This window comes from Geotrypetes seraphini, chromosome 2 (genome assembly GCF_902459505.1).
Source record: "Geotrypetes seraphini chromosome 2, aGeoSer1.1, whole genome shotgun sequence".
In the NCBI taxonomy this organism is placed as follows: Eukaryota; Metazoa; Chordata; class Amphibia; order Gymnophiona; family Dermophiidae; genus Geotrypetes; species Geotrypetes seraphini.
Window position 1 is genome coordinate 42024953 of NC_047085.1, and position 71812 is coordinate 42096764.

At 47.3% G+C, this 71812-nt stretch overlaps 1 protein-coding gene across 2 annotated transcripts; it reads left to right on the forward strand.

The window, feature by feature from the left end:
- Positions 1–10049: 10049 nt before the first annotated feature.
- On the forward strand, positions 10050–55859 carry KLHL38 (kelch like family member 38). Of its 2 annotated transcripts, XM_033929772.1 has the most exons (4): positions 10050–10164; positions 18410–19893; positions 34257–34362; positions 54805–55094. In XM_033929772.1, the coding sequence occupies exons 2-4, from the start codon at positions 18544–18546 to the stop codon at positions 55092–55094; spliced, it is 1746 nt and encodes a 581-aa protein (XP_033785663.1). In that variant the 5' UTR covers positions 10050–10164; positions 18410–18543. The 2 variants fall into 2 exon arrangements, with proteins under 2 accessions (XP_033785663.1, XP_033785664.1); XM_033929773.1 differs by lacking the exon at positions 10050–10164 and having other exon boundaries at positions 18544–19893; positions 54805–55859.
- The last annotated feature ends 15953 nt before the right edge of the window (positions 55860–71812 follow it).

Below are 71812 nucleotides of genomic sequence, written 5' to 3' on the forward strand. Positions count from 1 at the left end.
AGCTTTTTTTTTTATGCCACTCAACAAAACCTCCTTGGTAATGGTGGAACACGGTGGTAATGGTGGAACACGGTCTGTGTTTTGATTGACAAATCTTCCTCAGGGGTCCGAGAGAATTCACAAAGGTCCACAATGACGGGCAAGGAAACCAAGCCGCTTATAGCAGTGTTTCTCAACTTCTTCAAGCCAAGTACCCCCTAAGCCTAACAAATACCAACCGAGTACCCTTGCCCAAGCTCTGCCCCAGACCCGCCCAAGCTCCGTCCCTGACTCCACCTCCATAATAATAGTACTAATTGTAATGCAATTTCTTCTTCCATCCATTTTTTATATATACATAATATAATCTTATTAATGCATAATAGTAACCACAAAATTTAAAAAAAACAAACCACAAAGCATACTGTATGCAAAGAAAATGTTAATCATCATTATTTATATTCGGGGGGGGGGGTGTTTCAAAGAGGTCAAGGCAGATGACTTTAAAATATTGTCACAGGCACCCCAAGGTGAAGGCTGCCTCGAAGGTGCAATTGGTAGTTTTCCCAGTAGCCGCTAGGGGTGGATATCAGGACACCGAGCTTACTCCGAGGCAAAAACACCAACGTGACAAGAGTTCATCAAGTGAAACCAAAAATCAAGTTTATTGTGTGGCAAATAAATTCCAGAAAACTATGGGGGGTTTCCCAATAGCCCTCAAACAATGCAAAAAGAATAGCAAAGAAAAGACAATTCAGAAAGGCAAAATTCAAAAACATAGGGTTTCTTCCCAAGACAAAGTAGGACAAAATGGCTTCATACAGCTGCTCAAGATGGTGATAAACCCTTGTATTAGATTACCAAACACAAGTGTGGAAGGATCATATAATACACAAACTACCCCCTTCTACTAAAAAAAAAAACACACTCCAAAGAAAACAGAGAATAAAGTGGAAGCAAATAATCAACTTTCTGTCAATGCAAAGGCTTTACAGACATCTAAGCCAACCAATGTGAGAGGTTACAAAGGAAAAAGCCTCAGAGCCCCTCCCACAAACACCATAATGAGTGAAACATAAGTGGAAAAATATTTCAGGGGTAAAACTCATCATAGGCATAAAACCTTATACATTGGGAGATGTTATAAGCCTTAGGCAATGCAGGAAGAACGAGAGAAAATTACTTCAAGCGCTTTCAGCTGCTAATTACTCAATTTCAAATAATCATGAAGAGAAAAAAAATGAACTGGTACTTATCCCACATGTAGGTAGGTATGTAGAGCAAGTATCACATCGGAAACGGCTGCTTCAGGATGTGCTGGCTCTCAACCACTTGTAACTCCTCTGCTTCTGAGTGGCCCCCCACTTCTTGTCCCGCGAATACTGGTGGAAGCCAATCAGAAAGCAGCTCAGTCCTGTGGGGTGCGACGTGAGATTGGAGGCAGCAGCTCGGCACGGGGCAGGAATGTGGAAAGATCGCTCCTGCCCCATACACCGCTGGACCACTAGGGGTTAAAACCTGCAAAAAAGGTACATGCAGGTGGGCAGGCAGGGGGGTGGGCGGGGGGGGAGGCTAAAAAAAAATTGTTAGGTGGCCGGGACTGGAGACGAGAGGGATATCTCCTGTCCCGGCCTACCAGAAGCCTGCATGAAATCCGGGAGGGGGTCAGGTGATGACCCAAATTTGGGCCCAAAAATCTAGTCCTATATTCAAGTATATACAGTAAGTCTCAATCCCTTTCCCCTAAAATCAAATTAAAGCATGCCTGCTGAATTAAGTGCTGCTTGTTCAGCATAGGTGGGACTCATTCAGGATGCATCTTCAGCTGGTGGGGCTTGACATCCCCACCAGCAAAGGTTATATTCTATCGTAGCGGCGGACGCAGCAGGGAGGAGAGAGGGAAGAGGGAGCCCCGCCAGTCATGAAAGCACAGGGGGCCCAAGCTCCCCCCTCCCACCATGGCTACACCATGGATTCAAACCCATCTCAAATTGCAGAAAGCTTGAGTTTCAGAATACAACTCCAAAACTGGTTCCCCATAGAGGTACAGCTTTACAAAATCTACTATTTATCAAGTGACCCAATTAACACTTACCGGTATAAGTATCAAAATATGGGGTCCTTTTACTAAGATGCGCCAGCCGTGATAAACGCTAACACGTCCATTATATCCTATGGACACATTAGAGTTTAGCACACGCTAATATTTAGTGCGTGCTAAAGCGGCCAGCGCGCCTTAGTAAAAGGACCCCTAAATTCTTTCAAGTATGCATGTGCAAGCCCCTTAGTGCAGTGGACTTCAATGCAAGGCTCCAGGGTCATATGCGGGCCCCTCCCCTCCAAAGTCCTCCATTGCAGCCTTCAAACAGCTGACTGAAATTTTCTTCATATCCTGTAAATGCATTAATTTCAATCTTGTCCACTTGATATAGTAACTGTAGACAATTTCTTTAGTGTTTTACTCAAGTGTCTCATTTATGGAATTTGCAACTGTTGACAATGGAAGATAAAGAGAGTTTTTCAAATACAGTCAAACCTCGGTTTACGAGTACCGCGGTTTGCGAGTGTTTTGCAAGACGAGCAAAACATTTTCTCAAATCGTGACTCACAAACCAGCATCGTCCTCCGCGAACCAGCATGCCCCCCCCAGCGAACACTCCCCCCCTCATGAACCGGCATCCCCCACCCGCCCAAATTGAAGGCTTACCCCCAATGTGGCACCGGCACGCAGCACCAACCACAGGAGGTGCCGGTGCCCGAAGATTCTGTCTCTTCCCGGACTGGGCCATGAGCATCTGCACATGCTCAAGGCCTTCTGGCTCCTGCCTGTCTCCAAGATTCTCAGAAAAAATGAGAGCCAGAAGACCTTGAGCATGCATATATGTTCAAGGCCCAGTCCGGAAAGAGGTACAATCTTCGGGCACTGGCACCGGCACCTCCAGTGGGTTGGTGCTGTGTGCCAGTGCCACATTGGGGGTAAGCCTTCAGTTTGGGTGGGCGGGGGATGCCAGTTTGCACGAGGGGAGGGGGCGAGCGTTCGCAAGCGGGGGCGATGCCAGTTTGCAGGCGTGGGGCGATGCCGGTTCACGGGGGGAATGTGGAAGCGCACCAGTGGCCTCGGGGGTAGGGAGGTCTTTTGGGGATGTGGTGGGGTGGAGCAGCGCCGGTAGCCAGGAGGAGGGGAGGTGGAACCAATCAAGCGAGTTTCCCTTATTTCCTATGGGGAAACTCGCTTTGATATACGAGTAATTTGGTTTAAGAGCATGCTTCTGGAACAAATTATATTCTTAAACCAAGGTTCCACTGTATATCCTTGAAGTGTTATAGAATACCATACCATACGAGCCAAACCATATAGTTTCTTGCAATTTTCTACAAGGAATCTGTAGCTTGCAATAAGTTGTGATCAGCTGCTACAATTGCAAGCAGATTCTAGACAGGGGATTGAGTAGAGATCAGTCATTATAAGGAGAAGAGGTAAGTCTTTCACGATCTTCTGAAGCTGTAATTGGAGGAGAATCAATATTAGAATTCATTTTTAATGTTTAATAGCCAGTCTGTACTAGCAGGTCAAGGCAATTTACAAACTTGTGAAATCTTTCGGTGGCCATCAGAGCTTTTTGCAGCCCTTTACATGAAAAAGGTTAGAGGCCACTTTCTTAGCGAATTTGCTCTTTTTCTGAACATGCTGTTGTATAAAATGGCTTTGAAGCAAAAGCCCCCAAAGCCTCGCTGACAACAGTAACCAACAAAATCCAAAGTTGTGAGAGAATGATGTCAATAATTCATCCATGAATCAACCAGGATACACTTTATTGAGAGAAGCAATAGTAGACTACTGTTGCTTCTGTCAATTGTACCCTGATTGATCCATGGCTGAATTATTGACATAATTTCCTCATGATTTTGGATTTTGTTGTTTATAAAATGGCTTCTCATGTTCTCTCTAACCCCAGATATACCGTATTTGCCGGTGATAAGACGCACCCCCTTTTTTTATACACATTTTTAAGACAAAAAAAAAAATTTTCTACATTTTTTCATGAATTTCTATAATGATTTACTGTACAAATTTTATAGCTATTTATGTCTACAAACTAGGGAACATTGTAGTTAGGTACCTTTTAATCTTCATCCTCAAAACCCAGAAAATCATCTCCAGAGTGTACTTGTGAGACCTCGAGGTGTCCGAGAGAGAGCAGAAACAACGTGACGGTATATTAATATAAACCAGAAGTTTTAGACTGACTGAAATTTATTTGTGTTTTATTTACTTTAATTTTATTATTTTTATTTCTTTTATCTTTTTTCTCTCTTTTTATTATTTGAATTGCACCTTTCCCTCACCATTCTTGAAATTTTATTATATCATTACTTTTTTAATTGTTTACTCACTACTATTACAGAACTCCCCCGAAATTCACAGGGGTTCCGTTCCAGGAACCCCCACGAATTTTGAAAAACCGCGAATACAGTTTTTTGCCTTTCAAAAGGCAGGAGAGGGCAGCTGGAGCACCGGCAGGTGAAGAAAATCACTCGCGGTCTGCTCCGACCGCCTCTTCCTGTAGTAAAGTCAGGCTACACCAATCAGGAGCTGCTTTGATATGCAGCTACTGATTGGTGTAGCCCAACTTTACTACAGGAAGAGGCGGTCGGAGCAAACCGCGAATGAGTGAGTCCGCATTTGTGAACTGTGAGTTCGCGGGGGAACACTGTACTACTATTTATTATTTCTATTTCGCTGAAAGGCCTACGTAGTGCTATACATTTTAACACACAATAGACAGTTCCTTCTCAGAAGAGCTTACAATCTAATTTAGACAGGACATTTCAGGGTTGGGGGAGATAATGGTAGAGGTACTTTAGCTAGATTGTGAGCCTTCGGGACAGATAGGGAAGTTCTAAGTACCTAATTTTGTTTTATTGTAAACCGCTTAGATCTATAATATGCTTAAGTGGGATATCAAAAGCTAATAAAGCATAAACATTATTGGGGAAAAGAGCTGATATAAAGATACTGTGGGTGTATATTTGACCCAAGCTTCCTGGGAATTCCCTGTATTCTTCAATACTTTTTCTTTCCAAGGCAAAGGAAGGATCTGTGTAAGGATGAGTTGCTTTTCATAAGTTGAATAATGGAGAACGAATAGGTTATGACAACCTGGGATATCCCCATTCCAGCCTAGAAAGAACTGGATACAAGCAAACCAGGCATAATGGTAAAAGAGGAAAACAGTAAAATGGCATTGATCCATGGAGGTGTCAGTCTCAAGTGATTGTTCTGTGAATAACCCAGACAAGTAATGATCTCTATCAAATGTCAGCAGCAGGTTGTGGGGTTTTTTTTTTTTAAATGAGAGAGGAAAACGATCTCAGCAGCCCTGCAGACAATCCAACAGGATAATGAAGTCTGTGTTTAACAGGGTTCCATTGTCTTTCATCAATCCTGTGAATCACATGAAGAAAGAGAAGATCCTTGGGTACCCACTTCAGCAGTTAGAACCCAGGACAATACCAGGTGGAACGTTAGTCTATGCCCAGAAATATCACAAAAGAAACAAGTTAATTTAATCATGTATTTTTAATTAGAATAACTAATAAGAACTGGGTCAGACCAGTGGTCCATCATGCCCAGCAGCTCTACCAGCGCACGTTCTTGTTCAGCAGGAACTTGTCTAACTTTGCCTTGAATCCCTGGAGGGTGTTTTCCCCTATAACAGCCTCCGGAAGAGCGTTCCAGCTTTCTACCACTCTCTGGATGAAGAAGAACATTCTTACGTTTGTACGGAATCTATCCCCTTTCAACTTTAGAGAGTGCCCTCTCGTTCTCCCTACCTTGGAGAGGGTGAACAGCCTGTCCTTATCTACTAAGTCTATTCGCTTCAGTACCTTGAATGTTTCAATCATGTCCCCTCTCAAACTCCTCTGTTCGAGGGAGAAGAGGCCCAGTTTCTCTAATCTTTCGCAGTACGGCAGCTCTTCCAACCCCTTAACCATCTTAGTCACTCTTCTCTGGACCCTTTCATGTAGTACCGTGTCCTTCTTCATGTGCGGCAACCAGTGCTGGACGCAGTACTCCAGGTGAGGGCGCACCATGGCACGGTACAGCGGCATGATAATCTTCTCCGATCTGTTCGTGATCCCGTTCTTTATCATTCCTAGCATTCTGTTTGCCCTTTTTACTGCCACCGCACATTGCATGGACGGCTTCATCGACTTGTCGATCAGAACTCCCAAGTCCCTTTCCTGGGAGGTCTCTCCAAATACCGCCCCGGACATCCTGTATTCGTGCATGAGATTTTTGTTACCGACATGCATCACTTTACACTTATCCACGTTGAACCTCATCTGCCATGTTGATGCCCATTCCTCAAGCCTGATTATGTCCCTAGTACCTGGCCAAAACCCAAGGAGTAGCAACATTCCATTCAGAATCCTAAAGAATAGAAAGATTCTGGAATCCCAAAGAGTAAACAAAGATTCCGGAACCCCAGAGTAGCAACATTCCATGCTACCGATCCAGGGCAAGCAGAGGCTTCCCCATGTCTTTCTTAATAATAGACTATGGACTTTTCATCAAGGAAATTGTCCAAACCTTTCTTAAAACCAGCTACTCTATCTGCTCTTACCACAACCTATTCTGAGTGAAAAAATATTTCCTTCTATTGGTTTTAAAAGTATTTCCCTGTAACGTCATCGAGTGTCCCCTAGTCTTTGTCATTTTTGATGGAGTGAAAAATCAATCCAGTTGTACCCGTTCTACTCCACTCAGGATTTTGCAGACTTTAATCATATCTCCCCTTAGCCGTCTTTTTTCCAAGCTGAAGAGCCCTAACTTTTTTAGTCTTTCCTCATACGAGAGGAGTTCCATCCCCTTTATCATCTTGCTCACTCTTCTTTTCTAGTGCTGCTATATCCTCGGAGTCACAAGGAGCATGTTGTTGATGCCATGAGCAACAACTTCAATTAGAGGTACAGTACTGGGGAAGGGAAGGGGGGGCGCACACAGCAGGCAGGAGCGGGGAAGGAGCGGGGGGCAGAAACAAGGGCAGCACCATCCCAGGCGCCTCCACCCTAGGCATCTCTACCCTCACTACGCAGCACTGGTAATGCTTCAGTATTGTGTCTTCAATTGCTTGAGACAGGCAGGTTCCCTGAAGTCCTGCACAACTTGCTTTTCACTATTGAAAATATGTTAGTGAAATAGTATCCCCCACTGGGAAAACTGTAGGTGGAGGACTCCCACTCAAAGGGAACAGCGGTAGCCAGTGATTCTATACAAATCATCTCAGAAGTCAATATTGACTGACCCAACATAGCTGTGTTTCAGTATTTGCCTGCCTCAGAGGTCCTGAAACAAATAAGGAAACATACATGCAATTATGAAATTACATAAACAATGCATATGAATAATATCACAAAACTGAAAAGTTAATGTCAGGAAATTATATGATTTCTTATTTAGATAGAACTCCAATGGGTTTCCAGTTCAGTTTTTGTGCCTTCAAATCTCTATTAGTGATCTGTTGTGGTCTCTTGTTTCATATTTGCTCAGAGTCTGTCAATGTTTTTTGCACATGTATTTAAGGTGCAGTATTTGGCCAGTATGTAGGGTAGTTTCATTGTAGTGCATGTGGTGACTGGCGATTGCTGCGGGGAGATCGCTGCTGGAGACGGGACCAGTGGAGGCATGGTTGATCGCTGCTGGTTGTTGCCTAGGATGGGGCGGCATCTGCTCTCTCATTGGGGAGAGGCTGGTGGTATCTCCAAATCCGTGGAGTGGGGCCATGCTGTGAACTCCTCCTCCCGGTTGTCCGCTGATGGAAGCTGTATTCTTCGGGAGCTTCCCATGAGTATCTGCCGCCCACCGAAAGCAGTGCGGCCCGGCGCTGGATTGTTCTATCTCTGTGCATCTTCTGCCTGGAAGCGATGAGTCGGGGCTGCAGCAGCTGGAAAGCCCGAGCTGATATCTGTCCTGTCTGGACTTTTGCCGTTGAGATTATTTAAAATATGCTGAGCCAACAGAGCTGCTTCAGGAAATTGGACTTCTGTCAGACTTGTTTGATTTTTTTTTCCCAGTTTATGAATTCTTTTTTTTTTTTTTTTTTAATAAATCTATATTGATTTTTAAACTTTGACAGTGCAATACAATTACTTGAACATCTGAATTCTTTAAAATTTTATTCCATTGTTTTTACCCCTATTGTTTTTATTTTACTAATTGAATTTCCCTGAATTCTATCGTTCTACGGTTCTTCCCTTCTATTCCTTTCTACCTATTACTTTAATTCATTTCGATATCATTTATATAGATGGTGCTCCTATCTGTAAAGTTAGGAATTTCTATGAAATATTCGACATGCTTCTCTCCTCTCCACTCCTTCTTGCCCTCCACAGTCCTCCCTACCCTCTTCTAACCCCTTCCTCTGTAATAATAATAATTTTATTCTTGTATACCGCCATACCCGTAAAGTTCTAGGCGGTTTACATCCATTAATTAAGGTCCGTGATAACACACGGATTTACAAAATTTTGACAAAGATACAGGCAATGAAGTGGGGGGGGGGGGAACTCTTTGAAGAGATTAGGTCGAGGTAACGGTAATACAGGAGGACGGGTTGAAGATATGATATAGCGAGAGGGAGAGAGGGACAGCCGAAGGGGCGGGGTAGAGAGGGAAAGGGGAGAAAATAGGGGGCAAGGGGGATTAAAAGGCCTGTTCACGGAAAAGGTGCGTTTTGAGAAGTTTTCTGAAGCTAAGGTAAGAGGGGGCCTCGAGTATCATTTGGGCAAGCCAGGGGTTCAGCTTGGCTGCCTGGTAAGCAAAGGTTTTGTCGAGAAATCTTTTGAAATGACATAATTTTAGGGATGGGAAGACAAACAGCTGTATTCTGCGGGATTTCTTGTTGGTGTGGTTCAGAGTGAAATGGTGATTGAGGTATCTAGGTAATGTCGCCTAGAGCTTGTATGACGCACAAATGGAAGAAATAAAAATAAATAAAAATGTTGCAGACCTGCAGTATTTGTTCCATGTTCTAATTAGGGGATATATTGCTGTTTTAGAGCCCAGTGTAAGATTTACTGTACTACCTTTTTATGCGTAAGATTGTTGCTTTTTGAGACCTGGGAGTTAGTACTCAGTGGCATAATAAGGGGATGCGGTCCGCCCTGGGTGTGGTCTTCCTAAGGATGCAGCAGCCCTCCTCCTCTCCGCACCCCCTGGTCCTCTCCTTGCCGCGCGCACGCGCTCCTTGCCTTCCCCTTTTTAACAGCCCCGGCGTAAGGTTGCTGCCCGCGTCGGCATGGGCGCTCGCTCTGATGCCACTTCCGAGACCCTTGCCTAGGAAGTGATGTCAAAGGCTGGACGGGCATGGGCATGCTCACGCCGGAGAAGTTAAAAAGGTACGGGGAAAGGGAAGGGGGCTTACGCGGCAGGGGGATGGGGAGAGGCACCACCGCCACTCACCTGGGGCGTTGCTGTCACAGTATGATAAGGTTCTGAGTGTGTTTTTTGCACAAATTTGTGCATGTTTTTCCAGTGTGCTGGCCTTACTGAGGTGACATCAAAACTTTAATGTTAGTTTGTCATAGCTTTGGGCAGAGTTTCCTTTTAGCAGACTTGTGTCTGATGACGTTTAAATTCTGAGGCGCTGCCTGTGGATACAAACTTCAGCCACAAATTATAACGATCTGAACATTTTTTGGGGATTTTACTAAATTGGGAGATTTCTCAACACAAGAGCACCAGTCTCCTGAGGCAGTTGACGTTGGACGACACCCCCCCCCCCATCATCAGCACCAATAAATTAAAGCACATGTCCAGAACTGTCATGCAACATTAAATGTTTCACCCTATTGACAGACTTCTCAGGTTGCGAAGTATTTTAGGACAGGAGGCCCCGTTTTCAAAAGAACAACCAGGTCTTTCCTGAACACTGACCGTGGAAAACATCATTAAAGACATGCTCAGCAATGCACGGCCGCCTCTCACTTTAGGGCTAAGTCTGGTCACATGTCATAACGCTGAAAAGCCCATATGCCACTATAATTAGCTCAGGAATGTGTTCTGTGAATTTGGTGCCCCGTGGTCGCTGTGCACAGCTCGAGAGAGTGGTGCAAGTGCTTTCCGGATAAACAAAGGCAGGAGTCAGCCTCTGTGAATCTCTCCAAGCAGCAGGCTCTTTGGTAAGTTTACAATATTTATGCATGGGCTCTGGAAAACTTCTGCAAAAGGATAAATATCAGTGAGTGAGCCAGAGCTGGAGACCACATACGAGGGGGTGCTGAAAAGTTCTCAGCCCAAGCAAACCAACTTCCTAGATTCTGAGCATTATTTTGCCACCGTAGCTGCAGAGAGTGTTATCTTATTTCGTTAGGTATCAAAATTTGCAGAAACGAAATTCTAAGGGCTCCTTTTACTAAGATGCGTCAGGGCCTTAAGGCGCGGAATAGCACAAGCTAAATTGCCGTGTGCGCTGGACCTTAACGCCAGCATTATTCTAGAAGCGTACCGCGCGGTGTAGTGCATGGTAATTTTGTGTGTGCGCTAAAAACGCTGGTGCGCCTTAGTAAAAAGAGCCCTAAGTTTTGGCATCATTTCAGATCGTTGATTTGAACCATATCCGTGGTCAGTCTCGTCTTGGTTGGGCTGGGAACTTTTCAGCACCCCCTTCTATTGCATGCTAATTACCTGCTCTCCCGCTTTATTTCATGCTGCAGTGTTATACCATCAAGCTGCCAATCAGTTGTCCAGAAAAAAATCTTTTTCATTTGCTTTTTGTTTTCTTTAATTATTGCTCCCAATGCATTATTTTGAATCAAAACAAGCTTTTGAGTCCTGTAAAAAAATATATATATTAACCTAATGACTTTTCAAAATCTCCTTCTGTATTTCAAGGGTACTTTAAGAAACACGGAACCCTTTGAAAGATTTTTCTGATTGGTTGAAATTGGGAAAGGGCCCTGTAGATATATTTTGGATATCTGAAAAGATTAAAAGAGTATTATCATGCTTGTTTTGGCAAATATATTGCAACTGATTTTACTGTGACTTTTGGTTATTTGATAGTAGCATTACTCATAGGCAGCGGAACGCTTTTTTGTTTGGGGGTCCCCCAAAAGCTCCCACCCCCACCCCAATAATAGTACTAATTATAATACCATTTTCCCATTCATACAAACAATATAATCTTATTAACAATACATAATGGTTAATGCTGTTTTTTTCTTCTTCACTTTCTGCCATAAATCTGTCTTCTTCTTTTTTTTTTTTTTTTTTTAGAACAAACAGGGAGCTAGGATTTAATACTGGAAGTCTGAAAATTGTGTAGAATGCGTATGTGAGATTGACCTCAATAAATTAAGTGACCACAATGAGTGATCAACAAGATTTTGGTCCGCTCAGAGACATGAAACTCCGAGAGAGAAGGGAAACCCGTACTCCCAAAATGGGTTTACCGTCCAGTCATTGTGAACTTCTAAATGTTAGATCACTCTCTGAGACTTATACGCATAAATCTGTCTTTAGCATTAACTTTTAACATTCAACTTTCTTTCATTTTTCTGCTTTCTTCTCAAAATCTACTTTTTCATGCCTTCCCTTCCCATCTATCCATGTCTACCATCTCCTCCATCTTTCTTCTCCCCTATTCCCATCTATTCATAAGGAGCATTTCTTCTTATCTCTTCCCTGTCGCACCCATTGCTGTGCACTATCTCCTCTCTCTGTCTCCCCTTCCCCTCTATCCCTATGCACCATCTCATCCCTCTCCCATGGTAATACATCTGTCTTGCCCCTTACCCCTCATATGGTCTGGCATCATTCTCCTCTCCTTCCCATAGCCTGGAATCTCTCTCCTCTCCCATGGTCAGGCATCTCTCTCTCCTTTCCTCCCTCTTCTCGAGGTCAAACATCTCTTTCCTCTCCTTTCTGTGGTCTGGCATCTCTCTTTCTCCTTTTCATTCCAGTGGTCTGACATCTCTCCCTTCTTTGAGTCATCTCTCCTCCCTCCCAGTGTAACATTTCTCCCTCCCTCTGCTCCACCACTATCATGTCCAACAGTTCTTCCTCTTTCTTACTTTCCCCATATACATCATCTCTCTTTCCCTCTCACACCACACACCTATGCCAAACAATTCTCAGTTCTTTTTCCCTCCATCAGCAGCATTTCTTTCTCTCCCTTTCCACTATTCCACCTGTGCAGCATCTCTCTTTTCCTCATTTCCTCCCCCCCACCTGTGAATTTGTCCTTCCCAACCCTCTCCCAGTACGTGCAGTATCTGTCTTTCCCAAACCCCTGAACATCTGTTCTCCCTGCCTTTCCATCTCCTTACCCCCTGCGCCCAGCCTCTCCCTGCCAGTCTCTGCACACAACCACTCCCCCCCCTATCAGACTCTGCACCCAGCCCCCTTCCTTCCCCTCCCTGTCAGACTCTGCACACTCCCTCCCTCTCTCTGCACCCTGCCCTGCCCTCCTACCTCCTCTGGCCTGGTAGTCCAGAGGTGCAGCGGGCAGCAGCAAGGTTTCCTTCTCCTGTCCCGCTACTAACCAGCCGGTTGCAGCTGGTTTCTTCTGCCGCTGAGCGGCAATGAGCAAGAGTGCGCTTTGACGTTCTTGCTCAGCGTTCAGCGGCTTCTTTGACTGCCTCCTGCAAATTCTCCCATTTCGCCATGTCTTCTTCAGATAATCAGAACAAAATTCTTAATATAAATAGACCATAGTACTGTGTCTTACAAAACATAATCAGTCCGTGAAATCAGATTTTCCTAATGTATATTTCTTGTGGATATCCCGAAAATTTACTACTCTGTTGGATCACCATGATGGATCTGGGAGACCTCTGCCTGGGCAAAGACACAGACTCACACGGCGGAAGTCTGTGTCTTTGCTAGCAGGCAGGATCAGCCCTTGAGATCACCTAGCTAGCCAACCTGCTTTCGTAGTTTTGGAATTCAGGGACCATTCCCTGCGTAGCTGCTCGCATCTCTGATTTATCAGGAACTTGCGCGCAGGCTGTTTGGCTTCATCCCAGCTTGGCTGAGCTTAATAGTGGGCCGACTGCATGGTCCTCCCTCCGTCACAGTATGAGGTTTTCTTGGGGTTGAAGCCCAAGTTCCTAATGCAAACCTGTAAGGCAGAATTCTTCTCCATTTGTCCTAGCTGTACTCCTAAGCTGAAGCAGGCAGACACATGGCACAGTGAGAAAGGCTTTTATGTCCTATGGAGAAAATTTGGGGGGTCTCCAAAAGTAAGATTTGAAGGTTTCTGCAGCAGAGCTAAGATCCCCCACCTCTAAAACCCCTTTCCCTGCATTTTTTTGAACCTCAGGGGAGTCTCCACATGCCGTTTTGGTGCGATTTTGCTGGTGATGACTATCTGCCTCAAAACCAGGATGTTCAGTCTTACATAGACTGGGAAGATGTAAAGTCCATTTTCATGTTATTATTGTCCCAAAATGCAGTTTCTCTGGCAGAGTCTGGTTTCCTGCATGAGAACAATGGTCAAGAAATGGTGCTCTTAGAGTCCAGCCTCACCTGTGTACGTTCCACTTTAGCAGGAACTTGTCCAACTTTGGCTTGAATCCCTGGAGAGTGTTTTCCCCTATAACTGACTCCGGAAGAGCGTTCCAGTTTTCTACCACTCTCTGGGTGATGAAGAACTTCCTTACGTTTGTACAGAATCTATCTCCTTTCAACTTTAGAAAGTGCCCTCTCGTTCTCTCTACCTTGGAGAGGGTGAACAACCTGTCTTTATTTATTCCCTTCATTATCTTGAATGTTTTGATCATGTCCCCTCTCAGTCTCCTCTTTTCAAGGGAGAAGAGGCCCAGTTTTTCCAATCTCTCACTATATGGCAATTCCTCCAGTCCCTTAACCATTTTAGTTGTTCTTCTCTGGACCCTTTCGAGTAGTACCGTGTGTCCTTCTTTATGTATGGCAACCAGTGCTGGACGCAGTACTCCAGGTGAGAGCATACCATGGCTGGTACAGTGGCATGATAACCTTCTCCGATCTGTTTGTGATCCCCTTCTTAATCATTCCTAGCATTCTGTTCGCTCTTTTCGCCGCCGCCACACATTGCGCAGATGGCTTCATCGACTTGTCGATCAGAAATCCCGTCTCTTTCCTTGGAGGTCTCTCCAAGTACCGCCCCAAACATCCTATATTCTACATGAGATTTTTGTTACCGACATGCATCACTTTACACTTATCCACGTTGAACCTCATTTGCCATGTTGATGCCCATTTCTCGAGCTTGATTATGTCACGTTGCAGATCTTCGCAATCCACCTGTGTCTTCAATACTCTGAATAACTTTGTATTTTCCGCAAATTTAATCATCTCACTCATCGTACCAATGTCCAGATCATTTATAAAGATGTTGAACAGCACAGGTCCAAGCACCGAGCCATGCGGCACCCCACTGGTGATGCTCTTCCAGTCAGAGTATTGTCCATTTACCCCCACTCTCTGTTTCCTATGCTCCAGCCAGTTTTTAATCCACGTGAGTATTTCACCCTCGACTCCATGGCTCGCAATTTTCCGAAGGGGTCGTTCATGTGGAACCTTGTCGAACGCCTTCTGAAAATCCAGATATACAATGTCGACCGGGTCGCCCTGGTCTATCTGCCTGTTTATTCCCTCAAAGAAGTGCAGCAAGTTCGTCAAACAAGATCTGCCTTTGCTGAAACCGTGCTGGCTGGTCCTCATCAGACTGTGTCCGTCTAGGTGATCAATGATGCGGTCCTTTATCAGCGCCTCTACCATCTTTCCCAGTACCGAGGTCAGACTCACCGGTCTGTTGTTTCCCAGATCTCCCCTCAAATCTTTTTTGAAGATTCCAGTCTTCAGGAATCTTTCCCGATTTGATCGACAGATTGGCTATTAGTTGAAGCAGTTCAGCTATAGTCTCTTTCAGTTCCTTGATGACCCTTGGATGGATGCCATCCAGTCCCGGGGATTTATCACTCTTAAGCCTATCGATCTGCCTGCATACCTCTTCTAGACTGACCGTCAACCTTGTCAGTTTCCCGTCTTCGTTTCCAGCATATAGCCTGATGGGTTCCGGTATGCTGCTCGATTACTTTTGTTCAAACTGATGGAGCAGGAGCAGCTCCCTGGGAAGGGGATGGAGTTAAAAGATGATTGAAGGCATTCTGAAAGCAACTTGTGGGTTCAGATGCATAACCCTAGCGATCAGGACCACTAGACACCTCTAAAGAAAGAAGATTATCAAGGTAAGAACCTAATCTTTCTAGATGTTGTCTACAAAATCGACACAACTAGTGTGGTGCTAAGCGTGATTCTATAAAATGCACGCTGTATACTTGTTTTCTTCTATGCTAACTTTTCTATCTACAAATTTGCATTCTTTTCCTACTCTGTCAAATCTCTTTCTTAGACTGTAAATCACTTAGACCTGTCCAGTACAGACCTTGTAGTATAACACATATAAATAAATGTAAATGTATAGTGGAAGAGTAGCCAAGTGGTTAGAGCAGCTGCCTCAGCACCCTGAGGTTTTGAGTTTGATTCCCGCTGCAGCGTCTTGTGACTCTGGCCAAGTCACTTAACACTTCATTGCCCCAGGTACAAAATAAGTACCTGAACATAAGAATAGCCTTACTGGGTCAGGCCATTGGTCCATCAAGCCCAGTAGCCCGTTCTCACGGTGACCAATCCAAGTCACTAGCACGTGGCCAAAACCCAAGGAGTAGCAACATTCCATGCTACCGATCCAGGGCAAGTAGAGGCTTCTCCCATGTCTTAATAACAAACTATGGACTTTTCCTCCAGGAATTTGTCCAAACCTTTCTTTAAACCAGCTACGCTATCTGTTTTTACCACAACCTCTGGCAACGCATTCCAGAGCTTAACTATTCTCTGAGTGAAAATTATATTTCCTCCTATTGGTTATAAAAGTAGCTGTCTAAAATATATAAACTGCTTTGATTGTAACCACACAGAAAAAGTAATTTACATGTCCCATCCCCTTTACCCTTTAGAATCATACTTAGCACTACCAAAGTGGCATCCTAACTTTTAGGCTCATTGTATTTATGCCAGGGATTTTTGGCCTAAATGCCTGCACTTAAGTTGTGCACACAACTGTGCCTAAATCAGAAACTGGCTCATGATCTTCGCCTAACGCTATCTGCTTCTTTTGGAACACGAGAATGCCGAGGAGAGGTTGGTAAAAACTAAAGCTCTTATATGGCATTTTTTAACGACAACAATGCTTTGCGGTAGGTGCATTCTGAGCCCGCCAATGACATCCGTGATTAAACTCCGCCCCATTTCTACGCAGTGAAGTCCTAAAGAGCTAGCGCATGCGTTACGTGCTTCAAAACCAACAAGGATACAGTGCGCACGTGCGTCGATCGATGTTACAGCGAGACGTGTGTACGATTGGATCATTTGCATGGACAAGCTTTACTGAATCGATCGGCCAGAATGACTCGGAAACGGAAAGGACACGAATCGGAGCGATTTGTGAATCTAGCAGCATGTTAGGTGTCTAACTTTCAATTAATAAGAACATAAGAATTGCCGCTGCTGGGTCAGACCAGTGGTCCATCGTGCTCACGCAGCGGCCCCCAGGTCAAAGACCAGTGCTCTTCAATGAGTCCAGCCTCACCTTTGTACATCCCAGTTTAGCAGGAACTTGTCCAGCTTAGTCTTGAAACCCTGGAGGGTGTTTTCCCCTACAACAGACTCCGGAAGAGCGTTCCAGTTTTCTACCACTCTCTGGGTGAAGAAAAACTTCTTTACGTTTGTACTAAATCTATCCCCTCTGTCTTTCTCTACTAAGTCTATTCCCTTCAGTATTTTGAATGTTTCGATCATGTCTCCTCTTCAATTATGAGGTGTTAATGACCAATTATCAATGCTGATTTAGCCTATTAATCAATTAAGTTAGGCACCTATATCGGCTAGACAAAACCGATGTAGACACCTAACTGTAGGCAGATTTTATAGCATTTGGGGGTGATTGCCTAAACCAGTGGTCTCAAACCCTTTGCAGGGTCACATTTTGGATTTGTAGGTACTTAGAGGGCCTCAGCAAAAATAGTTAATGTCTTATTAATGAAATGACAATTTTGCATGAGGTAAAACTCTTTATCCTCTATAATAAAACCCTAAGCGCGCATGTGCACTTAGGACGGCATGTTCCTTGCCACCATGGTGTCTGGGTCCGTGCCAAATTCCATTTTCGAACACAGAGGCAGGGAACACGCCGGCAACTCCCCCCTCCTGCCCTCATTCACCAACCGCTGCCGCCGCTGCTACTCCTCTTCTGCTCCTCTGCTGCTGAGGTTTGCAGGCCGGCTGCAGCTGTAGAGGGGGAACAGAAGGAGGCCACAGAGCAGGCAGGCATGGCACAACAGGGGGCAGGGGGAGGGGGAAAGGGGGCTGCTTTGGGGGGAGGGGTGTGCTGGGGGCAGACAGCAATCATGCTTTGCTCTGGGAGGGGGGAACAGAAGGGGGCCACGGAGAGACAGGCAGGCATGGCGCAAAAGAGAAATACAGGCAAGCAGGGGGCCAAGGAGACAGACAAAATAAGTACCTGAAAGAAAGGCAGACAGACAGGGGGCCAGGGAGAGACACAGACAGAAAGAATGACAGACAGATAGGCAAACAGCGTCCAAGGAGAGAGAGACAATGAAAAAAAAACAGACAGACATCTACTCTAGCACCCATTAATGTAACGGGCTTAAACACTAGTAGTTTATAAATCTTTCCTTTTGGCCAAGTCTTAATAATAATATTGTAATTGATAGCTAAAGAGATATAAGATCAAGAAACTGTTTTATTGTACTCATAATAGTAGCTGGCAGGCCGCATGTGGCCCCCGGGCTGTGAGTTTGAGACCACTGGCCTAAACTAATATACAGTAACTGTGAAACCTCCACATTAATTGTTGGGGGCATGACTAGCATTTTGAGGGCCACAATGCAGTTAACACAGAGAAAAACTTGTTACTACGCATTAAGTGCATGGCAAATAAGGTGTGATGCAGTTATCTACACCTTTCAGATGTAGCTAATTAGACCATGTTATCTCCATGTTAACAGTTAATTCACTGGAAGGCCATGTTTCCACCCATTTCTTCCCCCCCACCCCACCCCCCCCATAGCATTTTTCTTAGCTGTTTATCATAGAAATTAGCTTGCATTAACAATTTAACACAATGCATTAACTGTTAGTGCAGTAATTCCTGTGTTATGATTTTAGTAAACAGAGGCCTTAGTCTGAGAGCTAAGCTTTAGCTAAAACACTTTAATAAACAACATATTTTCCAACTCCTGTTAGGATGACAGAAGACAAACTCCTGTAACCTCAAACTCATCCAATATCTTTAAAGAGTGATGCTGTATTCTCTCAGCTTCTAGGATGGGTTTACAACTTTTCATTTCTATTTGATTTCAGCGAGATGCTCCAGCTTTAGAATTCTAACAAAAATGGAGCTCATACGGTGGAATTTCTACTGAAAAGAAACACCCCACAAGTGAAAATAGCACTTTTTCAAAACTGAGCATAAGATTCACACATCCTAATTCAGCATGGATGAAGAATTCTCAGAGGGCCTTCACTTCCGAGATGAAGAGTTCTCCTCGGGATTACTGAGGCAGCTCAACATGCTAAGACAGAACGAGATTTTGACTGACATTACTATTTGCACCGGTGACCGTGAATTCCCTTGCCACAGAAACGTGCTTGCCTCCAGCAGCCCTTACTTCAGGGCAATGTTCTGCAACAACTTTAAGGAGAGTTTCCAGAAGAAAGTGGGCCTGAAGGGCATTGACTCCACTACGTTGCACCAAATCCTTCTTTATGTTTACACCGGAGAGGTTCTCATCTCCGCAGGGAATGTTCTGTACCTGATAGAAGCAGCTTCCATGTTGCAGTACACAAAACTATTCGAGGCCTGTTCATCCTACCTCCAAAGCCAGCTTACTCCCAACAATTGCTTAAATATGATAAGGCTCTCTGAAATGTTAAACTGTGAGACACTCAATACGAAGGCCAAGAGCATGTCCCTGAAATGCTTTCCTGAAGTAGCCACCTCAGACGACTTGAAAGAGCTCTGTGTACAGGAACTGATTAACTACCTTGGTGACGATGACCTCTATGCTGAGGAAGAACAAGTATTTGACACGCTGATGGTCTGGATCCGACATGACCTACAGGCAAGGAGAGGCTACATACAGGACTTATTCAAGAAAGTGAGACTTCAATACGTGCATCCAACATTTCTCTTCCACTTCATTGCCAACGACCCCCTTATTCAGATGTCTCCTGCCTGCAGAGATATTTTGGAATCGGCGCGTAGGCTCATGTTTTCTTTCAATAGTGCCAGTGCCCCTGACATCAAACCGATGTGGCATGCTCCTCGAAGATATTCACACCAAGAATTCCTGATCAACGTTGGCGGTAGGAAGGACAATCAGCAGACTACCAGGGACGTTTTGCTGTACGATCAGAAGACCCAACAGTGGATTAGCCTTGCTAAACTTCCACTGCGCCTTTATAAGTTTTCTGCTGTAGGCTTGCACAGTAACATTTATGTCTTAGGAGGAATGCCCGTCGGCGGTGAGAAAGCGTCAGCAAGTGCCACTGTCTATATTCTCTCTCTCAAGCTAAATCAGTGGCGTACAGGGGAGCCAATGCTAGTCCCTCGCTATTCACACAAAAGCCTAGCCTACAAGAGCTATATTTTTTCGATTGGAGGAATTGGGAAAAATCAGGAGATCCTGAACTCTATGGAGAGATACGACAGCATTTATAACATGTGGGAGGCCATGGCAAACATGCCCGTAGCAGTCCTGCATCCTGCTGTTGCTGCTAAAAGCCAAAGAATCTATTTGTTTGGAGGTGAGGACATCATGCAAAATCCTGTTCGCCTGATACAGGTAATTATATCGGCACTTCATACCCTTGGCAATCCAGTTTTAGCAGGATGGTCCTGGAGAATACTGAGTTCTCTGCAGGTTGTGATATCTTTTCTTGGACAAGCATAAAAATTATACAGGGTGCCCACAGAAACACTCCTTGATTTTAAATGGTTACAAAACCAAAATTTACTGGAATATTCTTTCACCTTTGAGGCTACAGTTTCATCAACACATAAAGTTTCATATGCTATCTGTTGATTACATACACTTGATGTACTCGGCAAACATCGATGCGATAATCGAGCTCGGACCAGACTCTCCGAAGCATATCCGGCGTGATTGCGTTTATAGCTTCAGTGTTGCGTTCCTGCAGATCATCCATAGTTGCAGGTAGTAGAGGTACGTACACTCTGGGCTCCTTTTACGAAGGTGCACTAGCCTTTTTAGCGCACTAGCCTTTTTAGCGCGCGCTAACCTAAAACTACCGCCTGCTCAAGAGGAGGCGGTAGTGGCTAGCGTGCACAGCATTTTAGTTTGCACTATTCCGCGCGTTAAGGCCCTCTGTCTTTCATGTACCTCCAAAGACAATAGTCCCAAACAGTAATGTCCGGTGATCTCGGGGGCCACTTGGTCATTTTGTCGCATTGCATTGTCTGAAGGTTGTAACGTCTGCACCAATTGCAGCTTATAAGAAGTGCAAGCGATTGTGTAAAGATCTTGCTAACCGTGCTTTTTTGGGATTTGATTTTGTAACCATTTAAAATCAAGGAGTGTTTATGCAATATATAAAGATCATGTTGTGATCAGTTAAGGGAGTCAGACGTACATTTCCAGAGGGCTCAGACGGGAACAGTGAAATATGCAGAAAGAAAAAAAAAAAAGTTTTAGTATTAGCAAAACCATATTTTCTACCATTGCAGCCCCTGTGGCTTCACAGTTTCTGGTTTTCAACCGCCCCCAAGATCTAAAACAATTTGGTCATCCATGAGGGAATTTGACAAGCTGAGGGATGAGCTAAGATGGCTCAAGGAATGAGCAAGTGCATGGCGGCTAATTTTCAAAGGAAAAATATGCAGAGGGATACATTTGAGGGTACGAAACTCCAAGAAAATGTTGCATAATGAGGTCAGAAACTTGTGTGTATCATGTACAAATGAGACCTATGGATTATCATTGCTCAAAGTAGTGAAATAGTACAAGACAGTCAGGTCGAAATAAATGCTAGACAGTTAGAACAGCAGAAAGGCACTAGTCTGAATATTGACCAGTTCCCAATTAACTTCAAGGTCAGTGCATATACAGTGGTACCTTGGATTACGAGCATAATCTGTTCCAGGAGCATGCTCGTAATCCAAAATGCTCGTTTATCAGAACAAAGTTCCCCATAGAAAATAGTGACAACAGCAACGATTTGTTCTAGAACCCGGAGTCTATACCTGTTGGGTGCCGGGTGTTGCAGCGCCATCTCCTCTGTCTGCCTCCTCCGTGGGTCATCTGAAGAAGAACCCCACAGTGCTGCTTCGGGGGGGGAGATGCCAGCCTCCGGAGAACCCCACAGTGCTGCTTCGGGAGGGGGGATGCCAGCTGCGGGAGAACCCCACAGTGCCACGGCCAGCCCTCCACGTCGGATGCCCCTCGCATGCTGGAGAGCCCCCACCCGAGCCCACACAGCCGAGCACCGCCCCACCCGCACGCCGTGCACGACGCCAATGATTGACACTGTGCGCGTCACACGTAACGCGCAGGCGGGACAGTACACAGCCGCGCAGGCCCAGACAGAGGTCCTCCAACCTGCGGAAGGCACCCGATGTAGAAGGCTGGCCGGAAGACGGAAGAGGAATCCCCTGTAAGTGCTCGTTGATCGGGGCAGTGCTCGGTTTGCGAGTCAAAAGTTTGCTAAGTGTTTTGCTCCTCTTGCAAAACTCTCGCAAACCAGGTTACTCGCAAACCGAGGTACCACTGTACTTGGATATTTAATGCAAGGAACCACATTTTTATTTATTTATTAAGTATTTATATACCACCTATCAGGGTTATCTAAGTCAGCGGTCCCCAACCCTGTCCTGGAGGACCACCAGCCAGTCAGGTTTTCAGTATAGCCCTAATGAATATGCATGGAGCAGATTTGCATGCTTGTCACCTCCATGATATGCAAATCTCTCTCATGCATATTTATTAGGGTTATCCCAAAAACCCGACTGGCTGGTGGTCCTCCAGGACAGGGTTGGGAACCACTGATCTAAGTGGTTTACAGTCAGGTACTCAAGCATTTTCCCTAGCTGTCCCAGTGGGCGCACAATCCATCTAATGTACCTGGGGCAATGGAGGATTGAGTGACTTGCCCAGGGTCTCTAGGAGCAGCATGGGGTTTGAACCCACAACTAGTGGAATACTAAGGGGATGGGGGGGGCGGTCTGCCCCAGACACCGTATTGGTGGGGGCACCGGCACCCATCCTCCTCTCCAACCCTCCCCCATCCTTCCCCACCCCCACACCCACTATCACATGGGTGCCCCCTTCCCTTTTCTTGTACCTCTTTAATATACCCAGCGTGAGCAGCAACCCCAACCTGCTGTTTGTGCCAGCATGGGCTCTTCTTGTGACATCACGTCCTGGACCCGCGCCTAGGAAGTGACATCAGAGAAAGAGCCGACGCTGGCACGAACAGCAAGTTAAGAACATAAGAATAGCCTTACTGAGTCAGACCAATGGCCCATCAAGCCCAGTAGCCCGTTCTCACGGCGGCCAATCCAGGTCCCTAGTACCTGGCCAAAACCCAATGAGTAGCAACATTCCAGCATCTCAAAGAATAGCAAGATTCCGGAACCCCAATCAGAACAACATTCCAGAGCTGAGATTGTGATGTCATAATGCCTCATTCCACAGTGCCTCAGAGCCAGCCTCATCAGTGATGTAACAATGATTGGCTTATACTTGGCACATGTAAGAGCATAAGAACAGCCATACTGGGTCAGACCAATGGTCCAACAAGCCCAGTAGCCTGTTCCCACGGTGGCCAATCCAGGTCCCTAGTACCTGGCTGAAACCCAAGGAATAGCAATATTCCATGCTACTGATACAGGACAAGCAGTGGCCTCCCCCATGTCTGTCTATATCAGATTATGGACTTTTTCTCAGGAGCTTGTCCAAACCTTTTTTTAAACCAGCTACGCTATCCGTTCTTACCACAACCTTAAGCAATGAGTTCCAGAGCGTAAGTTAAGGTAGCTGCTCACACCGGGAATGTTAAAGAGGTACGGAGGAAGGAAAAGGGCAAGGAAGGAATAGAGGGGTTGGGGCTGGGGAGCGGAGAAGAGGTCAGGGTGCCCCAGGCGCCTCTCACCCTCGCTATACCACTGTCCACAATTTCAGGGTACTGAGGCTATAGCCTTAACCACTAAACCACTCTTTTCTCCAAGGGCTGGTATTAGTTATTCGGGGGTCCAGGGAGGGGCTTTTAAAGTCCATCTGTAGAATATGCCTCCTGCTTGAGGCAGGCTTTGGGCCCCTTGTGGCATTGTGGCCCAAGGCAGTTGCCCTCTTTGCCATTCCCTAATGCTGGCCCTGCATATGCCCCAGCATTGTCTATGTGGGGTTAGGTCAGCCATGGCTAGGAGCGATTTACTAGCCACTTTCTACCACGGGCTGAATATTACCCCTATTATTAGTAAAAAAAAATTTAAATGAAATAATAATGCAGTCTGCTAAGAAGCTGAGAAATCATATAAAGTTAAGACAGAAAGAAGGCTGTCCTAACTGTCCACTGCTTGTCCTGTTAGTTATGTTTGCTTCCCCTAACTTTGTAATTTTATCGATTTGATCACTGCTTAGAATTTGGAATAGGCAATTAATCAAATTTTATAATAAACTTGAAACTTAAACTTGGTAAAGTCAGCCAGGCACTGGTCTGAATATCAGCCGATGCCTGGTTAACTTCCAGGTTCTCACCCATTGTAGTATCATACACCTTACTCCCTGGTAACTCCCCCCCCCCCCCTTCTGTTCTTCTCTCCCTCCTATTCTTACCCAGAAGCATTGCAAGACCCCCTCCCTCCCACCTCCAAATGCTACTACTGTACTACTACTTAGCATTTCTATAGCACTGCTAGACGTACACAGCGCTGTATATTAAACATGTAAGAGACAATCCCTACTCAACAGTTTACAATCTAATGTTTTTCAAGGTCCCCCCCCCCCCTTTCTGGTGTCTGCTTCCTTCCCACCTCTCTGAAAGAAACAACCAACCTTCCTTAGTCCCCCTGCCTCCCTCCCACCCCCTGGAAAAGCAAGTCCCTCCCCCAATGTTAATGGGCTTACCTGCTTATTTGCCTGGTGGTCCAGTGAGGAAAATGGGCAGAGTCGATACCCACTGGCTCCTGCTTGTTGCGACAGCCCTCCCGAATACGGCTGCCATGAGCTCTAGCTGAATATGACCCCATTGTTTATTGCTTAAATCCAGGTTACATCCTCTCTCCAGCTCTCTCCATCTCCATTTCCATTTTTCTCTTTCTATTCCCTGCCATAAGCCCTATATGTATGCTCCTCTTTCCTTCCTTTTTATTGTAATACTAGTGTTTAAGCCCATTACATTAACGGGTGCTAGAATAGATGTGTATGTCTATCTTTCTTTCTGTCTCTCTGTCTCCTTAGCTGCTGTCTGTCTTTCTTTCTGTCTCTCTCTCTCCTTGGCCGCTTTCTGTCTATCTGTCTTTCTTTCTGTCTGTCTGTCTCTCTCTCTCCTTGGCCTCTGTCTGTCTATCTGTCTTTTTTTCTAGTCTCTCTCTTTGGCCGCTGGCTGGCTGGCTGTCTTTCTGTCTGTCTCTCTGGCCCCCCTGTCTATCTGTAATTCTTTCTGTCTGTGTCTCTCCCTGGCCCCCTGTCTGTCTGTCTTTCTTTCTTTCTCGCTCCTTGGTTGCTGGCTGTCTGTCTGTCTCTTTGGCCCCCCTGTCTGTTTGTCATTCTTTCTGTCTGTGTCTCTCCCTGGCCCCTTGTCTGTCTGTCTTTCTTTCTGTCTGTCTCTCTCCCTGGCCCCCTGCCTATCTCTCTCTGGCCCCCTGAGCAAACCAAGATTGCTGCCTGCCCCCCAGCACACCCCTCCCCCCAAAAGTAGCCCCTTTTCCCTCTCCCCCTCCACTTCCCTGTGCAGCAGTAGCAGCCGGATGCCTTGCAGCACCCGCACCCTGTCCGCTTCGAACAGGCTGAAGGACACCCTCCCGCTGTTGCTCTCGCCGCCGCACACGACGTAAGCTGCCGCAAGCGATGCAAATCGAACACGGCCACGGAGTCACACATCACGCTGTCAGGGATCATGGCATTGTAAGTGTGCATGCCGCTTAGGGTTTTATTATAGAGGATATATCCACACCCCATTTTTCCCTCTGTGTCATGTTTCATGTGTTTGTTTGTCTATCATTTGTAGTTGTTCCAAAATACCATGTATGTTCCCCTTATTAAACTAATTTTTTTCTCTCTCTGTTTTCTCTCTTAAATTGTATACGACTTTTATGGAAACCGCTTAGGCTTTATATGTGGTATGTCAAATAAAATAAGTTTGAAATTTGAAACTATTCACCTCCTGACCTTGAGTGAATTTCTTCCAAAAAGTGTTAACCAGTCCAAGCAGTTGTAGATTGTAGAAGCGAGGCGCGTAAAAAGGGATATGACAGAAACATTCAAACAACTTACGCATAATTAATGTACATGAGGCAAGTATTTTTCAGTGGTTAAGAAAATTCCAGAAAAGAAGTCATGCTCTAAAGCTTAAGATGGGCAGAATCAAGATCAGTGTTTGAAAATATTCACACAAAGGTTGGTGGATACTTGAGACAGGCTCTCTCAGCAGAGGCAGAAATAGTAACCGAATTCAAGAATGTATGGGATAAGCTCAAGAAGGGATTTTGGACAGAGGGATGAGCAATTTGCAGCCACAATCCAGCTTTCAGCTAGTTGAGAGGCACTTGGCATTTGAGATACTGGTGTCTCTGTTATAAATATATCAAAATGCACAGGAAGTCTGTAGTCGGAGTTTTAGTTCAAAGAAGCAATGGGGCAGATGGTCTGAAAAAAAAAATCCAAAATGGTGGTCAAAACAGCAGATCGGCCAAAGTCAAGTCATAAAGATAAATTCATTGTAGTGGGGACACGATGCACATACAGATGCCCGATACAGACCGTGTTTTGCCCACACAAGGGCTGAATCAGGGGTTCATCAAACCAGGTGGTGTATAGAAACAGCATCACCAGCCAAGTATTGGCTAATTACTGTGTATTTGCATTTTATGTGCTATAACCAGCACCTAAACTTTGGTGGCAGTAGGTGCCCTGCCGATGCCTAAGTTAATTGAAAAACGCCAGTGTTGAAGCACCTACTGACGCCAAAATAAAAGGCAGCTGGAATCGTAGCTTGGTAGTCGCTTTAGGCCGCGAAATGCCAAAGTAGGCGTGACCAATGCCGGAAGTGGCATTAGGCGGGCTGGGCGGTGCGAGGGAGATCCTCCCTCTTCCCTGTGCCGGGCTGGACTGGGCTTTGAGCATTTGCGCATGCTCAAAGCCTTCTGGTCTCGCTCTCTCCGAGATCATCTCTGTACTGAAAACCAGTCTGGTTTTCAGTACAGAGTGACAACCTGAGATTGCTCCACAGTCACACCGAGGGTCAGATGCACAAAGCTCCGGAAATCTGGTAGAAAACACCGGGTTGGGAGCGATTTTGATTTTTCGAGCTATGCTCAGCACGAATAGAATGCAAATTATTTATTCAATTTTCTATACCGTTCTCCCAAGGGAGCTCAGAACGGTTTACATGAATTTATGCAGGTACTCAAGCATTTTTCCCTGTCTGTCCTGGCGGGCTCATAATCTACATAATGTACCTGGGGCAATGGGGGGATTAAGTGACTTGCCCAGGGTCACAAGGAGCAGTGTGGGTTTAAACCCACAACCCCAGGGTGTTGAGGCTATAGCGTTAACCACTGCACCACACACTCAGGTATTATCCCAGGACAAGCAGGCAGCATATTCTCACATGTGGGTGACGTCATCCACGGAGCCCCAGCGCGGACAGCTTTTCAAGCAAACTTGATTGAAGTTTCAAGTTTGCACACTGCACCACGCATGTGTGTGCCTTCCTGATCCACTAGAGGGCGCATACCCTCCTCATGGTCCTCAGTTCTTAGTTTTCCGCTGAGCCAGAAAGACCTTGTCTCTCTTCTCTGCGTTCTTCTAAGTGCCTTTCTGGCACCGCGGCTTCTTTATTTTGTAGGGAGTCGCTGTGCGTTTGTTAATTGATCGTGTATTTCTTTGTTTCAAAAAAAAAAAAAAAGGACTTTTTATTGTGTTTTTCCTCCGGCAGGCCCTTCTTGGGCCTCAGCCATGCGGCCAGGCCTCATTTGCCTGCAGCTGTATTTTCTTCTTCCCTGGCCTCTCTCTGGGCTCACCTCGTGTGAGCAGAATGGCCGGGACCCTCTTTCCTTCGTTGGAATCGGACTGTGCAGCTTCGATCCCCGGTAAGTTTTTCTTTCTTTCTTTCTTCTAGGTGCGTTACCTCGGTAACGCCACCGGCTGAGTCTCAGGCATTCCAGGCATCGAGTGCGATCGTGCCCGCCTCTACGAGACCTTCAAAGCGTGCCTCCTTTCATGGGAATACTCATATCGAGGTTGCCCTTATGGAGTGCACTGCTGCACCTTTATTACCAGTTTCATTGGTACGGTGCCGACTTCTGAACCTCGATGTGCCTCGACGTCGACTGGAGCTTCGTCCCTCGACGTCGACTGAGGCTTCGTGCCTCGACGGAGGCTTCGTGCCTCGACGTCGACTGAGGCTTGGTGCCTCGACGGAGGTTTGGTGCCTCGACGGAGGCTTCGTGCCTCGACGGGGACTGTGTGCCTCGACGTCGACGGGGGTTTCGTGCCTCGACGGAGGCTTCGTGCCTCGACGGAGGCTTCGTGCCTCGACGGAGGCTTGGTGCCTCGACGGAGGCTTCGTGCCTCGACGGAGGCTTCGTGCCTCGCCGTCGACGGAGGCTTGGTGCCTCGACGGAGGCTTGGTGCCTCGACGGAGGCTTGGTGCCTCGACGGAGGTTTGGTGCCTCGACGGAGGCTTCGTGCCTCGACGGAGGCTGTGTGCCTCGACGTCGACGGGGGTTTCGTGCCTCGACGTCGACTGAGGCTTCGTGCCTCGGCGTCGACTGAGGCTGCGTGCCTCGACGGAGGCTGCGTGCCTCGACGGAGGCTGCGTGCCTCGACGGAGGCTTGGGGCCTCGACGGAGGCTTGGGGCCCCGACGGAGGCTTGGGGCCCCGACGGAGGCTTGGGGCCCCGACGGAGGCTTGGTGCCCCGACGGAGGCTTGGTGCCCCGACGGAGGCTTCGTGCCTCGACGTCGACGGAGGCTTCGTACGTCGACGGAGGCTTCGTGCCTCGACGTCGACGGAGGTTTCGTGCGTCGACGGAGGCTTCGTGCCTCAACGGAGGCTTCGTACCTCGACGTTGACGAAGGTTTCGTGCCTCGACGGAGGCTTCGTGCCTCGACGGAGGCTTCGTGCCTCGACCTCGACGGAGGCTTCGTACGTCGACGGAGGTTTCGTGCCTCGACGTCGACGGAGGTTTCGTGCCTCGACGTCGACTGAGGATTCGTGCCTCAACGGAGGCTTCGTACCTCGACGTCGACGAAGGTTTCGTGCCTCGACGGAGGCTTCGTGCCTCGACGGAGGCTTCGTGCCTCGACCTCGACGGAGGCTTCGTACGTCGACGGAGGTTTCGTGCCTCGACGTCGACGGAGGTTTCGTGCCTCGACGTCGACTGAGGCTTCGTGCCTCAACGGAGGCTTCGTACCTCGACGTCGACGGAGGTTTCGTGCCTCGACGTCGACTGAGGCTTCGTGCCTCAACGGAGGCTTCGTACCTCGACGTCGACAAAGGTTTCGTGCCTCGACGTCGACTGGGGGCTTGGTGCCTCGACGTCGACTGGGGCCTGGTGCCTCGACTGAGGCTTTGTGCCTCGACGTCGACTGCGGCTTGGTGCCTCACCACCGCCTGAGGCCTTGTGCCTCGACGTAGTATGCGGCTGGGTGCCTCGACGTCGTCTAAGGCTTTGTGCTTTGATTTTCTGACTCAATGTCGACTGGGGCTTGGGGTCTCGATGTCGACTGAGGCTGTGTGTCTTTGTACCTTCAACGTCGGCTGCGGCCGTGTGCTCCGCGTCATTTGACGCTGGTGCTTTGACGTCGCCTGATGCTTGTGCCTCGACGTCGACTGAGGCTGAGGGCCTCATCGTCGGCTGGAGCTCGGTGCCTCGTCGTTGCCGAGGCTTCGTGCCGTCGACGGAAGCTTTGTGCCTTGACGTCACTTGGGCCGTTTTACCTCGGCAGCGGCTGAGGTATTGGGCCTCGGCGTCGACTGCGGGTTTGCGCCTCGGCGTCTCCAGCTCCGGTTTGAGAGGCTTCCCCGCTTTCTCTTCGGTTCATTCCGGGCAGCCGTGACGGAATCTTGTAGTGCGGAGTTTGGTTTCCTGGAGGAGACTCTCTCCCTGCTCCGGCTCTATTGCTCCCGCCATGCGTCATCTCGCTTGGCGCAGAGTGTGGCTGAGGATCCGAACCTCCAGGGTCGTCTCGCCGCTTTTACTTGCGTGAGTTCTGCGCTTCTTCAGGCCTCTCTTGCGGTGGCCACTAACCGCCTCTCAGACCGCGACCGGTCCTTCGCCCCTCGGGACGCCTCCAGCTAAATCCCGTCTGCCTTGGTGGGTTGGTCTCCTTCTCCGAAGGGGCCCTCTGGATACCTTTCTTGTGTTATCTCGGCCTCCTTCGCAGCAGCCGCAATAGCTGCAGCAGCGCCGGGTTAGGGTTCAGCTGCCGGCTTCGGCGACTCCTGGCCGTCCTTTTGACTATTCTCGCATAGCCTCTGGGTTGCTCCCCTTCTGGGGATTCCTCCCCTCCCTTCGGGAGGGGTGTCTCTGTGTCTACGCACCGGGAGTATTGCCTCTCTTCTGTCGGTGGGCATTCCCATCCTCCCTTCTGCGTCTAGTCCTGGCCCTTCGTGACCTGCACTAGTTTCTAGTACGGGAGTGGGTCAGACTCTGCCCACCCCGGTCTCGGGAGTCCGTCGGGGCGGACCTGGACCCAGTTTGTCTGCGCTCCTTCTTGTCTCGGCCTCAGGGGGAGGCCCTTGTTTGTTTATGCCGGAAGGTGGCCCCTCTGTCCTCGGTCCGCCTCCGGTCTTTTCTGCCTCGGCAGGTTGCCTGTCGGCGCTTGAGTCAGCTGGTGTCTCAGCGGTCTTCGGCCTCGGCTGAGCTGTTGCTGATCCTTTTTGGATCAGGGGTCTCCACGGTGATGTCCCGCTGTTCGTCTGGTTTCATCTTCGTGTTCCCCGCTGGACCCGAGCATCTCAGTGATGGCAGGATCGGGATCCCGCTTCCCAGCACATTGTGGTGCCTCCCTCCTGGACACGCTCGTTTCGTTGGTGGGCCACCACTTCGTATCCCCGCATCAGAAGGTTCTGCCGATGGACTCCTCAGCATGGGCTTAGCACCTCGACGGCCTTCGGACTCAGGGTCCTTGGTCGGGTGCAGACTGTCGCAGCCGCATCAATCTGATGGAGCTCCGGGCCATTTACAATGCCGTGGTGGATTTTCGTTATGGGTTGCAAGATTGCGGGGTCCTGGTGCGTCCCGACATCTCGGTGGCGTTATTTCTGTGACCAAGCCAGGGTGTACAGGTTCCCTGTTACTTTGCAGGGAAGCCCTTCGTCATTGGCAGGGGACGTTACACCACTGCTTCTTTCTTCGGGCGGTGTTTTTCCAGGGCGTGCAGCATTGTCTGTTGGACACGTTGAGTCGCCCTTTTCGACCGCATGAATGGTTGCTCCATTCTCGGACTCTGCGGCATGTGGTTGTTCGGTGGGGAACCCAACAGGTAGTTCTGTTCGCTTCGCCCCTCACTCACTGGTTGCCTCGATATTGCTCGAGGATGTTCTCCTGGGTTCGCATCGAGGAGGATGCTTGCCTTCTCGATGGGATGGGCAGGTTCCTCTATGCGTTCCCTCCCTTTACTCTGATTCTCGGGTCTTTGATACACCTCCTGTCGGTCTGCGCCACCAGGATCTTGATGGCTCCTCTGTGGCCCTGGCGGCCATGGTTCTCCCTGCTCCTCCAGCGTGTCAGGGAGACTCAGCTTCTACCTATGTTCCCGTCTCCGCTGTCTCAGTGTTGCGGTTTCTGTTGCATTCCAATCTGCAGTCTCTACACTTATCAGCTTGGTTTCTCGCAACGTGCCTCTCTCCTTCTGTTTCTCTCAGTCGGTGGGGGTGTTCTCGAGGCCTCTCGAAAGATCTCCACTCGGCAATGCTTTTCCCAGATATGGTCCTGATTTGCTGAGTGGTGTGCTGAGCACCGCATGGATTCGCTCTCTGCCTCCTTGCCTTCAGTGCTGGATTTTCTGTTGCACTTGTCTCGGTCTGGTCTCAAATCTACATCTATTCGAGTCCACCTCTGTGCTTTTGCTGCCTTTCTTCGGCCGCTAAATGGGACGCTGCTCTCCGTCCACCAGATGGTTTCCCGTTTTATGAGGGATTTCTTCATTGTACATCCCTCCGGTGGTTTGGGATCTTTGTGTGTTCCTTGCTCAATTGGTGATACCTCCATTTGATTCCATTGATGAAGCTCTTTTGAATTACTTCACCTGGCAGGTGGGTTTCCTGGTTGCTCTCACGTCTGCTCGCAGAGTCAGTGAGCTGCAAGCTCTGGTTGCGGACCCGTCTTTTCCTGTATTTCATCATGACACGGTGGTCCTGCGTACTCAACCCCAGTTCTTGTCCAGGGTGGTTTCGGACTTTCCTTTCGATCTTTCCATTGTTCTTCCGGTCTTTTTTCCGAAGCCCCACTCGCCTCCTAGCGAGGTGGCGCTTCACACAATTGACTGTCAGAGGGCGTTGGCTTTTTGTCTTCAACGCACTCAGTCTCCTTGGACGGTTCCTCAATTCTTTTTGTCCTTCGACCCTAATTGGTTGGGACGCCCAGTTTCCAAGCGCACCTTGTCCAACTGGTTGGCTGCTTGTTTTTCCTTTTGCTACGCTCAGGCTGGTCTCGCGCTGCAATGTCGAGTCACGGGACATAAAGTCCGAGCGATGGCGGCTTCTGTAGCTTTCCTCAGGTCGACGCCTATCGAGGAGATTTGCAAGGCTGCCACTTGGTCTTCGGTTCATACTTTCACCTCCCACTACTGCCTGGATACTCTGTCCAGGAGCGACGGCCGGTTTGGCCAGTCGGTTTTGCGTAATCTGTTTTCTTGTATTGCCAACTTCCCTCCGTCCCTTTTTGGTTAGCTTGGAGGTCACCCACATGTGAGAATATGCTGCCTGCTTGTCCTGGGATAAAGCACAGTTACTTACCGTAACAGGTGTTATCCAGGGACAGCAGGCAGATATTCTCACAACCCGCCCGCCTCCCCGAGGTTGGCTTCTTTGCTAGCTATCTGAACTGAGGACCATGAGGAGGGTATGCGCCCTCTAGTGGATCAGGAAGGCACACACATGCGTGGTGCAGTGTGCAAACTTGAAACTTCAATCAAGTTTGCTTGAAAAGCTGTCCGCGCTGGGGCTCCGTGGATGACGTCACCCACATGTGAGAATATCTGCCTGCTGTCCCTGGATAACACCTGTTACGGTAAGTAACTGTGCTTTATATGCACTCTGGGCTGAATATTCCAGAAAGGGGAGGAACTGTGCCTGCGTACAAGAACTCTTGTACGCAGGCCCAGTACACTTCCTGCGTGGCGCAACAGTTCAAGCTACAGCCTCAGCGTCAGAGGCACTCGACGATTTAAACTTTCCCTCCCTTCTAGGAAAGGGACTCAAGGAGTGAAGAATTTTAGCCTTTTCTCTGGCTTTTAAATTTCCCCAATTAGGGAATGAACTTCCTTTCATTTTGAGATGTCCCAGCTCTTTCCAATCTTTCTGTAAATCTTTAAAAACTTTTGTATTTGCTAAACATTTTGAAAATGAATCCTCTTGTATTTTTTTAACTTATTGTTATCCGCGTTGAGCTTCCTCTGGTTGAAGACACAGTATATAAAGTTAAGGTTTAGTTTAGTTTAGTAGTGAGGGTGAGCGGCATTCAGGGCGCCAGCACCCCTTCCCTGTACCTTTTAACTTCGGCGCTGAAACAGCCACCAACTTGCTGCCCAGGTCGGCTTCGGCACTGTCCCTGACGTCACTTCCTAGGCATGGGTCCTGGAGAGAGAGCCGAAGCCGACTTGCGCAGCAAGTTGATGGCTGCGCACGCTGAAGTTTAAAACGTGCAGGGGAAGGGAAAGAGTGCATGCGCGGCACATGGGGAAGGAGTGGGAAGGGCCAGAGGAGAGAAGGAGGGGTGCCAGTGCCCCGAGCAAGATGGTGCCTCTGGCAGCCGCCCCCTCACCCCCCCCCCCCCTTTATTACACCACTGCTCAGCATCCTGAGGTTGTGGGTTCAAACCCCATGCTGCTCCTTTTGACCCTGTGCAAGTCACTTAAGAACATAAGACTAGCCATACTGGATCAGACCAATGGATTGACCTCTGGGCTAGATGAACCAAGTCATAAGTACCTGGCAAAAACCCAAGCAGTAGCAGCATGCCAGAGCTGAGATTGTGATGTCATAATACCTCATTCCACCAGTGCCTAAGAGCCAACCTCGTCAGTGATGTCACAATGGCTTGACTATCCTATACTAGGCTCACATAAGAACATAGGAATAGCCTTCTGGGTCAGACCAATGGTCCATCTAGCCCAGTATCCCATCTTCCCAGAGGCCAATCCAAGTCACAAGTACCTGGTAAAAACCCACATAGTAGCAGCATTCCATGTCACCAATCCAGGATAAGCAGTTTATGTTAAGAACATAGGAGACAGCACCTCCACCACACCAGATACATTAGATCAGTGGTTCCCAACCCTGTCCTGGGGGACCACCAGGCCAATTGGGTTTTCAGGCTAGCCCTAATGAATATGCATGGAGCAGATTTGCATGCCTATCACTTCCATTATATGCAAATATCTCTCATGTATATTCATTAGGGCTAGCCTGAAAACCCGATTGGCCTGGTGTTCCTCCAGGACAGGGTTGGGAATCACCGCATTAGATAGATTGTGAGCCCGCCAGCTCCGAGAGGGACTATGCTTGAGTATCCGATTTGTAACCCATTCTGAGCTCCTTTTGGGAGGAAAGGCTACAAAATCAAATAAGTAAATAGAATAGTATCAGATCGGTTATAAAGGGAGGTTCAAACGTAAAGTGGAAAAATTGAATGCAGGTGAAACGCAATTGACCCATTGTTTTTATCACCGCAAAGTAAGTGTCTTGTGCAAAGCCTTTCTGCAAAGTTCATCAGCTCCTCTGCAATCTTCTTTTCTCATCAGGTTTATCACGTGTACAGGAACATGTGGTTCAGAATGGAGACCCGAATGGTCAAAAATGTCTTTGCTCCTGCAGTCGTGATCGGTGACCGGATTGTGATTGTAGGAGGTAAATGCTCTGATTCTGGAAGATGTATCTTGTGCTAATATCTCCATTTGTCTTTGTGCTCCTTTTGTTCAATACTTGTAGCTTCACAGAATTCGGTAGCAATTCTACAGCGGTTGGGGGGGGGTCTAAATTAAGGCAATGCAAAAGGGCGCGCTTAGCTCCTGTTCTGTAACTGTTAGGCTGTGCTTAACCCAGGGGTGGGCAACTCCGGTCCTCGAGGGCCGGAATCCAGTCGGGTTTTCAGGATTTCCCCAATGAATATGCATTGAAAGCAGTGCATGCAAATAGATCTCATGCATATATTCATTGGGGAAATCCTGAAAACCCAACTGGATTCCGGCCCTCGAGGACCAGAGTTGCCCACACCTGGCCTTAACCCATTATAGAATACTAATGTAAATCCAATTTGTCATGCCAGAATTTAGGCCATGACAATTTAGTTGGAGAATGAGACCAGTTCCAGGAAGACTTTTACACTCTGTAAAAGACAAGGACCAATCAAGGTCAAGTATGCATATGATCGCATCATACCTTATGCCAGGGATCTCAAAGTCCCTCCTTGAGGGCCACAATCCAGTTGGGTTTTCAGGATTTCTCCAATGAATATGCATTGAAAGCAGTGCATGCACATAGATCGCATGCATATTCATTGGGGAAATCCTGAAAACCCGACTGGATTGCGGCCCTCAAGGAGGGACTTTGAGACACCTGCCTTATGCTATGAGTTTATCTTGTTGGGCAGACTGGATGAACCATGCAAGGCTTTATCTGCCGTCATCTACTACGTGACTGTGACTATTTATGCCAGGTCACTGGCTGGCATAAATTGGCATGCCCATGTGCATCTTGAAATAAAAAAAGAAACACAGAGGCATGATGGCAAGCAACTCATCATATTCTATGAGTTGCGCTGATTGCTAGGTGGAACGCCCATGGGTGTGACCAGTGGCATTGCGAGGGTGAGTGGCACCAGTGGCGGTGGTACCTCTCCCCGCCCTCTTCTCTGCCCCATCTGCCCCTTCCCAACCCCCCTGCCACGCGCGCCCCCCCTTTCCCTTCCCCCATACCTCTTTAATTTTCCCATCATGAGCAGCATCATGAACTTGCTGCCCGTGTCGTGTCGGCTCTCCCTCTGTCACTTCCGAGGCGTGGGAAGTGGCATTAAAGATGTATGAGAGAAGAGAAGGGGAACACGTATGCAGCAGAGGGGGGGATCTGGAAGGAGCGAGCTGGCATTCCCCATCAATGCGGCGCCTGGGGCGGACCACCCCCTTACTGCGCCACTGGGTGTGGCCCACTTGCAATTAGGTGCTAAGTGACTCATACACACCAAGTCGCTCAATTAGTACCTAGCACTTTCGTGCATGACTGCCAATTTATGGTGCCAATCACATGCATAAGGGCAGCTATTATTTAAACTTAGAACACATATTGACACCTTATGTTAGGTGTGCCGTATAGAATTACTTTTTAGGGTTACTTCCAAAAAATCGTGAACATAGTCTTCATTCATACCAGCAACCCAGTTACATTTTCTTTTTCTCCATAGTTTCAGAGCTGAAAAAGTTACCCATGTCAGGAATTGAGACCTTTTTGGGCCAGTCCTGGGTTTGAACTTACATCCCAGTGCAATGGAGGAGGAGCCCGATGGTTAGTGCAGTGGTTGAGAACTAAAGGAACTAGGTTCAAGTCCCACTACGGTTCCATGTAGTTCTGGCGAAGTCACGTAACCCTCCTTTGCCCCAGGTCAAAAAATAAGTCACTGAAAGATGGTATATCAAATTCCATTTCCTATGGCATTCTAAAATTGATTCTGTCCACTGATATTAGTGTTACCTATTCCATAATGCATCAGAATAGGGTTGTCATAAATCCAGGGCTGGCCCGGCCTAGTAGAGATATTTAGAGGGAAATTCTATAAAAGGATTCTAAATAAATAGGTGCCTAAGTTAGATGCCTAATTTCATTAGTATATTGGCTTCAATTACGAGCTTTAATAAGCTCATAATTGAAAAAATAAAAATTAATTGGGTGAGAGGTGTGTTTATGTTTATTGAAAGCTTCTGTTCCATTACTAATGACTGGGGAGACAATTCAGAGCAGTTTACAAGAGCTTCTGTAAACGTGTTACAACACAAAGTTAGCATAAGAGAGGTACATCTTATGGTGCCTAATGGCACCTAACTCCAAAGTAGGCATATTTAGGGGGTGGAGAAGGATTTAACTGCCATTAGGTGCGATTCTCTAAAGTACATAGGTGCCTGTAAGGTAGGCTTTTAAAACCCTGGCCTACATTGTAGGCAACTAAGTTTTAGTTAGGCCTGGTTCTCTAATGGGCGCCTAAGTGTGATAGACACCCAATTACAGAATCTGTCCACTAGCATCACTGCCTGGTTAAGTATTGCTGAGTATTGGTGGCTGGCCAACTCCAAGATTTAGCCAGGCAGGAGCCTCTCCTGTGCAGTTAAATCCTTTTGAATACCAACCCCCATGTTTTTTTCCTAAGTACCCCAGCATTTATTTGGGTTTCCCAACTGTCATGTTTTACTACCTTGAGTTATAACTCCACTAATATGGAACAGGAGATGTTACTGGCCAGACTTATGGTAGCCGGGCTCCATGATAGACTCACGTTGCCTTCGCGTTCTACCTGCTTCCCGACACGGTAAACAGGACACAGAAGCACCGGGCCGACCAGCCTATCCAACCATCCCGTTGTTTGCTGCTGCTGGGTCAGACTAGTGGTCCATCGTGCCCAGCAGTCCGTTCACGCGGCAGCCCTGGGGTCAAAGACCAGTGCTCTAAAATGAGTCCAGCCTCACCTGTAAACTGGGACGTACACAGGTGAGGCTGGACTCATTTTAGAGCACTGGTCTTTGACCTGGGGGCCACCACGTGAGCGGACTGCTGGGCATGATAGACCACTAGTCTGGCCCAGCAGCGGCAATTCTTATGTCCTGCAAACAATGGGATGGTTGGATAGGCTGGTCGGCCTGGCACTTCTGTGTCCTGTTTACCGCGTCGGGAAGCAGGTAGAACGTGAAGGCAACGCGAGTCTATCACGGAGCCCGGCTACCATAAGTCTGGCCAGTAACATCTCCTGCAGTAACAATCCTACAGGGACTAAGAGGAAGAAGATTATTGAAGGTATAAACCTAATCTTCCATTCCACTCTACTCAATATTTTAAAGACCCTCCCGAGTCATCTCTTCTCCAGGCTGAAGAGCCCTAGCCACTTTAGCCTTTCCTCCTCATAGGGAAATCGTCCCATCCCTTTTATCATTTTTGTCGCCCTTCTTTATACATTTTCTAATTCTGCTATATCTTTTTTTGAGAAGCAGTGACCAGAATTCACAAGGTCCTTTTTTCTGATGCCCCTAGATATCTTTCTTCACTCATTCTTCCTCATACACCTTCAAGGACTCTCCATTCACTCCATGATGGTCGTCTATTGTCACCCCAGTCTCGCTTACCCAGCCGTACTCCACATGCTCGAGTGCTTTCTATTGTGTAGGTCCACTCCTTCGGAATTCGCTTGCTCCTTCATTCCATGCTGAACTTTCCTTTCCCATATTTAAAGACTACTTAAAACTCACCTTTTTAGATTTGCATTTGGAGACCAGGTGTAGTTTTGAGCTGATGCAACGGTGTCCAACTCAAGGCCCGTAGGCCGAATCCGGCCCACCTGGCCGTTTTATGCAGCCCGCAATGCGATATGGAATTTTCATTGCCGCCCCCAGTGTTATCTTCTGGCCGGCTCCCTCCTCCTCACTGCCGCAATGTGCACAAAGCCGCGGGCAGCGGCTGCGACTCCGGCGCCTGAACCGGAAGCCTTCTCTCTGACGTCACAATGTCAGAGGGAATGCTTCCAGATGAGGCACGGGACGTGCAAGGAGCCGCCGCCTGCAGCTTTGTGCACACTGCGGCACTGAGGAGGAAAGAGCCGGTCAGAAGATAACACCAGGGGCGGCAATGAAAGCGCTGCATCACACCATGAGCCGCATAAAACGGCCAGGTAGGAGCCAGCCAGAAGGTAAGACACCTGCTGGAGGGAGGCACCTAGTTGAGGCACACCATAGAGGGAGGGAAACAACAAAAGTAGGAGAAATGATTTTATTTTCAATTTAGTGATTGAATTGTGTTAATGTTGAGAAATTACACCTGTCTATATTTTGCACTGTTCAGGAAGAAATGCATTTGTTTCTTTTTCTCTGGGGTTGTACTGCATGCAGAGTCTTGACTCTTAAGGTTTCCTTTCTATATACAGTGGTGCCTCGCATAACGGACGCCTCGCACAGCGAACGCTGCGCACAACGAACTTTATGTCTTGATTCGTACAACGAACTTCGTTTCACACAACGAAGTCGCCCGAGCTGCATCCTTCCGCGCAGGCACTGCGCTTAACTGCCCTCTCTCCGCCTGGCTCCCTCTTGCCCCCCCCGACTCCCCGACACGATCGGGGCAAGAGGGAGCCCAAGCCCTCTTGCCCCCCCCCCGACTCCCCGACACGATCGGGGCAAGAGGGAGCCCAAGTCCTCTTGCCCCCCCCCGACTGCCCGACACGATCGGGGCAAGAGGGAGCCCAAGCCCTCTTGCCCCCCCGACTCCCCGACACGATCGGGGCAAGAGGGAGCCCAAGCCCTCTTGCCCCCCCGACTCCCCGACACGATCGGGGCAAGAGGGAGCTCAAGCCCTCTTGCCCCCCCGACTCCCCGACACGATCGGGGCAAGAGGGAGCCCAAGCCCTCTTGCCCCCCCGACTCCCCGACACGATCGGGGCAAGAGGGAGCTCAAGCCCTCTTGCCCCCCCGACTCCCCGACACGATCGGGGCAAGAGGGAGCCCAAGCCCTCTTGCCCCCCCGACTCCCCGACACGATCGGGGCAAGAGGGAGCTCAAGCCCTCTTGCCCCCCCGACTCCCCGACACGATCGGGGCAAGAGGGAGCCCAAGCCCTCTTGCCCCCCCGACTCCCCGACACGATCGGGCCAGGAGGGAGCCCAAGTCCTCCTGGCCACGGCGACCCCCTAACCCCACCCTGCACTACATTACGGGCAGGAGGGATCCCAGGCCCTCCTGCCCTCGACGCAAACCCCCCCTCCCCCCAACGACCGCCCCCCCCAAGAACCTCCGACCGCCCCCCAGCCGACCCGCGACCCCCCTGGCCGACCCCCACGACACCCCCAACCCCCTTCCCCGTACCTTTCTGTAGTTGGCCAGACAGACGGGAGCCAAACCCGCCTGTCCGGCAGGCAGCCAACGACGGAATGAGGCCGGATTGGCCCATCCGTCCCAAAGCTCCGCCTACTGGTGGGGCCTAAGGCGCCTGGGCCAATCAGAATAGGCCCGGGAGCCTTAGGTCCCTCCTGGGGGCGGGGCCTGAGGCACATGGGCCCAACCCGACCATGTGCCTCAGGCCCTGCCCCCAGGAGGGACCTAAAGCTCCAGGGCCTATTCTGATTGGCCCAGGCGCCTTAGGCCCCACCAGTAGGCGGAGCTTTGGGACGGATGGGCCAATCCGGCCTCATTCCGTCGTTGGCTGCCTGCCGGACAGGCGGGTTTGGCTCCCGTCTGTCCGGCCAACTACAGAAAGGTACGGGGAAGGGGGTTGGGGGTGTCGTGGGGGTCGGCCAGGGGGGTCGCGGGTCGGCTGGGGGGGCGGTCGGAGGTTCTTGGGGGGGCGGTCATTGGGGGGAGGGGGGGTTTGCGTCGAGGGCAGGAGGGCCTGGGATCCCTCCTGCCCGTAATGTAGTGCAGGGTGGGGTTAGGGGGTCGCCGTGGCCAGGAGGACTTGGGCTCCCTCCTGGCCCGATATTGTCGGGGAGTTGGGGAATCGGCGGGGCAAGAGGGCTTGGGCTCCCTCTTGCCCCGATCGTGTCGGGGAGTCGGGGGGGCAAGAGGGCTTGGGCTCCCTCTTGCCCCGATCGTGTCGGGGAGTCGGGGGGCAAGAGGGCTTGGGCTCCCTCTTGCCCCGATCGTGTCGGGGAGTCGGGGGGGGGCAAGAGGGCTTGGGCTCCCTCTTGCCCCGATCGTGTCGGGGAGTCGGGGGGGCAAGAGGGCTTGGGCTCCCTCTTGCCCCGATCGTGTCGGGGAGTCGGGGGGCAAGAGGGCTTGGGCTCCCTCTTGCCCCGATCGTGTCGGGGAGTCGGGGGGGCAAGAGGGCTTGAGCTCCCTCTTGCCCCGATCGTGTCGGGGGTGCCAGGGACCACACGGAGTCACCCACCGTACCACCCGATTCGGGTAAGCGCAGGTATCGGTGGGTGGCTTATTTGCGGGGGGGTGCCTTATTTTACATTTTTTTCTAAAAAGGGGGGGCTGTCTTATTTGATGGCCCTGCCTTATCATCGGGGAAACACGGTAGAAAAAAAAAAAAATGAACAGTTAAGTCCCAGTTTTTGCCGCTGAGACTCTGCCCTCTCTCACTGTAAAATTAGACTCTACTTAGTCTGTCTTTAAATTTAAAAAAATGTGTTGTTTTAAAAAACAATTATGTTTTTAGATGTATCTAAATAAAAATAATAACCAAAAATTTATCTTTTTTTATGTCATCTTAGCATATTTTATGCTGCAGAACGAATTATTTTTTTTTACATGTATTCCTATGGGAAAACGCGTTTCACATAACGAACGTTTCACATAACAAACTTGCTCCTGGAACCAATTAAGTTCGTTGTGTGAGGCACCACTGTATTAGTACTTTTAGTTTGTGGTCCAGGATTTGCATAGGGGTTTTGCATAGGAGTTATCTGTGTTCTGGTAGAAATGAATGTTGAGAAGCATACAGTGTGCTTTGTGTAGTTTAATTTTGTATTTAACCATTATGTGTTGTTAATAAGATTATAGTGTGTGTGTATATACTATTATAGGGGTGGGGTCTGGCCTGCGACTTAGCCTATGTTTTGGATTTCGGCCCTTTAATGTGACTGAGTTTGACACCCCTGCTCTATACTATCTTTTGATTACCTCTTTGACTTTAATTTCTTCTCTGGCTTTTTTACTTTTTACTATCCTTTTTTAATGGAGTCCTTTTCTCATTGTTTTTTTTGTTTTGTTTTTTTATTTTTTTATTATAAACTGCCTCACTGTTCTATATGAGAGACAGTATATATAAAACTAGTTTTTTAGCCCGTTACATTAACGGGTGCTAGAATATATGTGTAGACTTGGGCATTTATTTTTTTTCTCTTTCTTTTTTTTTCTGTATGTCTTTTTTCTCTCTCCCTGCCCCTTCTTTCATTCTTTCTGTCTCACTCCCTGGCCCCCTGTCTGTCTGTCTTTCTTTCTTTCTTTATGTCTCTCTCCCCCTGTCTTTCCTTCTCCAGCAGCACCCTTTTTCTGCTCTCCCTGTCCAGCAGTAGTCCTTCTCCCTTCCTTTTTCCTTTCCCCTGTCCAGCAGCACCCCTTTTCTGCTTTCCCTGTCCAGCAGTAGCCCTTCTCCCTTTCTTTAACTCCCCCCTATCCAGGAGACACCTTCCCTACTCCCCCTGTCCAGCGGTAGCCCTTCTCCTTTCCTTTAATTCCCCTCTATCCAGCAGCACCCCTAGTACCCCTTCTCCCTTCCCTGCTCCCTGTCCAGCATCCGCTAGGCCGGGCAGCCTCGGGGATTTTGCTAGGACCGCATTTTCGAAGTGGACCAGCCTAGCAAATGCCCCACAGCCGCACAGCTCTGTGGTAGAGAAAGAGTGGGGCCAGGCGTCAGTGACGGAGGAAGCCGAGAAGCAGTGAAGCTGAAACTGAATCAGACACTATGCTCTCTATTACGTGTCCATCTCTGCAGCAGGGGCCCTCAGTTATCGAGGTCGGGCCCTCCAGCGAGGCATCTGGTCGTTATGGCGGCGTTGAATTATTGGAGTTTGTCGCTTCGGTTAAAGATGAAGGCGGAGTGGGAGAGGCCGGGCCGCAGCCATCTTTCCTGTCGGGGCAGGAACGTTGCTGGGGAAATATGCGCAGGCTCCTACTGCATATGCGGGTGCACGGCATCACAGAGACACGGGACCAAGGGGATTGAAGTGCGCATGCATGCTAAGGGTATTATTATAGTGGATACATATAATAAACCATGTCATGCCCAATTGACACATGAATTCACCAGCCAGAAATTTGGAAGAAAATCTTATTCTCAGCACCTTCCCTTTACCTGGCAAGGCTCACTGTTTCAAAAAGGTTGTCCCAAGGTTGTGATACTGTCTTGGTTCCCCCCCATGCTCATCCTTAGCACCATCAGGATAGTCTGGCCAGGACCAGTGCCTCTGAATATCCTGCTCAGCGCATTTATCCGGATTTCAGGTGTTGCTAATCTGGAGAAATACTTTTCAGTATTGACAAATCTTATTTTCTCCTATTTAGGGTTTATACCGTGACTGGAACCTTGTATTCTTCTCAGTTTTGGGTTTGGCCAGGATTAAATGCTGCAGGATCACCTAACGTAGAAGAGACTATGCAATATAATATCCCAACTTGATAACCCTTCCAAAAAAGATAAACAGGTTCACTTTAAAACAGTCAATGTCGGACAAAAGGTGAGAGAGGAATCCAAGATGGTGGACGCCACTTAGCTGAGTTGGATGGCTTAGCGTTTTCTTATAAATCTTTACTACGAATACTTTGGAAGCTGCTATTTACCTTTGCCGACATGCCCCATACTAAGAGGAAGGGGAATGTGAGAGCGGCACAGGCACCGCTGCTCACGTCGTCTCCAGCCCAGCGGATGATCCAGCGTTTCTTTCATCCACAGAGCCAAGCTGACACCCAGCTATCCCCGCGGCGGCAGAGTTCCGCGTTGGACGTGAGTGAGGAAGCACTCGAGTCCTTGGACCTACTGACATCACTAACGCCGCCGCTCCTCTCTGCGCCTCCATGTCTAGCAGCTGCACAGAGTGGTGACTCTGACCCTGAGGGAGAGGAGCAGGAGACCCCGGAGCAGACATTGGGAGGAGCTACCGTCCCAGCTGGAAAGCAGGGCCGAAAGACCGGTGCAGGAGATGGAGTATCAGCAATAAGCCCAGCAGTGACACTGGAGGTACTCTTGGAGGCTATAAAGAAGATAGATGTGAAGGTGGAGAAGACTGCATCAGATATGGAGGTACTGGTTCAGAAAATTGATACCTTTTCGGTTAGCCTTGCTAAAGTGAAACAAGAATACATGGACAAAATACAAGTTGAGTCAACCTCCTTGAAAAATTCGATTTCCACCATAATTAAAGAACAAACTTTTACTTCTCGCAAAATAGAAATGATAGAGAATTATAATAGAAGATTGAATTTGAGAGTACTATACTGTCCAAAGATACAGGCAATTGAGACTTTTTTTAAATTCCTCATAGAATGTTTGAATTTTCCTCAAGACCAGATCCTACCCATAAATAAAGCATACTTCTTACCTGTTTCAAAAAAAAACTTGGACACTAACTGATATACCTAGGGGTGAGAATCTGGTCCCTGACAATGATTTGCAAAATCTTACGGCAGTTAGAGGAGTCATTCTTAGATGTTAAAGAGAGAGCAACTCTAATTGTTAACTTTATTTTTGAACAAGATCTTAACTCTGTTATGAGGTTATTCTTTAAAAAGTCTGGAATACTTTTCTGTGGTCAACGTCTATGGTTATACCATGATGTGACCAGAGTAACTCAGGAAAGGTGGAAACTATTCTTGGGAATAAGCGAGGAGACAAGGAGGTTAGGTGCTACATTCATGTTAGCATATCCATATTAAGTTTATGGGTTTAAAATGTTTTCTTCACATCAGACCATCTACGATCCGTTCTAGACCTCAAGGGTCTATCTAGTGGTGGGAGTGTAGTTCAAAGAAGTAAAGCCAGGTTGTAGCCGTTTATTCTTTTCTTTGAATTTTATTGGAATGTTACTCCCTGTAATTTCTTTTTTTTTTTTCCCCCCACTCTTTCTAAATTTGATTGAAGTCTAAGGAAGTGTTAAGTTTCATAATTTTAGTTATTTTATATGTTACAATGCTTTATTTATTTATTTTTAAAAAAAATTCTTTATTAAGTTTTCAACTACAATTGTGCAACAAATGATTCACAAATATGGATAATTCAAAACAAGCACCATGGAGCTTACAATGCTTTATGATGGTCTTTCTGTTGAAACATGACTATTTCTATAGCAAGTAGTTTTTACTTGTAAAGTATATTAAATCGAATAAAAATAAAATTTTTTAAAAAATAAGTCAATGTCACAGAGATACCAACCAGGAGCAAAAAAAAGGATTTAGAAAACAGTAAGCCAAGCGGGATAACGTGAGCAGGTGAGAAGCACAGACATAGTCAAGTCAGTGTAAAGTAGAATAAAACTCTTTATTGAGCTATCCACCAATTATATATCCAGGTTTGTTCATATCGCAGGCCTGGTAACTCTGGAATAAACATAATTCTCTTGTAACTCTGTTTTAATATGTTCCCTGCCAGGCTACAGCTAGTCAGTATGTACACAGGAGTATCAACTTAAAAGTAAGCTTTTAACAGACAGGGAAGGGCCTGGCTTCTGTGAAGCCCCAAGATCAGCAGTTCGCATTGTTCAACTGAGAACTTTTCTAGTTTTTTGCCCTTAACTCATGCAGGTCTACCCTGAAAGGCTAGTCCTGCCTTCTCTGGGCTTCTATCTTGTTCCTGATCTGGATTTTTACGTTCCCTGGCTAAGTAGTCTAGATTAGAGGCAGAACTCTCTTAAGGCAGCCCTTTGGATTGTATATAAGGAGAACAGGGTTTATCCGACACAAGTTTCAAGTTTTATTTAAAATTTGATTAATTGCTTAAAATTACTTCTAAGCAAAGAACAAAAATTAAAAGGTTTAAAAACATTCAGGGAAGTACAATATATGAGACATGGACTTAATATACCAAATCAATTCTTCCTCCGTATTCGCGGTTTCGATTATTTGTGGTTTTTAGCTTGCTGGCTCCTCCCCCCAAATTACATCAGCTTGCATAGAGAAATCGCTGATTCCAAGCGTTTACAGAGAAAATTGCTGATTCCCAGCACTTTCTTTACTGTGTTTTGCCTCTCCTTCAGGAATAGACCAAGTCTCCCCCCATGTTATTCGTGGTTTCACCATATTCACAATGGTTTTTAATAGAAAACCGCGAATAACATATGAAAAAGTTATTTGCAGTTTTTCTGTATTTGCGGTTCTGTAAATCCCCTATCACAGCGAATACAGAAGGAGAAGTGTACTTACATTGCCAATGGGGAAAGGAAGTAAGAATTACAATATAAAATAGGAAAGAAACAAATCTGGGAAAAACATACGGTAGGAATTTGAGAAAGGAAAAGGAGAAAGAGAGAAAAAAAAAGAAAAGGGTTATGAAATAGAGTTAAGATTAGAAAGGAGCTTATCCTAGTTTAAAGATTCACAGTTTATTAAAAACAGTGCAACATATTTTTTTTTCTATGGCAAGAAATGGGGCATACTGGGACCAAAGGTATGGGTGGGTCTGCTCATCTGTGTCCTATCAATTACAAAGTCTGGATCTAATTTGCAATTTTTTTCCCATAAAAATAGAATGAGGAAAAAGCCTTACAGATTTAGCCTCGGTGGTCAGCATTAGTTTTAAATGCCAGTCTCAGCAGCTGAAATACATCTGGATATTTATTAATCTCACTTACTAATCTCCCCCCCCATTCGCACAAGCTTTCTCCCCCGTGAATAACAACACATTAGTCATCTCCTCGAACCATACCTACCAAAAATATTCATATTCCTAAATAAGCAACCATCATCTGTATCCAATAAAATTCTTCATCAATGTTAGGTAATTTTCCCCTGTTACCCAAAAATATTGTTATTCTCCACTGTATCCTGTAATTACTTGAATCTTTGCTATGTAATTCTATCGGAAAAATCCAGATATCTTCTAATTTGTAATTCTCTATTGTATCATGTAATCTACATGTATCATTGTTATATAATTCTCTCGGTAATGTCCGGATCTCTTCTAATTTGTAATCCGCTTAGAACCGCAAGGCACAGGCGGAATAGAAATCACTAATGTAATGTAATGTAATATTTAGCGCCACTAGGAAGCTGAAGGGCAATTCTGTAATTAGGCATGCGCACTGAGGTTGAGGGAGGGTAGGCTTAAGAGTAATGCCAGGAAATTCTTTTTCACGGAGAGGGTGGTGGATGCCTTGAATACCCTCCCGAGGGAGGCGGTGGAGAGGAAAACGAAGACGGAATTCAAAAAAAGCGTGGGATGAACAAAGAGAATCTCTAACTAGAATATGAATGGGCAAACTTTCACGATTTGAATTGCGCAAAGGAGATGGTCTGGATAAGCTGGAGTGAGCTTCAACGGCAACTCCAGTAGTTGGAATCTAAGGACAATACCTGACCCCCAAGGCCCCGCGTCCCCCCCTTCCCCCCCCATGGCTACACCACTGGATCGAAGGGGGCCCTGAAGGCAAAAATGAGGGTTAGGAGGGAGAGGTCCTCTTTTTTTTTTCCTACCTTCATTCATGCAACCCCCCCCCCCCTCCCAATCTATCTTACCTCCTTCCTCTCAGAGTGGAGGAGTGTCCTAGTGGTTAGAGCAGCTACCTCAGCACCCTGCGGTTGTGAGTTCAATTCCCACTGTAGCTCCTTGTGACTCTGGCCAAGTCATTTAACGCTTCATTGCTCTATATAAACCACTTTGATTGTATAAGCCACACAAAATAAAAACTATGTCTGTGCTCCCCCCCCCCTCAAAATCTAGTTTGCAATACTCATCTCTGTTCGTAGATAATGACCCAACTCCTTGCAAACCTTCCCACGCTCTGGCCCCATAAACTGCCCTTGGCCTGATTAGCTTTCCAAGCAATAACAGAAGAAGGAACGTTGAAAAATAGCTGAAACGCATTCAAGATTCTACGCAAGAAATAAATCCATCATTCAGCTCTGGTGATGTCAGGACCAAAAGCAGTGTTCTTCAGTTTGCCAGAAAAATTGAACATTTTGCTCCATTTACAGACATTTTCTTCAACTAAACTTATTTACCAAAATTTTGTATACAGCATGGTTTTCAAGGAATTACAAGTCACTGGATATTAATTCTTTAATTCAGCGTCCACCCCATCCCAAATTCTGTGCTAACACAAGATTGTTATTCTTTTGATGGCTATCTGAAGTCTATGAGAAATGTGTGGGTAGTTCCCAGCAGAGAGGCGTCAATATTCTCACATGTACTCAGTGGCATAGTAAGGGTAGGAGGTGCCCAGGGCCCCGCACCCTCCCCCGCCCTCCACTCAACGCTTCCCCCTCTCCTCCCCGCCCCCACTCCACACTCACGCTCTCCCTCTCCCTCTATCTTTTAATCTTCATCAGTGCGAGTGGCTGTTATCCAGCAGGCTCCTCACACCAGCTCTGGATTTCCCTCTGATGTCACTTCCTGGCCCCTTGACCCGGAAGTGATTTAGAGGGGAACCAGGATGGCACAAGCAACAAGCAGGAGAAGTTGCTCGTGCTAGAGGTAGAGGGTGGGGGGGGGAGGGATGGCACGAGCATGGTGTAGTGTGGCGGGGCAAAGAGGTTCCGGCGCCCCCACCGACACTGTGCCCGGGGCAGTCCGCACCTCCCACTTCCCCCCTTACAACACCACTGCAACCACTGCCCTGTATTTTCAGTCTTGGATGAGACAGTCTGGGAACAGAGCTCTGTATATTAACACCATATAGAAACATAGAAGATGACGGCAGAAAAGGGCTATAGCCCATCAAGTCTGCCCACTCTGCTTACCCACCCCCTGTCTATGCCCTTATGACCCAATTTTCTTATCTTGACCCTCATAGGGATCCCACATGGGTATCCCATTTATTCTTAAAGTCTGGCACGCTGTCTGCCTCGATCACCTGCACTGGAAGCTTGTTCCAATGATCAACCACTCTCTCTGTGAAGAAATACTTTCTGGTGTCGACATGAAATTTTCCGCCCCTGAGTTTGAGCGGGTGCCCTCTTGTGGCCGAGGGTCCCTTGAGAAAGAAAATATCATCTTCCACTTCGACACGTCCCGTGAGGTACTTAAATGTTTCGATCATGTCTCCCCTCTCCCTACATTCCTCAAGAGTGTAGAGCTGCAATTTGTTCAGTCTCTCTTCGTACGAGAGACCCTTGAGCCCCGAGATCATCCTGGTGGCCGTACGCTGAACCGATTCAATTCTGCGCACCTCTTTACTGTAATGTGGCCTCCAGAATTGCACACAGTACTCCAGATGAGGTCTCACCATGGCCCTAAACAACGGCATTATGACTTCAGGCTTTCGGCTGACGAAGCTTCTATTGATACAACCCAATATCTGCCTTGCCTTAGATGAAGCCTTCTCCACTTGATCTGTTGCACAGATTTGGATCCTGCGATTAATTAATGACTTTAAAGGGGATCGGACTTGTATACTGTATGGTTTACACAATCAAAGCAGTTTACATATTTTAGACAGGTACTTATTTTGTACCTGGGACAATGAAGTGTTAAGCGACTTGCCCAGAATCACAAGGAGCTGCAGTGGGAATCAAGCTCACAACCTTAGGGTGCTGAGGTAGCTGCTCTGATCACCAGGCCACTTCTCCCCTGCCACTATCTACGCCATACTTCTTTGATTTCATGAATACGTATTAGATTCTATTTCAGTGTCTTGGAAAGTCATTCTGCTGCTTTTCACTAACACTAAATTTCCTCTCAAAGAAACTACCACTGGATTAAGAAGCTGTTCATTCTGAATTCTGACACACACACTTGTGAGGCATACCGTCCAAAGCAGTGAGACTTCAGCACAGCTAGGGGGAAATCCTATAAATGGTGTACAATAATGGGCCTCGGGAAAGATCAATGCTAAGCGCTATCCTGCCAAGGGAACATGCTCTTTATTGAACAGCACACACTACCAGTTACCACGCCCAACTGGGTGCAAGACAGTAGCGTAGCTGGGACCTCTCCTCTGCCGCATCCCACTGTACTGATGCAACTTCCTGTGGGTGGGATGTGGCAGAGGAAAGGTCTCGCCAGCCAGAGGGGCAACCTTTAGCTCTGTCTGTGATGCTGTAGCTGTGGAGACGGGTAAGTAGCTGAGCAAGGGAGGGGGGGGAGGTGGCAGACCTTGGCATTTTGCCGGGCTCACTCAATAGTAGCTATGCCGTGGCTGGGCAGGCTGTAATCAAGGACGACTACTGCCGTGCTGCTGCTGCTTTGGGAGGCCCAGAAGTATGTCTAAGGTGACCATACGTCCCATTTTGAATGGGACATCCCGTTTTTAGCTCACCTGTTCCGTTGTCCCCAAACATAGCTTTGGGACGCCTAAATGTCCCGTTTTCAGAATGAGCTAAAAATGGGCCACTGCCGCCTATTTCACCAAGTCACTGCCGCACTAACAACATCTTCGTGCAGCAACTGCACAAGCCTTCCCCCTGAGGATACGGGGGAGGATACGGGGAGGGGGGGCAGGATCCGGGGAGGCGAGGGGGAGGTCCAGTCCCATTTTGAGGGAAAAAATAAATGGTCACGTTGGGTATGTCAGGTCTCACAGCAGGAGGGTCGGTGGCGTGCTGCTGCACAGGGAGATGGGAAGGAAGGATGGAAAACTACTGCACAGGGGGATGGGAGGGAGGGTTGGAAAGCTGCTGTTCAGGGGGATGAGAGGCGAGGAAAGATGCTGCACATGGGGGCAGAAAAGAGAGAGGAAGAATTGTTGGGGTGGAGGAGAGGAAGGGAGAGATGAAACAAAGAGGTAGAAAGGGGTGAGAGGGAGAAATCCTGCATATGGTGAAGGGAGGGAGCCCTGCATGAAGAAGAGAGAGGGAGAAATGTTGGACATAGGGTGGAGGGCAGGGAGAGATGGTGCATGGTGGGGAAAAGAGAGGTTTGACCCAGGGCACAAGGCAGAAAGAGAGAGAGATGGTAGACAGTGGGAAAGAAACAAATGTTTGATATGGCAGTGGACGATGGAGAAAAATAATTTTATTTTCTACTTTGTGATTACAATTTGTCACATCTGAACTATGTATCCCGCCATAGCTGGTGTTAGACAGCGAGCATGAGGAAAAGACTTTTTTGTTCATTTTGTTTACACCACAGCACCAGCATGGGGTTGGAGAGGGCAAAGGGAGAGGGGTGGGTGGAAAAGCTACAAAATAAACCTGCCAGGACGTTTGAAACCCCCCCCCAAAAAAAAAAAAAACCAACAACGCCTGATTGTGCAGAAAAAGTGAATTGAATTAAATCGATTCAATAGGCCGGGGGTAGGCAATTCCGGTCCTCGAGAGCCGGAGTCAGATCAGGTTTTCAGGATATCCACAATGAATATGTACGAGATGGATTTGCATGCACTGCCTCCTTGAGATGCAAATCTATCTCATGGATATCCTGAAAACCTGACCTGGCTCCGGCTCTTGAGGACCGGAATTGCCTACCCCTGTAATAGGCCAAATCATATCAAATCGAACCAAAAAAATTTCCTTGAATTGGGCAGTACACTGGCTAAATATGTACCTTTATAGCAGGGGTATCAAAGTCCGTCCTCGAGGGCCGCAATCCAGTCGGGATTTCAGGATTTCCCCAATGAATATGCATGAGATCTATTTGCATGCATTGCTTTCGTTGTATGCTAATAGATCTCATGCATATTCATTGGGGAAATCCTGAAAACCCGACTGGATTGCGGCCCTCGAGGAGGGACTTTGATACCCCTGCTCTATAGTAACAACAAATTACTGGCAAGTCACAATGTGCAAGCAGCTACATTCAAGCATCCAGAGTTGAATTTGGCACTCTGCACAGGTTCCACTTCTCCATGATTAAATAGTGGTATATTTCATCTCTCTCTCCCTGCCAATTTTGGGGCACAGTCCATAGAAGTTTGCCCAGCACCAGTCCTACTTCCCAACTACCGGAGTAGCCATTGAAGCAAACATCGGCTTCGATTCTGATCTGTTTTTTTCCCCATTTATGGGACCCAGGCCATAGAAATCTGGCCGGCGCTGGTCTTACTTCCCAGCCTCTGAAGCTGCTGTCAAAGCTCACCAGAGTTATGAGGTCATTTAAGCATTGCTGTAATCCGTTCTTTTTCTATATAGCGTTCCTCTGTGTTTATCCCTTGCATTCTTTAATTCTGTCACTGTTTTGACAAGCTGGGTGAAACAGGCTGGAGAACCCCTCCTGTCCTTGCAGGAGGGTTGTACAGGAGGAACCCAGACAAAGGAGATACCAGTTTCCTGAAGAAAAGTTTTCCTGGAAAGGAGAGGGCTGGCAGAGGAATGAGAGTAAAGCTGGCAGAAGTGATTCACTCGCAGTCTTTTTTAGTTGTTTCTATTGCAATACTTGGACATTTGGATTAACACATCTTTGGTTTTATCATTCAGCACCAAGACTCCTGAGACAGGCCTTCTTGGGCCGAAACTTGATCGTGTCAAGTCTGTTTTATAATAAAAAGGACTAAGCACCATCTGGTCTCCTTTGTTGTTGTTTTCGTGCCACTCACTGTTTTGTCTTCACCACATCCTGCAGGAGGGCATTACAGGCATTCACCACCCTTTCCACAAAAAAACTATTTCATAACATTGCTCCTGAGTCTCCCACCCTGCACCCTCAACTCATGACCTCTAGTTCTGCCATTTTTGCATTTCTGAAAAAGATTAGTTTATATAGTAATACGTTTTAAGCAATTAAATTTCTGTGTCATATCCCCTATTTCCCTCCGTTCCTCTAGAGTAGTGGTCTCAAACTCGCGGCCCGGGGGTCACATGCAACCCCCCAGGTACTATTTTGCAGCCCGCAGCCTGTATTAGTACTGCCCACTCTCTGCGGCGTCCTCCGGCTTCCCCCCCTGGCCTCCCACTCTTACCTTCAGATAATTACCGCAGCCTGCAGAGAGGATTGCCGATGCTGTAGCAATCCTTGCAGGCTGCCGTTGTCCTCAGCAGCACGTTCCCTTTGCCACGATCCTGCCCCTGACGTCAAAGGGAATGTGCTGCGGCACTGCAGCAGAAGCAACGTGCTGCGGAGGCCAATGGCAGCCTCCAAGGAACGCTACAGCACTGGCGATCCTCTCTGCAGGCTGCGGTAATTAGCTGAAACTATGACCAGGAGGCCAGGGGGGAACATGCAGGCCTTCGGATGGGGGGGGGAAAGATTTATAAACTATAAAGAGTTTTACCTCATGCAAAATTGTCACATTAACTATTTTTTTGCAGCCCTCCGAATACCTACAAATCCAAAATGTGGCCCTGCAAAGGGTTTGAGTATGAGACCACTGCTCGAGGGTATACTAGCAAGTTCTGGACCTGAATCTATTACTTTAAACAAAATCAGTATAAAGTCTTTCAAGTACGCATAGCCTTAACCTCACACAGATAAACACAGCTTCGGTCCAAACACTCACTCCCAATATCACATAGTGGCGTAGCGAGGGTGAGAGACGCCCGGGGCTATGGTGCCCTAGTCTCCACCTACCCTGTTCCCCCCTGCCACACGCAGGCCCCTCCCTTCCCTTCCCCCATACCTCTAGTTGTTCACCGCTGCGAGCAACAAGAACTTCAACGAGCTTCTCGCGACCCCGCCGTCTCTCCCGCTAACGTCACTTCCTATGCAAGGCCCCCCAGCAGTAACGCGTTAAAGCTGTTGCTTGTGACGGTAAACAACTAGGAGGTATGGGGGAAGAGAAGGAGGCACGCGCATGACGAGAGGAGGAGTGAGAGAGGTGGAGAGGAGGGGAGCTAGCGCCCCCCCCCAGCATGGCACCCAGGACGGGCCACCTCCCATTTACTACGCCACTGATAGCTCACACACACACACAGACATATATACAGTGGTCGCCCCCGAATTCGCGAATCGCGGACTCACTCATTCGCGGTCTGCTCCGACCGCCTCTTCCTGTAGTAAAGTCGGGCTACATCAATCAGGAGCTGCGTGTCAAAGTAGCTCCTGATTGGTGTAGCCCGACTTTACTACAGGAAGAGGTGGTCAGAGCAGACCGCAAATGAGCGAGTCCGCGATTCGCTCCAGCTGCTCTCTCCTGCCTTTTGACAGGAACCCCTGCGAATTTCGAGGGAGTAGTGTAAATATAAATGCAGTCTCAGTCTTCCATATAGAAACACACAACTCCAGTCAGATGCACATGAAAAGGGCAATTCTGTCTGCGTGTTCCATGCACATGTAAATGTACAGAATATTAGCATGCACAAATATAAGCTTACTTGCAAAAGTGTCAGCTGGATGCCTAAGCCCTATTCTGTAGCAGCATGTGTCAGTGACATAAAGCCACATACAAGGGGTTGTATACGTGCAGGACTGCCAAGAGGTGGGTAGGGGGCCAAGATTCCCCCTGGGCCAAGCCTTTAAGAGGTCCTGGCACCAGCCATAGAAAAGCCATCCTGGACTCTGTGGTCCTGAATCTCCCTCCTTTCCTTCCCTTCCTAAGTCTCTCTCTGCAAGGGTCAGTGGCAGTGGCGGCAGCAACTCTGACACGATGTCTGGGACCCCCCCTCTCATGCAACTTCCTGACGCGGCAGAGGGAAGGTTTATCGGTCAGCAGCCCTAGGATCGGTAACATGGAATAATGTTATTATTTGGGTTTCTGCCAGGTACTTGTAACCTGGATTGGCCACTGTTGGAAACAGGACACTGGGCTAGATGGACCATTGGTCTGACTTAGTGTGGCTAGTCTTATATTCAGTCTATATATATTTTTTTTTTGTATGTGCCATTTTGTAATCTGTTTACCTTCTGTTTTGGCTTTCTCTTATAATATTGTAGTTCTTTTCCACTTTGTTTTGTTTTATTGTAACAAAGGATATATGCAGACGAGCAAAAAGGCAAGGGAGGCGTCTTTTTAACCAATGATCGAGTCTTTATTCAAATTAAGTTGTCCCAACAAGGATCCTAGTTTCAGCGTATGAAAGACACCTTCCTCAGGGAACACTTGGGTGGTTGGCATGGATTCCAAAACACGCTTTTGAAGACAATCTGCAGTGTGTTTGGGAATCCGTGCCAACCACCCAAGTGTCCCCTGAGGAAGACGTCTTTCATACTTCGAAACTAGGATCCTCGTTGGGACATCTTAATTTGAATAAAGACTCGATCATTGGTTGAAAAGACGCCTCCCTTGCCTTGTTGTTTGTTTTGTTTTATTATAAACCACTTTGATAGTTCTCTCTACAGCAGTATATTACGTTCTCAATAAACTTGGAAACCTCTTAACATCTAAAAAATTGCTTGCCACTGTGGCTAATCACTGATCTGATTTGGCCTTTTACCATCTCAGTCTTACACACACACACACATGTACACATCTAGCCTCAGACACATGATAATTACGCAACAACTGAGGCACACAAAACTTGGTGGACATGACAATCCCAAAGTCCTTTGAACTTAGAAGTCTGTTTTGGATAGGATATACCATTAGAAAAAGTTAGTGCTAGCTTGACTTTCCTAATATTTCATTTATTTTTGTTTTTTATAGGCTATACAAGGAGAACTATTGCTTATGACACCAAAACCAATAAGTTTGTTAAATGTGCGGACATGAAGGACAGGAGAATGCACCATGGGGCTACGGTTATAAAACACAAATTGTATGTAACTGGTGGTCGTTGCCTCACCACGGACAACGGGATCGAGGATTTGGACTCCTTTGACTGCTATGACCCAGACACAGATACGTGGACATTGGAAGGAAAACTACCACACAAACTGTTTGACCATGAATGTGTAACTCTCCAGTGCGTCCCTTGCGCTTCAAATCTTCCCTGAATCTCATCTGACCCCTCATCTTATCCCTGGGATCGGTAGCACGGAATCTTGACATTCGTTAAGATTCTACCAAGATTTTACGGGCTACTGCTAGAAGCAGGATGCTGGGCAAGATGAACCATTGGTCTGACCCAGTATGGCTATTCGCATGTTATGGAATAGCGGAACCAGTGATACTACTAGGCCTTCTCCTAGGGATATGTCCAATAAGGTTAGGTTTGTGCATACCATGATAGCAGTGAACTTCTGTCAGGTACTACAGATGAAACGCCAAAGATCAGTAGCCAGACTTTCTTTCCATTGTGTAAACCGCACGCATAGTTCCAAACTATGTACAACTACAAACCCCGTTGGGATCCTGTTGGAATGAAACATGTCAACTGAATTCTGTTACCAATAGCACGCCCTTGCCACAGTACTGAGAGGACCTGTAGCCCTTGTTATACAATATCAGCGTGGCGAATTCTATACAACAATAGTGAGAACCATTTGCAAAATTAAACGGAAGAAGAAAACAAGGGGACAGATGTGTTCCTAGTATTGCTGGCAGAAAGCAAGGCATTACTGTTACTTTCTACTGTATATAGTGTAAGATAATATATTTTTATTAGTTTGATGCAAAGGCAACGGGACATTTTCATTTTACTTTTGGGTTATGCACCACTGAAGTTATTTTAAATAGTATGTAATCATTGCTAGCAAACTGTAGACTCATTTCAGGATTCTTCAAACCGCTGTACAGAATTGGTAAACAATGGAATTATAGAACCGAGTTGGCCTCGTGATTTGGTAGTAGGGGGTATGTGTTGCTGCTTGTGGGATTTGCCTGTGGGACTGATATTTTGTCTCAAACTGAAACAATATGAGCCAATTAGATCCGCAAGTTTATGAAAGCCAGGTGTGTGTTATGTGCCTGTGTGTGAGACCGCGGGGGAGAGAGTGGCATGCCTGGGCCTCAACCCAGGGCACTCCATGCTTCATATTATTATAGAGATCTCTTAATTGATTCAGTAAACATCAGTGTGTGCCTCAGTCAGGAGTGTCAAGCTGCTGCAATGGTGTTTCCTTCCTTGATTTTGTGCTGTCAAGTCCCCAAAAAAAAAAAGGGGAGCTGGAGCCTCTGTGGTCCCAAAAGTGCTTGCGTGACATCTTTATATAATTTCCATGCTGGTCCAAAGAAAAGTGCCCAAATCGGCAAAGAATCTTGATGAAAACCAAATGAAAAGAGTGAGACTTGAGGAGAAGACTAACCAGAAATTAGAATGGAAAGGTTTTCTAGGACGTAAGTTCAAAGGTCGAACAAGTGAAACCATACCCAGGCTGTACATCTTCAGCTTGCAGCATTTACCCATCGTCTTGGTGCTCTGAATCTTATCCAAAGTTGATTTATTTGAAAGATTCTGCATGCTAGAGAATGGCATAGGGACAAATGTGTTCCTGTTCCCGTGGGATCTCAGTATCGCCTTTCTGTCCCCGTCCCATTCCTGCAAGCTCTGCCTTAACTGCACAAGCCTTGAACGCATGATTTTAAAGTGTTCGAGGCTTGTGCAGATGAGGACAGAGCTTGCAGGAATGGGACGGGGACAGAGCTCAAGGGGACAGGACAGGGATAGAGAGATCCTACGGGGAAAGGGAAGATTTGTCCCCGTGTCATTCTCTAATGGATGCTCAGTAAGTACACAGGTTGCATAAAAGGCACAATAGACCTAAGTATGGCAATTCTTATGTTCTTATGAAATACCTTTACTACAAATAGTTAAGCTCTGAAACTCATTGTCAAAGGATGTGGTTACAGCAACTAGCATATCTGGGTTTAGAAAAAGGTTTGGATAAGTTCCTAGAGGAAAAGTCCATAGTCTGCTATTGAGACAGACATGGTGGATGCCAATCCTTGCCCTCAGATTGGTAGAATGGAATGTTGCTACTCTATGGGTTTCTTCCAGGTGCTTGTGACCTGGATTGGCCTTGGTCGAAACTGTTGGAAACAGAATAATGGGGTAGATGGACCATTGGTCTGACCCAGTACGGTTATTCTTATGTTCTTAACCCTAAGAGTTTCTATATATGCACATTAATCTGGTTTTAAAATGTTCTTAGGTGAGTCAAGTACATGCAGCCCCTGAGTTGCAGATGCCCAACTTAAGTACGACTCATACTTAAGAACACAGCTGCAGCTTCATTTGATTTCACTGAACACTATTTCCAGTGGCATAGACTCCTATGTTTCTCCTATAGCAGAATCAGGAATTACGCATGGCCACATTAAGAACAGTGTGTGGTTGTGCATGCTGTACCTTAGAGGGAACATGGGTAGGGGCAGTTGGCCCTTTTGTCAGCTGGGAGCAGAGGTAAGCAGCAAGAAGCTTAAAATCTACAAGTTCTGAGTTACATACAAATCTGACTTTAGAACAGCTTTAAAAATGTAACTCGTTCTTAATCCGGGGACTGCCTGTATAGGAACAATCAAGCCATTGTGACATCATTGATGAAGTTGGCTCTTAGGCATTGGTAGAATGAGGCATTATGACATCACAATATGAGCTCTGGAATGTTGCTACTTAAGAACGTTGTGGTTTCATTTGATTTCACTGTGCAGTAATATCCAGTGGCATAGACTCCTACACTTCTCCTGCAGCAGATTCAGGAATGACGCATGGCCACTTTAAGAACAGTGTGTGGTACCTTAGAGGGAACACGGGTAGGGACAATTGGCCCTTTTGTCAGCTGGGAGCAGAGGTAAGCAGCAAGAATCTTAAAATCCACAAGTTCTGAGTTACATACAAATCCGACTAAAGAAAAGCTCTAAAAACGTAACTCGTTCTTAACCTGGGAACTGCCTGTATATATTATATGAAGGTAGTTGGGAATGTTTATCTCCAAGAGGAACAGACAGAGATTTGGTGTTATGACCACTGATTACAGTACTCCCCCAAAATTAGCAGGGGTTCCATTCCAGGAACATCCGTGAATTTCAAAAAACCGCAAATGCCGTTTTGAGTCTGTAAACAGGCAGGAGAGGCAACTGGGGCGCCAGCGGGCACAGTACATCATACCCGGTATACTCGGGGGGGGGAAGAGGAGGAGGAATCGGCTGTGCAGAAGGCTGATACGCGGACTCATTCCCTGTATTTTCTGACCGGAAGAGGCAGTCAGAAAATACCGTGAATAATTGAGTCCGCGAATCGAGAATTTGCAGGGAAACATTGCAGGGAGGGACTTGAAACTTAATGAAAAAAGACACAAGACAGTCAGTGTACTGAATCATACTGAAAAGACCAACAGGCAGTGTGTATAACTTCCAAAATTTGAAACATAGTTTTCTTCTTCAAAAAGACTAAGTCAGGGTTTGGATGACCAGACTATTTATCTGAATAAATTATGAGCTTGTATATACATCATCCTAGAATAGTCCTTGACATAAACAAATGGATATCTTCATGAACATGATTATTCATTGTTATGGTGATGTGATACATCATTAGCATAAGTTACATTGCTATAAGCAATCAAAAGAGGGTTTGCACGTCATAGATGTTTCTCTCCATTAAATCAACAAATCAGCATGTGATTTCTGAAGTTTTTTGTTTCTGAGTCAAAAATGCCACACAAGAAAATTAATCAAGTTTAAAAAATGTGTTACCGAGTATGGTATGCCTAGGGCCATAAAGTACAGCAAAAACAGAAATGCTTTTTGGCAAGGAGCTGGGAGAGAAAACAAAGACCTGTATTCCTTATTCTACTGTGGAGCAGATTCAAGAGGAGAAGCTGTTGTTCGCCAAAGCATGTCGGTACCGTACGTGCAGTTCTATTGCATCAAGTAACCTCCGAGAATGGGAAAACAAATGCAGCAGCAAAAGCCATAATCTAGCCAGAGGGATTTATGGAGCAGGAAAGAAGAAAGAATAGGATGAAAAAGAAAAAAAGGAAAGAGAAAACAAAAATCCAGAAGGAAATTAATACAAAAAATGAAAACACAAGCAAGAGAGGAAAAGTAATTCTAGCCAATTATATGTCACTGAAAATCCTGATATAACTCAGTTACGTAGTGTTGAATGTTGGGCCCTTAGGGGTAAATTCTATATATGTCACCTAAAAATTTGGCACCAAAAAAGGTCAGCACTAACCCCCTCTTCTATTAAACTGCGCGAGCAGTTTTTAGCGCAGAGAGCCGCACTGACTGGCCCGGGCTGCTCCCGACGGTCATAGGAACTCAATGAGCGTTGGGAGCAGCGCAAGCCATTCAGCGCAGCTCCCCGCACTAGAAACTGCTAGCGCAGTTTCGTAAAAGGAGGCCTAAGTGTGATATTATAAGCCGTCTCTGGAATTAGACGCAGTTTATATTCACGCGTAGCACCCATCCACATGACTAACATTTAGGCCTAGGCATTTTGCTTTTGTGACCAGGATAGTCAAATTTTGTAATTTATTTAAAACATTAAAACGCTGCATTTTCATCTTTTCATTCTTAAAAAGCAACATATGAATCACAATTAACTTGTATTTATATTGAAATTATACAAAGATGACCACAGAAGATTTAGAAGCGAGTAGTTATACCTGTAAACCGTGCCGAGCTCTATCTTTATGGAGATGATGCAGTATACAAACTTAAGGTTTAGTTTTTCGAGATTTGCAATTATTTTGTAAAGTCACTTTCATGGTGTGTGGTCTTTGTGATAAGGCGTATGGGGACAGACTTAAAGATCTCAATCTGTATACTTTAGAGGAAAGGCGGGAGAGGAAAGATATGATAGAGTCATTTAAATACCTATGTAATATAAATGTGCATGAGTCGAGTCTCTTTCATTTGAAAGGAAACTGCAATGAGAGGGCATAGGATGAAGTTAAGAGGTGATAGGCTCTGCAGTAATCTGAGGAAATACTTTTTTACGGAAAGGGTGGTAGATGCATGGAACAATCTCCCGGAAGAGGTGGTGGAGTCAGAGACTGTGTCTGAATTCAAGAGGGCCTGGGATAGGCACGTGGGATCTCTCAGAGAGAGAAAGAGATAATGGTTACTGTGGATGGGCAGTTCTATGACCTCACAATGCAGGTGCAAAGAGCCTTAGCCTATAGGAAGAGGAGATGCAAATGTTAAGAGCCTTAGCCAATAGGGAGAGGAGGAGATAGTGGATACTGCAGATGGGTAGACTAGATGGGCCATTTGGCCTTTATCTGCCGTCATGTTTCTATGTTCCATGAATCAGCCCCCAGATGTAGTCTGCCATCATGTTATCATTATATTGTCCCTGGTAGCGGCGTTCCAAGTTCAGTATAACCTGGTGGAAAAGCTCACCTTGCTCCTCTGAGAATGCTCCCATGTTCTCCTTGAAAGTCTCAAGATGAGCAACAAGGACATGGATTTTGAGAGATATCCTACAGCCCATTTTACTGTAATTCTTCACCAGATTCTCAACCAACTCCACATAGTTTTCAGCCTTGTGTTTGCCCAGGAAGACCTGAACCATTGCGACAAAGCTGTTCCTAAACCGCTTTCTCCTTCCTAGTTAGCTTCTTGGGAAATTCCTTGCACTCCAGGATCTTCCTTATCTGTGGTCTGACAAAGGAGCTTTGACCTTTGCCTCAGACAGATTAGGGAAGATGTTGTAAAGGAACTTCAAGGCTGCTATCTCATTACAACTACTACTACTTAGCGTTTCTATAGCGCTACCAGACATATGCAGTGCTGTACACCAAAACAGAGAAGAGACAGTCCCTGCTCGAAAGAGCTTAAAATCTAGTTAAGACACACAGAGGGAATGATAAGACAGATATTGGTGCTTAGCAGGTGGTTTGGAGTTTGGAATTGAAAGCATCTTCAAGGAAGTGGACTTTGGGCCTGGATTTGAATACTGCTGGAGTCACGGACAGGGCAGGATTAATTCGTCGAGGGCCCCTAGGCACACAAGTCCACTGGGCCCCCTGACCCCTCCTCCCTCCACCAACCATGCCCCACCTCCATTTATTTACCCATTTTCTTATTTACTTCTTTATTTCCACTTTATTTCTTTTATTTTAAAATTCAAAGCAAACAACAAAGATTACCATACCAGTGCCAATGTACAGTTTTTCTTCTATGCAACCTCCAAACATCTACCTTCCTAGAGGAAGAGATCTTCAGCAGGCAGGGCTTTGGGAAGCCCACCAATTTATATTTTGCATTTGGGTAGGAGGCAAGGGGCATGGTAGGAAGAAAATTTAGTGCCCGTCATTTTATTGAACTGACTAGTTGTTTAGCCCGTTACATTAACGGGTGCTAGCAGCCCTTCTCCCTTATTTTTACCTCCTCCCTGTCCAGCAACACCTCTCCCCCTTTCCCTGCTCCCCCCATATAGCAGTAGCCCTTCTCCTTTTATCTCCCCCTGTCCAGCAGCACCCCTCCCATTCCCTCCTCCCCCTGTCCAGCAGTAGCTCTTCTCCTTTATGTCCTGCTCCCCCTCTGTCCAGCAGTAGCCCCAGGAAAAGAGTGAGGATCACAGGACCAAAGCTTTTACTGACATCCAAGTAGGGGAAATCCACTCTCCCCACCTCCTTGCTCCTGCTGCACTTCCTCCTTGGCTATACACACGCGCGCGCACACACTTACATACAGCTCTCCGGCTCCTCGCGCCCCTCCTCCACATTCCACTTCTTCGGCGGGGGCCAACGTTTTCTTTATTTTGTTTTCTTTTCACGTGTTCCTCCTTCATGGAAAAACAGCACTACCGGCCAACTTAGTCCCTTGCCGCCCCCTTCCCGCGCCGCACAACCACCTTTCCTTCCCTCCCTCCATCAGGTGTAGTGAATCCACCAATGTTAAAAGGAGCCACGTCGAAATCGGAGGCCTGCCACTGCCGTAGCACTTTCCCCTCTGCCTTGGCAGAGAGGAACGTGTTACGGTGGCGGCAGGGCTCCAATTTCAAAGCAGCTCCTTTTAACATAGGCGGAGTTGAACTGACCTGATGGAGGAAGGGAAGGAACGGTGGGGCAAATTTCGGCAACAGCAGGAATTGTTTGGCGGGCCAAGCACCGTGAAACTTTGTTTCTTTAGGCAGCCCCGGGGGGGGGGAGGGGAGGGGGTTGAATCGTCGATGTGCAGGCCGCTGAGACGGGAGTGAGCAGTTCGGCTTCCCCTATCTGGGGAAACCGGGGAAATCGCCGTGCCGAACTCAGCTGCGCGTCGGGAGTGAGTTTTTCAACTTCCCCTATCTGGGGAAACCGCCGTGCCGAACTGAGCTGCGCATGGGGCCGTAGTAAGCGCGGGGCATGCTGCAGTCTTGGCGGCCACGGACATACGGATCATGGAAGCACGCTGATAAGACTGCGCATGCGCCGCCTACGGTTTTATTATATAGATACATTTTTCAATTAGCTTTCAGAGGTTAAAACTTCTTTCTTCAGGTCAGTAAATTGTACTGCTGTTACAGTATCACTGTCCTGACCCGAGGAAAGGTGTTATGGTCTCTGAATTAGTACTTGCCGGCATTTATTGGGGAAATTAGCATTTATTTTTCGTATGTCTTAATTGACAGCTCTCATGCATAATCGCCTTTCTCAGTTTTTGAAGGTTTAGAATCCTTATATTAAGTGGTCAGTAGTCTTCTAGTGGTATCATCCAGCTACTTTGGTGGTTTCTAGTTTTCTAGTTGGTTCTTTACACACACCTGGGATGGGGGGGCTGGGGGAGGGGAGGTGGGAGGGGATGTGGAAATGGATTTTACTTTGCTTTGCCTCGTACTGAAGAATCCCAGTATGACTTTTGGCGGGGGGGGGGGGGGCTGGTACTTGTATGGGATGTTGGTTGCCTTGCTGATGGTTATGTATTTTTTTGCATTTTATCAATACATTTTTTGGGAAAAAAAATGTTAAAATTAGTCCAATAAACAGATTCACCTTATTTCCATTTTTTGTTAATAAATGATTATCAACACAGTTACAATAATACTTTATCCTAAAGCAAAAATAAATAAATAAATAAAACAAATAGAAATTTTTTTCTACCTTTGTTGTCTGGTTTCTGCTTTCCTCATCTTCTCAACATTCTCTTCCTTCCATCCACTGTCAGCTCTCTCTCTGCCTCTTCCATAGGGCATTTGCTCTCTTTCTATGCCTCTTTCTTCCATCTCTCCCTCCTCCCCATTGGTGTGGCATCCATCTACTTCTCGCCGTCCCCCACCATCCACCCCCTCCCTTCATGGTGTGGCATCTGTCTTCTTCCCTTCCATCTCTCCCTCCTTCCCAGCCAGCAGATTTTAGCATCTCTCTCTCTCCTCCTTTCCTCCCCTCAGATCTAGTATCTGTCTCCTCCCCTTCCCCCCTGCTCTGGCATCTCTCTCTCTCTCTCTCTCTCTCTCTCTCCAATCCCTTCCTCCTTCTTGGTCTTCCTTCTCAATTTATTTTCTGCCTCTGAGGCTGAATAGTAAGAGAGAATTTAGACAATTTCCCTCTTTTATTGTGTCTACCTATAGCTTACCACCTCTTTCCCTCACCTCTTCCAGTATCTAACTCTATCCTCTTCCCTCAATCCAGCACCTGCCCTTATTTCTTTCTCCTCCCCACTTCCTTCCAGTGTCTGCTCCCCACTCTCACCCCCTTCCATTCAATGCTTCCCCCCTCCCCCACACTTCCATTAAGTGTCTGTCCCACCTGTCTCCCACATTTCCATCTACTGTTCACCCTCTGTCTCGCCCCTTCCATCCACTGCCCTCTCTGCCCTTTCCATCCAGTGTCCGCCCTCTCTATTTCATATGGCATCTTCCGTCTTTTTATGTCCCTTCAATAAACAGTCTGTCCTGTGCCCCTTCTCTCCTTTGTACATATTTCATTTCAGCTTCACTCCCTCTCCATTTTTTTGTCTCCAGCCCTTCTTCTATGCTCTCGCATCGCTCTCTTCTCATTTCCGGGGGTCCACCAGTGGTTCCCATTTGACGTTGTTTCTTCCCACAGAGAACTTGTTCCATTGTCGTCAGTCCCCCTTTTAGTAGTGTGCCTTTGTGTCCCTGCTGTCCCAAAGGCAGGGATAGCAGATAAACTTGGTAAAAATGCCTTGGAGACCCATTAGAAATGCCACCATTTTGAAGTCTCCAATGACCTTCCAGCCATACTCATCATTCTTCAAGGTGAGCCAGTGGAAGAGACAGGTACTTGTTCCCTTTATGAAGCAGCACAACTTTGATGCTCCTGGATGAGCTGTCAATGAAGAGACTCTTTTGGGTTACAGGCTATTCCAATTGCCTCAAACAGACTGGACACATTGTGGCAGAAGCAGAGCCCATTTTCATGGGTGAAGGTGGAAAAAGCAAGATGACGCTTCCTCTGATCTGTGACTTGTACACTTTCATCCAACAAGTTCCAGTGCTTGGCCTAGATGTCAAAAGCTCTGCACTGGACTTAGTGAGACCAAGATTTCTAATCAAGTCAATGAGGTTTTTTTTTGCTTTGGATTGTATCGGTTTCTCTCATCAGCTGCACCACTGATATTGTAAACTGGATCTACAATGTCTACCTCACTCTCTGACTCGTTACTCTCTTCTGAAGACAGCTGCTCTCTCTCTGGGGGAGCAGGTATGTTAAGGTCAAGGCAATGTGGCACTGGAGCAATGGATGAAGCACCGGAGCAATGAATGCAATCCAGATATGTGATTGCAGATGCATGCTTGCCAGTTCAACATTTTGAAGGGTCCACCATGCAGAAGTAGCAGTTGCTTGAGTGGTCAGTGGGTTCCTGCCAAATTCTTGGTATAGCAAACTTCATGGCTCTCTTTTCCCCTCTGTACCATCCTGTAGAACAAAATGAAATTGTGGTAATGAAAACAATAAATTCATTTTACCTATGACTAAGGTGACCATACGTCCCGTTTTGAAAGGGACCATCCCGTTTTTAGGTAGCCTATCCCATTGTCCCCAAGCACAGCTTTGGGACGCCGAAATGTCCCATTTTCAGAAAGTGAGCAACCCACTGTAACAATTTCAAAAAAGGTGCTGTGCTTGGAGACAACAGGATGCGACTTTACAAGCAGCGGGCACAAAAGCCTTCCCCCCCTCCCCCGATGCCAATTCTGATGTTGGAGAGGAAGTTCCGGGCTAGCCAATCGCTGCCTGACTAGCCCGGAACTTCCTCTCCGACATCAGAATTGACGTCAGTGGGGAAGGCTTGCAGGCCCGCCACTTGTAAAGTCGCTGAACACACCTGGCCTGTTGCATCAGCGGCGGGGAAGCAGGAAGAAATCGGCGGTGGGGGAGGATGGGTGAGACAGGGAGAAAGAAAGAAAGGGGGTTGGCCAGGGAGAAAGAAAGAAAGGGGGGCAGCAAGACAGAAAGAAAGAAAGGGAGGCAGGGAAAGAGAGAGAGAGAAAGAAAGGGAAGGGGAGGGGAGAGGGGGCAGGGAGAAAGAAAGATAGAAATCTACAATGTTATTATCTAAAAATTAGTAGATGTTCCGTGTAAAGGAAAAAAATAAATGGTCACGTTACACATGACTAATGTATATAAGATTCTTGTAACATATTTCATATATGATATATCTTCAAATAACATTGTGCATTTTAAATTTAAATATTTTTAAAAATTAAACATTCTAAGAAATTTTACAGCAGAAAATTCCTCCATCCTAGTGAGAAACAAAATTGTCTTACTTTCCAGAGTTTTTATGGCAGTGCTCGTATGTGAAGTGAGGTGCCCAAGGGTTGTCTTGATCCCCAACAGACATGCTGAAATGTACCATGTAGGCATCGCACATCTTAGCAGATACTTCTATGTATTATTTTATCCTTCTTGTCTTGATAAATTGACCGCATAGATAGTAAAATGCATCTGCCGGATGTTTGCAGCCTCTGGAAGCCATCTAAAACAATGCAGATATGTTACCACTTAGGCAGCTGGAACTGAACTGAGCTGGTAGGCTTAAGATCTGCAAAATTTTAAAATATTAAAGTCCTGGTCACAAAAGCAAAGTTTGAGGGTAATGATAGCTATTTTCTATATTATTGTGGCATAGGCAATTAAGAAGGAACACATGGAGGGACATAATTAAAAAAAAGTCTAAGTCCCATTTTGGCCCAAGGCCTTAAACGTTGACAGAAGAAGCAGGGAAAATGTCCATTATCAAAAAACATGTCCAAAAGGAGGTTTTTTTTAAAAATAATGGCCTGCCTCTACATTCAGCTGTTTAAACGCCCAGGCCACCACTACGTCTAAATTTACACCATATAATCAACCTAAAAAAAGCCCAAATGCCCAAAACAAGGGCTTTTAGGCGAAGGAGGAGCCGGTCCTTCACCTAAAAGCTGGACTCTGTAACCGGTGTCTGTCAAAAACAGCACCGGTTACAGAATTCCCCCCCACTACAACGATCAGGGCAGGAGAGAGCCTAAGCCCTCCTGCCCTGCGGCACCCCGAACCCCCGATGAAGACTGGGGCAAGAGACAAGCCTCGGCGACTCCCCAACCCCCCTCCCCTCCCCTCCGATTACGATAAGGCTAGGAGGGAGCCCATGCCCTCCTGGCCTGGATTGGGCCCATGTGCCTGTGGGTGGGATTTGAGCCACCTGGGCCAACGGATGGCTGGCCTGCTGGACAGACGGGCTTGACACCCGTCTGTCCAGCCAACGATTTAAAGGTAGGAGGGGGGATTGGGGGTGGGGGGATCAAGGGGTCAGCAGGGGGGTGCATCGAGGGCAGGATGGCCTTGGATCCCTCCGGCCTGTATTTTAGTGGGGGTGGGGTGTAGGGGGTGTCGGCGGGCCAGGAGGGCTTGGGCTCCCTCCTGGCCCCATCATAATCAGAAGGGAGGGGGGTTGGGGAATCACCGGGGCAAGAGGGCTTGGTCTCCTTCTTGCCCCGAAGTTGTCGGGGATTCGGGGTGCCACGGGGCAGGAGGGCTTGGGCTCCCTCTTGCCCCGATGTTGTCAGGGGTTTGGGGTGCAGCGGGGCAGGAGGGTTTGGGCTCCCTCCTGCCGGATCGTAATCGCCGGGGGAGGGCTGATCGCTGCAGGAGAGATGGTTCATCTCTCCTGCCGGCAATGGTGATCGCCCGCCCCTCTCCGAACCGCTGTACTTCGGGGTGAGGATCGCCAGCAGGGGAGATGCCCTGCCGCGATGCTCACCCCGAAGTACCGTGGTTCGGAGGGGGGTGGGCGATCACCATCATGACAGGAGAGATGAGCCATCTCTCCTGCAGCGATAGGCAGGTTGCTGGGGCTACTAAGCTGCAGCGATCAGCTCAGCGGGCCCTTTTTCGGCACTTATACCTGTTTTGACTTGGTCTAAGTCAAAACGTATAAGTGCTGACTAGGCAACCTGTCAAAACGTTTGGTTATACCTTCTGTATGGCTAGGTCTAGGTTGGCCCACCTCCCGCCCATCGCCCGTCCTTTCCCCTCCTCTAAAAATTCCTCTTTTTGCTCTATGCGTTTAGAGGCAGAGGAAAGGCCTAAGTTGGTTTTAGATACGTCTAAAACCAGCTTTAATTATGGGTACTTGGATGATCAGGATTTTTGATCGTCCAAGTACCCATTTAGGCCACTTTTTAGACTTTTTAAAAAATTTTTTATTATGAGCCTCTTATTACCCAGGAACAAAAGAAAAATAAAATTTTGTTACATGGAGGGGCATTTTTGATAGGACATCTACGTCTGACTTTGGATGCTGTGAGAAAAACGTCCAAAAATCGGTTGGAGAAAATGTCAATTTTCAAACCCACAAAACATTTATCCATTTTTTCAAAATGGCCCAGCTAGATGTTTTGTCCATCTAGAATTCTATCTTTTATTTGAGAATGGCCTCACTAGGCATTTTGGCCCGGATTTTGTATAGGACGCCCAGGAGAGGCATCCTATACAGAATCCTAACCTTGATTAAGTAACCAATGACCATGTTAGAGACGCCAGTTACAAAATCGGGTTAGAGTAGACGCGGCCACTACACTTATCACAGCAAGGGATCTCCCTGCCACGATAGGTATAGAGGCTGAGGCCACCTGTCCCCCTCCTCGACGATCGCCGGTAGGAAGGTGCCCAACCCCTCCTTCCGGAGGATGCCCCCGATACCTCCAATCGCCAGCAGGAGGATGCCCAACCACTCCTGCCAGAAGGCTGCCCACCTGCACAATCGCCGGCAGGAAAGTGCCCAACCCCTGTGGACCTCCCATCCCCCCCACCCCCGTGCTAGCAACCCCCCTCATGGACCCCCTAACCTTTAATCGTTGGCCGGATGGACGGACGTTGAAATGAGGTGGGCCTGCCCCTTTCCGGCCCATCCCCGCTAAGCCTAAGGCTCCTAGAGCCTGGGCAATCAGGCCTTAGATTTAGCGGGGATGGGCTGGAAAGGGGAGAGCCCAGCCGGCCAGTAGGAAGACCCGTCCATCCGGCCAACGATTAAAGGCTAGGGGGGGTCTGCGGGGTGGGGGGGGGGAGGTCCAGAGGGGGTGCATTTTCCGGCAGGAACCTGGGCCAATCAGGTTTTAGGCTTAGGGGGGATGGGTGGGGATGGGCGGACCCGATAAGCCTAAGGCCTGATTGGCCCAGGCTCCTAAAGCCTGGGCCAATCAGGCCTTAGGCTTAACGGGGATAGGCCAGAAAGGGGCAGACCCATCTCATTTCGATGAGGCGGGCCTGCCGGCCGGCCGGTAGCAAGACCCGGCCCGTTTTAATTTTCTGTTTTGTGATTATAATATGTCAGATTTGAAATGTGCATCCTGCCAGAGCTGGTGTTAGACCAGTGTTCTTCAACCACCGGTCCATGGACCGGTGCTGGTCCATAGAAATTTTCTGCCGGTCCACAGGACCAGCACGTGCATCAGGCCCAAAACAGTGTTCTTCAACCACCGGTCCACGGTGCGATCGATGCGGCGTTATCTTCGAGCCAGCTCCCTCTTCCTCACTGATTCAGTGCACAAAGCCACGGGCAGTGGCTCCTATGCGCATCCTGCGCCTGAACTGGAAGCCTTCCCTCTCACATTGAGGCACGGGACGGCCTGAAGATAATACCGGGGGCGGAATAAAATGACCAGGCGGGAGCAGGCCAGAAGGTAAGGCATGGAGGGAGGGAGACAACAAAGGTAGGGGCGAATGATTTTATTTTTTAATTTAGTGATTGAATTATGTCAATTTTGAGAATTTACATCTGCTGTCAGTGTGCTTTATATAGTTTAATTTTGTGGTTAATCATTATGTGTTGTTACAATTAGTACTATTATGGGGGCGGGGTCTGGCCCACAATTTAGCCCAGTGTTCTTCAACCGCCGGTCCACGGACCGATGCCGGTCCACAGAATTATTCTTTTATTTCTGCTGGTCCATAGGTGTAAAAAGGTTGAAAAACACTGTGTTAGACTGCAAACGTGAGCTAAGATTTAACAGAGAGATGAAAAGTCTTTTTTGTTTATTTTGTTTACACCACAGTGCCAGTGTGGGTAAGAGGGCAAAGGGGGTGAAGAGGCTATAAAAGGGATGAAGAGGCTATAAAATAAACTCACCAGGATGTATGAAAAAAAACAAACCCCAATTGGGCAGGAAAATTGAATCGAATTGAAAAATTGATTCAATAGGCTGAATTGAATCGAAATTTTTTTCTTGAATCGGGCAGCACTAGTGCCAGGTACACATCTCACCATAACGCCCGTACATTATATGGTGAGCCCCCCCCCCCCCCCCTCCATAAGCATTCTCTGCCCAACTTCACCCATAAGTAACAGTCCACAAAACGATTTAATTGAGGACCAATGCATCGGAGGAAATAACTCTTCGAATCCACCTTCGAGTTTCAAGACCCCAAAATTTGGAACTGCCTCCTCCTATCTTCAATTTAGAAAGGTGCTAAAAATGCATCTGTTTTCATTATAGTCTTGCTATGATTCCTAATGTCTATGTTGCTTACCTTATTAATCTTATGTAAGCTGCAATGATTCCCAGTTGACATTTGCAGGATATAAGAAACAGAGCAGTTTACATACAGGTACTTCAAGCATTTTCCCTATCTGTCCCGGTGGGATCACAATCAAATATTTCTGGGGCAGTGGATGATTAAGTGTATGGTTACCATATGGCTCCAGATATGGGAGGATGGATTAAGACATCTTGTTTTTACTTCCATTGACAGCAATGGAAGTACGGAGGACAGATTGAGTCATCCAGAGCCATATGGTAACCCTAATTAAATGACTTGCCCAGGGTCACAAGGGAGCAGAGTGGGATTTGAACCCACAACCTCAGGGTGCTGAGACTATAGCTCTAACCACTATGCCATACTCTTCTCCAAAACCTACTGTACCCACCTGTCTACCACCCCACTAGCCCTTATGTTTGTGTCACCTATATGGCAGTACAGTGGGTTTTGGTGGGCTCACACTTTCGACCACAAGTGTACTAGTTAGGGTGGCATATGGGCCTGGGTTGCCGCCTCTGCAGTCCACTGCACTGCCCACCAGGCTACTTCAGAGACTTGCTTCCAGCTCTACTAGGTCTGACCCTAGTATCTGTAGCTGTTATACAGACAGATATGTACTATTTCATGCAGATTTCATCTCAGATTTTCATTTAAACAAGTGGTCTCAAACTCAACATAAGAACATAAGAATTGCCGCTGCTGGGTCAAACCAGTGGTCCATCGTGCCCAGCAGTCCGCTTACGCGGCGGACCTCTGGTCAAAGACCAGACCCTAACTGAGACTAGCCCTACCTGCGTATGTTCCAGTTCAGCAGGAACTTGTCTAACTTTGTCCTGAATCCCTGGAGGGTGTTTTCCCCTATGACAGAGTCCGGAAGAGCGTTCCAGTTTTCTACCACTCTCTGGGTGAAGAAGAACTTCCTTACGTTTGTACGGAATCTATCCCCTTTCAATTTTAGAGAGTGTCCTCTCGTTCTCCCTACCTTGGAGAGGGTGAACAACCTATCTACTAAGTCTGTTCCCTTCAGTACCTTGAATGTTTCGATCATGTCCCCTCTCAATCTCCTCTGCTCGAGGGAGAATCTTTTGCTGTATGGCAACTCCTCCAGCCCCTTAACCATCTTAGTCGCTCTTCTCTGGACCCTTTCAAGTAGTACCGTGTCCTTCTTCATGTACAGCGACTAGTTCTGGACGCAGTACTCCAGGTGAAGGTGCACCATGGCCCGGTACAGCGGCATGATAACTTTCTCCGATCTGTTCGTGATCCCCTTCTTTATCATTCCTAGCATTCTGTTTGCCCTTTTTGCCGCCGCCGCACATTGCGTGGACGGCTTCATCGACTTGTCGATCAGAACTCCCAAGTCCTTTTCCTGGGAGGTCTCTCCAAGTACCGCCCCAGACATCCTGTATTCGTGCATGAGATTTTTGTTACCGACATGCATCACTTTACACTTATCCACATTGAACCTCATCTGCCATGTTGATGCCTATTCCTTGAGCCTGATGTCACATTGCAGATCTTCGCAATCCCCCTGTGTCTTCACCACTCTGAATAACTTCATATCATCCGCAAATTTAATCATCTCACTCGTCGTACCTATCTCCAGATCGTTTATAAAGATGTTGAAGAGCACGGGTCCAAGCACCTAGCCCTGCGGCACCCCACTGGTGACACTCTTCCAGTCCAAGTATTGTCCATTTACCCCAATCTCTGTTTCCTATGCTCCAGCCAGTTTTTAATCCATGTGAATATTTCACCCTCGATTCCATGGCTCGCAATTTTCCAAAGTAGTCGTTCATGTGGAACCTTGTCAAACGCCTTCTGAAAATCCAGATATACAATGTCAACCGGGTCACCCT

Bases quoted from the DNA above. Each gene is read 5' to 3' on its own strand.
- KLHL38 (XM_033929772.1), top strand. From the start codon at position 18,544: ATGGATGAAGAATTCTCAGAGGGCCTTCACTTCCGAGATGAAGAGTTC. The intron at 19,894-34,256 runs GTAATTATATCG...TTTTCTCATCAG, and splicing joins ATCCTGTTCGCCTGATACAG to GTTTATCACGTGTACAGGAA. The intron at 34,363-54,804 runs GTAAATGCTCTG...TGTTTTTTATAG, and splicing joins CCGGATTGTGATTGTAGGAG to GCTATACAAGGAGAACTATT.